The following is a 72,089-nucleotide window of genomic DNA, read 5'->3' on the forward strand; positions in this document are numbered from 1 at the left end:
TTCATGAAGCCGAAGTGAGGTACTTGTCCTTGGAAAAGGCTATCTTAGTGGTGGTCCATGCAACACGTAAACGTCCGCACTACTTTCAAGCCCATACCGTAATTGTCTTAACCCAGCTACCTCTTAAGTCCATACTTAGAAGTGCCGATTACACTGGAAGGATTGCGAAGTGGGGCACAATCCTAGGTGCCTTTGATATTAAATATATGCCGCACACCTCGGTGAAGGGACAGGTCCTTGCCGATCTAGTGGTCGAGTTCACTGAATGCCCAGAAGAAGCTAGCATGAAGCAAAATAACATGGATGAAAAATCGGTTGGATCAATCTCCACCCAACATTCTCCTTCCTGGCGAGTATATGTGGATGGAGCTTCCAATCGACGGGGTGCAGGACTGGGGTTAGTTCTGATATCCCCAGAAGGTGTTATCATTGAGAAATCTCTGAGGCTGAGATTTTCGGCCACTAATAATGAAGCGGAATACGAAGCCCTATTGATGGGAATGAGCATGGTGCAAAAAATGAATGGGAAGGCAGTGGTAGTGTTCTCGGACTCAAGGCTAGTAGTTAGCTAGATGAAGGGAGAGTTGGAGGCCCGGGACCCGAGAATGCAGGGATACTTAAATCAAGTTAGGCATATGCAGATGAAGTTTGAGACGTTCGATTTGACGCATGTCCCCTGAGGCGAAAATTCTCACGCCGATTCACTGGCAACCCTGGCCACCTCCTCGGTGCGGGATTTTCCTCGGGTAATCATCGTCGAAGACTTACATACCCCCTCCTCATTGGAAAATGAGGTTTGCCAGGTTTATCAAATCAGTTCAGCGCCAAGTTGGATGGATCCTGTATCAAAATATCTTGAAAGTGACATCTTGCTCGAAGAAAAAGCAAAGGCTGAGAAAGTACGCAGGCAAGCTCCTCGTTTTTGGTTATCAGAGGACAAGAAGTTATACATACAGTCTTTTTCTAGACCGTACCTGCTTTGTGTGCATCCCGATGCGACAGAGTCAATCCTAGAAGAGCTGCACGAGGGTATCTGCGGAAGCCACATAGGGGGAAGATCCCTATCACACCGGGCAATTACGCAAGGATATTGGTGGCCAAGTATGCAGAAGGAAGCACAGGAGTACGTTAGGAAATGTGACCAGTGCCAGAGATTCGCTCCAAACATCCACCAGCCGGGCGGAACTCTCAACCCTCTCTCCAGCCCTTGGCCGTTTGCTCAGTGAGGGTTGGACATTGTCAGCCCTTTTCCTAAGGCCATGGGGAACAAGAAATACTTGCTGGTCGGCACGGATTACTTCACTAAGTGGGTTGAAGCGGAGCCTTTGGCTAATATCAGATATGCGGATGTTAAGAAGTTTATCTGGAAGAATATTGTCACGCGATTTGGAACTCCATAGACCCTTGTCTCGAATAACGGCCTTCAGTTTGACAGTAACGCCTTCAGGGATTACTGTTCGGAATTGGGCATCAAGAACAGATATTCCACTCCGGCCTATCCTCAAGGAAACGGGCAAACAGAAGCTGTTAATAAAGTAATAGGCAGTGGACTTAAAAAGAGGTTAGACGACGCAAAGGGAAAGTGGGTAGAGGAGTTACCCCATGTCCTTTGGACCTACCGAACAACGCCTTGACGGTCAACAGGAGAGACTCCTTTTTCCATGACGTATGGAGCTGAGGCCGTCATCCCTCTGGAAACGGGGTTCCCCACGCTAAGAACTAGCACCTTTTCCACAGACAGTAACGATAGGCTGTAGGAAAAGAGTCTGGACTTGATCAACGAGCGAAGAGAGAGTGCAATGGTTCGATTGGCATACTACCAGCATAAGCTCAAGCGAGGCTATGATGTTAATGTGAAGCTAAGACCGTTATCCGTAGGAGATCTGGTGCTGAGAAAGGTTCTGGGAGCTACCAAGAATCCAGCCTGGGGAATGTTGGGACCTAACTGGGAAGAGCCCTATCGAATTACTTCTGTAGCCGAAATAGGAGCCTATTACTTGGAAGACTTAAATGAAAGAGCTGTACTTCATCCTTGGAATGTAAATAACTTCAAGAGGTATTATTATTAATAAGAGTCGTCTAGTTTGGATTTTTTCTTTAATTTACATTAGTAATGCATCCTGTGCTCTCATGCCAATTGATATGAATTGAAATGTTAAACAGAAATTAAGTTATGTCAGGTCCTTGGATCACAAATTTAGTGGAAATTAATGTCCTATGATATGACTTGAAATGTTAAGCAGAAACTAAGTTATGTCAGGTCCTCGGATCACAAACTTAGTGGAAATTAACGTCCTTTGATATGAATTGAAATGTTAAACAAAAACTAAGTTATGTCAGGTCCTTGGATCACAAACTTAGTGGAAATTAACCTCCTATGATATAAATTGAAATGTTAAACAGAAACTAAGTTATGTCTGGTCCTCGGATCACAAACTTAGTGGAAATTAACGTCCTATGATATGTATTGAAATGTTACACAGAAACTAAGTTATGTCAGGTCCTCGGATCACAAACTTAGTGGAAATTAACGTCTTATGATATGTATTGAAATGTTAAACAGAAACTAAGTTATGTCAGGTCCTCGGATCACAAACTTAGTGGAAATTAACATCCTATGATATGTATTGAAATGTTACACAGAAACTAAGTTATGTCAGGTCCTCGGATCACAAACTTAGTTGAAATTAACGCGCTGTAACATGTATTGAAGTGTTAAAAAGGGAATCTATGAACGTCATTTAATGTAACGGAAGGCACAATTTCACCCAGTTTTTGAACTTTCGTAAAAAGCTACAATTGATTGGAAAGAACACGTGCGTATCTAAAACGTCTCCCTAAGGCCCCGTTGTATTAGCGCTTAACCTCTATTTTTAGTTGCCAATTTGGCGATGTTTATAAATAGAATTGCCCCATACAAACAAAAGATAGTTGAAAGGAGTCCATCCAAATTACCGTGACACGGTGAACAAGTACAAAATTAACATAAAGTGGCAAGAGCGGTTAGAAAACAAACATAAGAGTCCTCGCTAAATTTCTAATTGGACTACAAAATAATTCCTACTTTTTTAACTTGAGCTGGATCTTAAAGGTCCGGCTATCAGATTTGTCTGCCTCCGAAGTAGTGATTTCCTCTTTATCTCTAGAAATGCCCCAATTGGCAAGACTGTGGAAGCCAAGTCTTGTTGAAAAGTTTGGGAGGTCGTCTCTGCCTCCAAAGCAGTTGCAGTCTTGTCCAAGGAAGCTCCTGGAAGGGCAATTTCCCCTGTGGCTGATTCTGGCTGGCCAAAGAGGGGAAGATTGTGAGGCAAAACCTCCTCATTGGGGTTAACAACTGGAGGAGGAGCTTCAGCTTGAGGGGGTAGAAGAGCTGAGGGACAGATCGCCTCAGGATAGAATACATTCTTTGGCTTATGTAACTCAGACGAAGCCTCCACCCCAGCACGGTTAAGTGCCTCATCCCAAGTTTTTGCGTACCGCCGATACCTCAACTCTCAAAGCCTTCTCAGTTTCAGCTATACCAATCTCATAGCCTCTCTGCTCAGCTTCGTTCATTGCCCGTTTGGCCTCGATTTTTGCTTTCTCGGCTTGTTCCCTGGACTTTTCAGCTCGCTTCCTTAGCTTTTAAGTTTCCTCCAAATGCTTCCTAAGAAATAGGACTTGTTCCTGAGCCTTCTTCAGTTCGGCATTCGCCTCACGCAGGCGATTCCCTTGGTCCTCAGCCTGCTTTTGATAGCCTTCTAGTGCCGACTCGGCTCTCTTGCAAGCTTGCTCTTCGGCCTGTAACTTTTTCCTTACATCGGCCAAGTCCTGTTCAAATTTGGACAAAGTCTGTACAGCCGTTGTCCGTCTTTTCCTTTCATCGTCTAACTGATCGGAACAGGTGTTGAGCATCTCATCTAACTTGAAAGTATTTTGGATAATCTGTAGGAAAGAGGTTAACACTATAGTCAGTGAAAAGTGCATATTGGTGAGTAAAAATCATAGAAGGAAAAAGACAAAAGTCAGCTCCTTACCATGCCCAAATATCGTTTATTGTCGAGGATGAGTTCATTCTTCCTCATATTCTTTATTTCGGCCATATCTTTTGGGAGCAGTAAGGTTTCCTCTATGGCCGAGGCTACGTGACACCCTATGCCGCGGTTGAAGTCCCTTATAGATGCATCATCTCGCAGGGGCTCCCCACCGTGCATAGGTGCTGGCAACCATGCTTATGGTTCAGAGTGTTGGGAATCAAATCTCTCTTGACCTCGCGCGGCTTGGTGCCTGGTTTTCTGCTGCTTTGCAGCATGTTGGGCATCCTCCTCACGAGTAGGACGAGACTTGCTCACGTCTGCCACCTCCTTGCCCTTCTGTTCCCTGCGCCTTTTTAGCTCGGCAACATTGGGAAGTGCTGGCTGTGGTGATTGACGAGGAGGTTGGCGAGGAATAGGAGGAGGAGACCTAGCGGGAAGAGATGAAGTCTGGGATGGTGTTGATTTTGCAGGCGCACTCTTTCCCGGCTGACCTTCCATCAGCTCCAACAAGCTTCTCTAGGGTTTTCTCTATATCCCCATCTCGTCAGGATTCTCCCTAGAGTTTATGGGTTGATCAAAAATCCCAAAGTCGTCCGAGAACTTAGAGACCTCTACAACTTCTTCCTCGTCTTTTTCCTCTTCCTTTCTCCCTTCTATTTCCTTTTCCCCGAGGGTTGGCAGGGATGAAGAAGTTCCTGCCGAGACGTTGGCTACTAAAAGAGGCTTTGTACGAGATGTATACTGGGGAAGTGGAATGCCCTCTGGAACAATCAACCCTTCGTAGGCAACGCTGATACGGTGAAGCCGAGGGTCACGGGCTCTAATCACGCACTTCGATGCCTGAAAAGCAAAAGATAGGGGAGTGTAGCCGAGAATTAAGTGTGCTGCCCGGAGTTGATCGTCAGCTTCGTTCACGTATATCTCGGCTTTTAGTAACTTATCCAAGCTCACCTTAAGATTGGGCTTTGTGTAACGTCTATTTGCAAAACCGTTGAGTCGAAGATAAGAATGGTTAGAGATAGAAGGAAAAAAAAAAAAAAAAAAAGTAAGTAAAGTAAACAAAATGTGCGTGCAAACTAAACAGTATAGATCTATGACTACGCTCCCACTTGGTGTTCCCTCTACGGTGGGGCAAAGCAGACTATCGTGCCATTCCCTAGAGAGAATAAGGAAATCCTCATTTAGGTTCTTGTTTGAAGTGGGAAGGCACTGAATCAGCCTTACCTCGGGATATCTCGACTTGAGATAATACCCCTGACCGGTTAGGTGATGGAGATTGTACATCCAATTCACATCATGATGGGTTAGCTTTAGGTCCATTCTCTTGTTCAAGGCGTCTATGCTTCCTAGGACCCTAAACATATTTGGAGCACACTGGGTGGGGGATAGCCTAAAGAAGTTGAGGTAATTCCTAGTGATACTACCCATGGGGATAGTCATCCCACCTTCTATAAAGGCAATTATGGGAATAACTACTTCCCCAGTTTGTCTAACATCAGCCCATTCCCCTTGGGTTGCGTACCTCATCCCCACCGTTAAGGGGATCTTATACTTAGAGCGAAAATTTCTAATACCCTTCTCCGATTCAACTAAACATCGAAATGGATTCTTTTGTTTCCCCATTTTTCTAAAAAATTTAGCAGAAAAACTGTTGGGTTTAAGATAAAAGTGGTAAAAACTTCGAGAAGACTTACAGGTTCAAAAGAAGGACCTCGGGCAAAGTACGATTATTTGTAGTCGCCAGGAAAATGACGAAAATAGAGAAGGGCAGGTTCAATGTGTGAGCTCTGGAATTATGCAATCATCGAAGGAAAGATACAGAATTAATTTGAGAATGCCTTTATAGTCATACAAAAATTGTGAGCAGTAAAATTCCCTCTCACAAAACGAGAGAGGCCCTCTACCGTCTAATTTATATCTCACCATTGAACGTGGGAGACAAGGGCGTTGCCAAAATTTAATACTGCCAAAATCGGGATGCTGAAGCATCAGGTGCATGCCCCAAAGTGCAAATAGGTACGAGCTTATGACGTCAAAATCCACCTTCTCTCCCGAGGAGTCGAAAAGCAGGATTTTGAGGGGCTATTGTGGGGACCAGTCAATCAACAGACCCAATAAGGTCAAGATAATTGGGCCTGTGGCCCATCCGAGGATGCCAATTCGTCCGAGGAGGCCCAGGTTAGGTCGTAAGGATAACCACAGAGGGGGGGGTAGTCGACATCATGAAAGTATAGTTCTGTATTCGTCCGAGGACACCATACTCCTCGGCAGTATGCGTCCAAGGACGATCAGGACGCCGTCTTGTTACAATCAAACCTCGGAACTATGTTACCATTGAAGATGGGATAAGAGACCAAGGGTAAGAAAGAAAAGGCATACAAATATCTATAACGACAGCTGCCACCGCATTAATTGCCTTTCAATCACCTCTCTGACCGCATTAATGTGGAGGTGATACCTGAACAGTAATGAAGCAGCCTTACAGCTACCCATAGGAGGTTCCAGGAGGCGCTAGATGGGACAGAAAGAAATCCCCCGAACCCAACCTACACGTGTGCGGTGAAGATGGAATGACGGGGACAGTATATAACCTAAAAGAATAACTTACGAGGGAGGGGAGACAAAAAAATAAATAAATAAATAAAAGAGAAGACAGACCAAAAGAGAAAGAAAACTTAGAACATCTCTTACTCAAAAAGACACTCATACGGACCTCAGTTTGTTTTTCTCTTGAAGAGTTAATCTAGTCCTTACATACCCACGCTCTACAAATTACATTGTTTGGACCATTTACGTACGAACCCAATACTCATTTGGGGTTGTTGCAAATTGAGTCCATACACCTCTCATAAAATTTTTTACTCTTTTACATTTTAACTTTGTCTAACTTTATTTTTTTTAATGGTTAAGACTGAAAGTTTCATTTTTCAGCTCTCAATCTCAGCTATTGAAAGCTATTGCACTAGGTGCAATACTTTTCTCAATCCAAAATTCACGAGCATATAAATGTTTTAAATTGTCGTGATAATTATAGGAATAAAGTCATTCCGAATGTCTTTGGAACTATAATTATTGGGTGATTTTTTTTGTTTGTTGATAATTCGATAGTTATAAGGGGTAGGTGGAATTTGAAGATTTTAGACTCGCTTTTAAAATTTTTTTATTCTTATCATATTTCAATTTTATATTGTAGATAGTGTTTTTTAATTTGAAAATATTTATTTTTAATAATATGTACTAGAAAATATCTCTCTATCTATTTATCTATCTTAATTGAATCTTAAGTTGGATCTAATAAATAAATTTATTACAATAAATTTTTTATAATGGAAAATTTTGATAAAAATATCACAAATATACAAAACATTAATTAAAAAAGAGTTAGAAGATTTTAATATAATACAACAAAAAGATAACAATGAAAATAATCATAATAATATACAAATAATTAATACATTATTATCTTTTTTTTAGGAAATAATACATTAATTATCTTGATTAAAATACTAGATTCTTTTCAAAACCCATGTGTCACTCGAGAATTTTGCAGATAATAATTGTTGTTCAATACTTTTTTCATATTTTTTTTCCCAACTGCAAATGGGTTTGAAACCTCAAGTCCAAAATGGAATAGACGAGGTCCATTTGGGTTAACGAATGGGCTTGGTAATAACACGGTTCCAAAGTAGGCCCCAATGCTTGACAAAGAAAAAGAGCAGGGTCACAGAGCTATTCTTTGTCATGACATAAGTCCTCGGCCTTGTTCCTTCGGGTGTGTCATCTACTTTTGACTTGGCAATCTGTGGTATATGTATATGTGCAGTCAGGGCTGGCCCGAGGCTTAGGCAACTTAGGCCTAGGCCTAAGGCCCCCACCAAATTTTTTTTCTTTTTACCCCTTAGAAATAAAGGCCCATCTCATTGTAAAAGGCCCAAATTTTATTAAAAATGCAGAGGCTATAATATAATTTATATGCTATACAAAACCCAGTATAAATCCTCCGGGGGAAAGCAAGGAAGTACAAGAATCCATGAGCTATTTAAAGAAAAAAAATAGTGCTAATGTACTGCATTGTAGAATTCAATACTAGATTGGGATTCCTGATTAAGTAACTTAGAGGAACTAAGATTATAAATTAAGGAGTTGGTAAGATTGATTACCAATTGATACCCAACAACAACTATCTTAGTCATGTATGTAAGGTTAAGGTGGAAAGACTGAAACACAATTTGCCATAGAAATCAAATGCTTAATTAGAAGAAAAAGACAACATCAAGAGAAGAGAGTCAAAATTGATATGGTATTCGCATGTTGATCAAGCCTGATCCTATAAAAATGAGAAGAAACATAATTCCTTACTTTTTGGCCAGTAAAGTTGTACACTTTTCAGTTTTCACTAAATTTTTCAAAGCAGAAACAAAACTTTCCAATCCACATCATCGTCCAATTTTAGAGCGTAAAAAAGAGGCCAAAAAGACAAAAATCAATCTAGATTTTATACTTTATGAATCCAAATTACTAGAGTTCTTTAATTTTCACACTCACGCCCATAGAGTTCTTGAATTATTCAAAAACAGAAATTAGAATGGTGCGTAAATAAATAAATCTAGTTTGATAATTTCACACACATAAGCACACTATCAAAAAAATCTGATTCTGAACAACATAATCCGTAACACTCACTTCAGTATCATAGGTTTTTGTTAAAGTGTTCATCTCTTTGACAAAATTCATAATCCATTAAACTCTGGGTGTCTTGGAAATACTAAGAGATGCCAATCAATTGATCTATAAAACTTTTAGCGGCAATTTTCTTGTCAAAGCTTGCATTTCAAAATTTTTGTCAATATCATAAACTTCTAATATTCCTAGGCTTTCAAGTAAGCAATTGAATGCAAAGAAAAAAGACAAGGAAAACTAAATACAGTGGAGTTTTTTTAGTACATTGATAACTTGCATGTAATATTATGATCTCATGCCCATCTTAGGCCAAAGTTATAAGTCCTTAAGAGCACAGCTCAAGCAGTCAATCCATGCAAGTAATAAAATGATGATATCCATTTTATTCAAACTCGGAGCATGTAAATTATTAGCAAATAGGGAGAAACTTTATCATATAATTTATAAAATATAACATCATAATTTATAACATTCATCACCAATAGACCCAGTTAGTTGTGGAGACTTAGAATGACTTACATTATATAACTGAGAATATTGGATATCTTTTATTTATTTTAAGTCTAAGTATGGTTTTTCTAAAAGCACGAGCACCACCGCACTTCTTAGGTGAGTTGGTATCTCCCCCAATACAAAATGTTTGGGGTATTTAGGGGGTATAGATTCAGGCCGTGGGTAGCGTAACTAGTAATAGTATTTCTAATCTTTATTAAAAATAAAAAAAAAACCCACAAATGAGCCTATAAATTTTTTTTCTTCAAATTGAGCTTTTGCTAAAGGCTTTTTGGAGGGCCTTAAAGCTCTTTTGATAAAATTAACGCACTGTTTTTAGTTACCCTTCTCCTAGTACTTCGCACAAAGCGAAATAGACACTAATTAAGGGAACTTGTGGTAATAAGAACTTTAGTAGCAGTATTTTTGTGTTGTAGAAATTTACAGAAAATGACTTTAGAGTTTTAAGTAATTGGCGAATTACAGTAAGTGGTGCGATAGTGGGTTCTATAGAAAATAGGAGATGAAAACAGAATACACCATGGTCTGTAGCCTATAGGTCTTTATTGTAGAAGCGACCTCGGCTACAAATGTTAATCAATAGTACATTAAACACATAAGTTAATTTATGAAGAAAATTTATTCACTTGATAGAAGAAGGGAAAGAAAAAAGACTTAGTGATAAATTAAACAACTAGGCAGCTCCTTCTCAAAAAAAAAAAAAAAATCCTATGAAGCTACAAATTATTTGCACCAATATTACATAACATAAACTTGGCTATGTAAGGTTGAATTTATTTGACTTTTTTTTGGGGGGTGGGTGGTGGTTTCCGCCATTTTTAATTTGACTTTTGTAGTGAATCTTGATTCTCTTAAATTTCTCCATAAACTGCAATTTTAAGTTCTTGATTATAAATTTCCTAAGTTTTTGCTCACCTGCACTCTTGAACACAATTCTAGAGTTGCCAAACTTTTAGGGAAATAATAGTTACTTTCTTTAGACTTACTATTTTTATGGGTTTCTTTCTCCAGTACCCTGTACCCCTTTCTAAAACTTCTTAAGGGTATCCAAGTTTTCTAGCATGATCATTAAGACAGATAACAGAGCTTTTATGGAATGGCATTGGAAAAGGTTGGCAAAGTTATATTTAAGTTAAAAATGTGAACTTGTAAAATCTTCTTTTAGCTTTGTTCTAGAGCTCTTTGATCAAATTATGCCTTTACACAAGCTCCCGGGGGCGTTCATGCTCTGCAGGGTTCAAAACAATTCTAAGACATTTAACAACTTTTATAGAATGACATAAAAGAGGTTGGAAAGTTTTCCTTGACTTTGGACTTTGTATCAGAATCCTTGGTTCAAAACTCTCTTTTGTACAGGCCGGGTGGTTTATGTATATCGGAAGGACTACCCCTGTTATGTAGCCCAATTTTTGGGCCCAAAAAATATTTCGTTTAAGTAGATACCATAAACTTCTGTCGCTATTCTTGGAGATTCTGACATTTTACCCTTAATTTTTTAAAAAATTGACAATATGCTCATGTTTGCAAACTATATAGAGGCGTGTCCCTGTTTCGATACTTGATTATCCTAAAATCGAGTTCAATTAAATACTCAATTTGTAGAAAATCGAGTTATGCCCGATCAAACTTTAAAAAAAATAAAAATAAAATAAAAATTTCTTGGAACTCGAGTTTCAGGAAATCAAGTTCCATGCAAAAAAATTTTTATAAGTGTGATCACGCCATATTCAGGGAGTCCTATAGTGGCGTTTTTAAACCCTATAGTGACGTTTAAAGTCCTATAGCGGTGTTTTCCTGCAAATTTTTTTTATAATTGTGGTCGCCTCATATTCAGGGTGCCCTATAGTGGCGTTTTTAAGCTCTATAGTGACGTTTTAGAGCCTATAGCGGCGTTTTCCTGCAAATTTTTATAAGTCCCATACTAGGTTCAAGGAGCCTTATAGTGGTGTTTTTAAGCACTATAGTAACGTTTTAAAGCCCTATAGTAGCGTTTTCCTGCAAAAATTTTTTATAATTGTTGTCGCTCCATATTCAGGGTGTCCTATAGTGGTGTTTTTAAGCCCTATAGTGACGTTTTAGAGCCTATAGCGGCGTTTTAAAGTCTTATAGCGGCGTTTTGGAACTCGACTTCCCTAAAATCGAGTTCCATACATACATATATATATATATATATATATTTTAGTTTTATTGGGCAGAACTCGATTTTCTATGAATCGAGTATTTCATTGAAACTAGATTTTAAGGTAATCAAGTATCGAAACAGGGACATATCCCTATATAGTTTCGAAATAGGGTCATATTGCTAAATTTTTTTAAAATTAAGGGTAAAAGGCTAGAATCTCCCACTATTCTTTATGAAAAAATTGATTTTGGCACTATGGACCATGGGTTTGTATATTCTAGAACCAACTCTAATTCCTAGATTAAGGGTAAACCTTGCTTAACTTTTTGGCTCTAAACTTCTAATTGTAAATATCGACTATATTGCCTGAATCTACTTATATGCAGCACTAATCCGTACATAATTTTGTTTAGTTATATATCTTGCTTGAGTATTTTATATTAAATGCATTTCTTTTCTTTTTGTTTTTTTCAGACCTTTGACTTGGCAACAATGAATCACGATGACGTGGATTTCACTGCAAGCGCTGAGCTGGAACCATATTCTGGTGGTTCTACAGGCATGTCAAATGATTTGGAATGTCAAACAAGATCGTGTTATGGGGTTGTCTTGTGGTTTGAGACTGGTTTTACCAGCAGGTTCTGCAAAGAAATGCCAGTGGTGTTGTCCACATCCCCATACACTCCGAAAACACATTGGTCGCAAATAATTCTTACCTTCCGTGAGCCAATTGCCATGGCATCAGGAAAGCCAAGTGGTGATAGATTGGCCGCAACTGGCACTGAGGCCTGTCTTGCCACAAAGATTCAATTGCGTGTTAGCATTGCACGTGCTGTTGAACATCGAAGCATTGACATTTCCCTAGAGACTGTCGGGATTAGTTCTGATGGTAGGAAATGCAAGTGGCCTGTACAAATTTTTAATATACATTAGGCCATATGCAATGGATCAAAATCTTTCATCAAAAAAAGAAAAAAAAAAGGGTTCAAAAGCTAAGATCATCCCACTGGAATTGTCTGTCCTGGCAGCCTGTGGATTTTTTGCGGAGTTTTGTTTTGTTGAAGTAATCATTTTATTGTTTTCTTCAATTTGTTTAGTCTTCCAAAAGGCTTCTACAATTTGCATTATATCTATGTGCGTTTTATCCAAGTATTATAATATTGCAAAGGATGTAAATTAGTTGCTTTTATAATTTGGAAATTTTTTTGGCTAAGTTCAGCATTGCGTTGTTTAAATTGTTCAACTTGCAAAATTTCAATAAGAATGACAGACTTTTATATATATATATATATATATATATATATTTTTTTTTTTTTCTTTCTATTTTTAATTAATTTTTCCATTCATATTTTGAAATATAATTATCTTCTTCATTAAATGTAATGAATCTCTTCACTCATAGCACATCTAGGAGTAAATTTCCAAAATTCCTAAAAATATTGTTCCTGCAATTTTTATTTAGAATAATTAAGCACTATTTGCATTAAAAAAAAAAAAATCACACTAAATGATTTAGCCCAATTTCATCAAATAATATTCACACAATTTAAAATATATTTTTCTAAAATAATTATACTAAAAAATTGAGAATTTAAATTTTTTGAAATTTTTATTCTAATATTATTATGAAATTAAATATGGTCATTAGATTCAAATATAATATTTTCTAAGAAATTGGAAAATTAACTATCTAATCTAATGCCCATTCAAAAAGATTAAAATTCCTTTTCACACTCTTCAATCGGTGTCCAACACCACTACCTGAAAATAGAGGGAACAAAATCCTAGTCAACAATGAGGAATCTTTTAAGGTGTTGTTTTTCTTTTCTTTTTGGTCTTCCCTGAAATGAAACATCACTTGGGTACCCCATCACTTCAATCTTCTTTGAAAGCATCTGCAGCTGCTGAGCTAACAGAATATGGGAGCAAAGTTGGACTCTAACATGTCCTTTTTCTTTTTGAAATTTTCAAGGATGAAACATCCCTCGGATCTTCACTTGACTTGTTCTCATCACTTTGATCTTCCTTGAAAACCCCTGCAGCTGTCAAGCTAATGGAACATGGGATCACAGTTGGATTCGACAAAATTAAATATTGTAGCATAGATATATAGCAAAGCTGCTGCAGTTTCCTACTTCTAAAATTGTATGAGAACAAACACCTATCCATTGGCATAAACAACAAATCTTCATGGAAAGCCAAAATCAAGCACCTTTTTACATTACAGTGGGTCAAATCTGTATAACTTTCTTGACATATATCAAACAATGTCACCTGATACTTGAGCACCCACTCAGATGAGGAATAATCTTTCAACATCCACACACTAAAATCTTCACCATGCACACACACATAATGAAGATATCCTTCTGAACATCCAAGAATGAGTGAACTTGAAGCTTCACCAGGTAACTTAATCACCTTAGAAAGCTCTCTTTCGACGTCAAAACTCAAAATATGGTGGTTCTGAGTTAGCCAATTGAACATCTTGCCAACGAAAACTTTATTGTTTTTGTAAATTTGATATCTGCAATGGCAAACCTCTTTTGAAGTTGTCCAACTACCTTTCTGTGAGGAGTACACTGCAAATGAATACAAATGTGGATCCACTTTTGATTGTTGAATGCTTACCAACTTGAAAATAGGGCGAGTGTTTAATGAATAACCAAATGGATAGAAAGCTAATCCAATGCTATCACCAACACCACACCCTTCTGGCTTCAATGCAATCCATTCTTTAGTCATTGGATTGCAAATGTATATCACCAGTTCCCTTGCCTCCCTATTTCGCACTCTTCTATAAATATCACCAATAGGATGGATGCAACTCCGGCAACAGAGAAGCCCATTACACGAAGACATGATAACAACTTCCTCTGGAAGAAAATTCAATATGTTATTTTGGATGAATGATTTGTTCTTGTGAAGAGGAATGTATGTGATAGGTCTAGAAACACAATCTACATTATCCTTGAACATTTGAAAGAAAAGCCCGCAAGGTCCTTCTCATTCTACCCGTTTAGAAAGTATAAGCAAGAATGAAGGACTACTAATAAACGAATTCCATCCTTTAGAGACACGCTTGAAGAAAGATCCTTCGCAGACAATCGTGACAAAACTTCAGATGCAATATCAACATGAAAGAAAGGGATGTTTGCTTCTTCCACTGCTAGCAATTCTTTAATCACTAAAACTTAGATCATTATAAATTTGCTTCTACAGTTTAGTTTGATGAGAAAGACCTGTCAATAGGATTCAGAGGAATGAGTCACTCAAGAATGGCCCTCTTGTAGGCATTAAATTGACAAAACCTGTTCAAATTTACAACTTAATATACACACCAGAAAAAGAAAAAGTTGTTCAAAGGGATACCATTTTTCACTCAAATAAAGTTTGAAGTAAAAAAAAAGTCACATGCACTAATGAGCCTATTTAAATAAATAAAAAGTAGTGTTGAGTATTGTGCTACATTGTAGAATATAAGACTAGATTGGAATTCCTGATTGTAATTATGAAGAACTAAGAATATAAATGAAGGAGTTGGTAAGATTTATTACCAATTCAAACCTAACAGAAAATATCTTAGTCATGTGCGTACAATCACAGTGCCTTGAAATTTGTTTTACCAAATGCACATTATTAATACTTGCAATTAAACATCTAGTGGTACTCTAGGCATTACATAATCTTAAACAAACAACTTCCTTCAGCAGCATGAATTTGACAGAATATAGTGTCTTATTACATATCCTTGCTTGTCCTAGTCAGACTCTGATCGCTCCAGGAAAGTGCACTTCAGCTTGATAAAATCTGAGAGACCATGTGCAGAGTTGGTCTAGATTCTGGATTAGCATGCAAGCATGCAATTGCCAACTTTATGATGAGCATCAATTGATTCTCAACCTCAAGAGTGGGAGGAGGAAGGCGTACGTCTAACAAATCCTTCGACAACAAATTCTCCCCCACGGATGAAGTAGATAGAATGGAGATGATTTCACCAGGATGCCTACCTTTGATCACTTCAATAGCCAAAACTCCAAAGCTAAACACGTCGCATTTCTCAGTTATCTTCATCGTATAAGCAAGCTCTAAAAGAAGAAGAATATTATGCCAATGTATTCATATGATCTATATGTTCTATATTGATTGAACAAATAAGTACATTACCTGGTGCAACATGTCCATATGTGCCAGCAAGTGAAGTCCAATTGGATGAGTCTTGGTGAAGAATCTTAGCAATGCCAAAGTCTGAAACATGAGCCTCGTACTCTGAATCCAGCAAAACATTTTTGCTTGATATGTCCCTATGAACAATTGGCGGAGAGCAATCATGGTGCATGTAAGACAACGCATAAGCCACACCCTTGATGATATTCACCCTCTTATTCCAATCCAATTCTTTAGCTCCTCTATCATTGCTCAAAATTGAGGCCAAGTTACCCTTTTCAAGGTACTCATAAATCAAAATTGAGAATTGTGAATATGAACAAAAGCGATACAATTTTACAATATTTCGATGTCGGATTTTTGATAATGTGTAGATCTCATTTAAGAACTCTTTATGTTGTGAAGTCTCACTGTCACGCAAAGATGGGAGTTTCTTCACTGCGACTATGCCTCCTGATATTAGCTTGGCTTTATAGAAAGTTCCATATCCTCCCTCCCCAATGCAAAAATTAGCATCAAAACCCTGGGTTGCGTCAATCATTTCTTGGTACAGTTTTCTTCCATCAAAATTTGATAGAATAAACTCTTCTTCCTTGTCCATGTCTTTTGTTCGCTTTGTCTGTGGATTTCGCCTTTTTCCTTTTAAAGTGAAGTAAATTCCCAAGATTACCAATACAAGTGAAACTGTTCCGAAGAGAAGGTAGCATCCCCAACATTTCTCCTTTTTCTTTTTAAGACCCTTCTTTGAAATATGTTCTACCTTACAGGATTGCAATCCCATAACATTTCCACATATTCCTTTATTACCTTGTAGTGCTTCAATGTGAGCATCTTGAAATGCTCGGCTATTTGGAAGAGGACCCTCCAACTCATTGTAGGATATGTCGACAAATGACAAGCCCTGCATCTTTTCGAAAGCAGCTGGAATAAAACCTGAGAAATTATTGTGAGATAAATTGAACAGCTCCAAGCTTTGCATATTGTTGATTTGTGAAGGTATCTCTCCTTCAAGTGAGTTAAGGCTCAAATCTAGCTGGTATAAATAAGTTAATTCACACATTTGAACTGGAATGTTGAGGATGAACTCGTTGTTGCTCATATTCAAGTAATGTAGTTTCAAAAGGTTCCCTATATCTCTCGAGATTGATTTGCCAAACCTATTAGCAGATAGATCTAGATACTCGAGATTTATTAACGACCCAAGCTCCAAGGGTAAACCACCATAAAGTTTATTGCCATTCAACAAGAGCTTCAACATGGAAGTCAACTTTCCAAATTCCTTTGGAACCTCCCCTACCAAACGATTAGAAGAAAGATCAAGTAATTGGAGTTGAACTAAGTCTCCAATTTCAAGTGGTATGCCACCAGAAATATTGTTCCCAGCAATCTTTAGACTGGTTAGTTGTGTGCACTTGCCCCAGTTATGTGAGATTTCACCATAAAATCGATTGAAACTTAGGTCCATGTACTGCAAGTTTCTGTAGACACCAAAATCTTCAGATATATTTCCAAAGAGTTGGTTTCTTTCAAGGCGGACTCTAATTAAGTTTGTGCAATTTCTCAAGGTTTTTGGTATTGGACCTGTGAGATGGTTGTTGTCTGCCCTTAGTAATTGGAGAGACCCACTTTGGCATAAGTTTTGAGGCAAAAAGCTAGTAAAGTGGTTGGCATCTATCAATAGAGTAGTCAACTTCATTAAGTTTCCGATCCCTTGTGGAATGGGACCAGAAAGTTGGTTATCACGGAGGCATAAAGCTTTTAAGCCACTCAACCTACCAAAGGAAATTGGAATAGTACCATTCAACTGATTTCTACTCAGTTCAAGATCAGTTATGGATGTCAAGTTTCCTAATTCTTCAGGAATGGTACCAGAAAGTTGATTGTTGTATAGGTGCAAAACAGTCAAGTTTCTAAGAGAACCTAAAGATGTGGGGATTAAGCCAGAAAGATGATTTGTATGAAGGCTTAAGAATATGAGAGACTTCAGATTTCCAATTTCTGGGGGGATGGAACCGGAGAGCTGATTTTGGTTCATATGTAACAACGTCAGCTTTTCAAATTTTCCAATACTGTAAGGGATGAGACCTTCTAAACTGTTGTTACTAATGTCAAGTTCAATTAAATTGGTAAGGTTTCCAATTTGTGGAGGAATGGGACCGGAAAGTTGATTGTCATAGAGGTACAAATAAGCCAAGTTGCTTAAATTACCTAAAGACACAGGAATGGAACACGAAAGTAAATTACTATCAAGTGAAAAGTCAGTCAGATAGCTCAAATTACCTAATGAAGCAGGAATGCATCCATGGAAACGGTTGGCATACAAATAAAGGTTATTAAGAAACTTTAAATGACCTATTTCTGGAGGAATTGAGTCACTCAACTGATTTTTAGCTAAGTGCAAGACCTCAAGGTTGATCAGTAGGCCAATCTGGGGTGGGATTTTCCCCGATAAGTTATTATATGATAGATCAAGATATATGAGTTCGGATAGGTGACTAATATCAATAGGGAATGTACCAAAGAGTTCATTCATGCTGAGGTCAACAAATGAAAGGTTTGGAAGTGACGAAAATGAAAATTCATGGAGCGTACCTTTCAAGCTTGAGTTAGTCAAGTTTAATCTAATAACACTTCCTGCATGGTTGCAAGAAACGCCAAACCAATTGCATGGATTTGAGCCTACATTTTGATTGTTGGAAGCATCGGTTGCATTATTAGGAAGGAGAGTCCATGAAGGCAGGAGTGACTGGTTTTCATTTTTAAGACTGACTTTCCAATTGAGAAGAACATCTATCTCGGTATTGTTGTCCACAGAAACAGAATCAGCAACAAAGGAAAAATGTAACATGACAAACACAAATAGAGAAACGGAGCAAAATACTGTTTTGAAGCTAGTGAATGCCATGGGTTTTTGGAAGCTAGTGAAGATGATCTGATTCACCAAACCGATTCAAGCCAGCCCCAACCGCTTCAAGCCAAGCCGTGACCCAGCCCCAAAAACCCAATCTCAAACCCGATCTATCTCCACCGTAATCCAGCCAACACCCAAATGACCACCACCGAAACCCACCATCACCAATCCGAACCTAGCAACCACTGAAACAATCCACCATCACCGATTCAAACCAACCAAAAACAGCTGAGAAAGAAACAGAGAAGAGAGAAAAAAAAATCAAACACAGATTGAAGAGGGGGAGAGACAGAGAAGAAAGAAACAGAGGAGTGGAAAAAAAAAAATCAAATATAGAGCGAAGAGGGGAGAGACAGAGAAAGAGAGACAGACAAAAAAATTTGATAGAAAAGATGGAGTCAGATAAATGAAAGGTTAGAGGACGTGTAGGAGAGGCCTGTCACCAGAATTTTCCTCAAGTAACGGACATTGAAGCTTTAGCTTCATCCAATTTCTGCCACACCAGAATTCTAGTAATTCTAGGTTTTATTTTATTATTATTTTAATATCTAACTCATGACAGCCTCTAGACTATTCAACAATTGTGGCTGAGTTTTATTTTTACATGGAAGTCTCTGGAGATATTTCGTGAGATCTGGAAAGAGCATCTTGAAAAAATCTTCGGAATGCAATAGAATTTTCTAGAGAACGAGAGAGAGAGAGAGAGAGGGGCGGTGCTTGATTTTAACACCCAAGTGATGTGACAACATTCTTTCCTGTAAAAGAGTGTAGTTGGGCCTTTATTTCCTTGACAGAGAGAGAGAGCTCTATTTTGCTTTCATTGGGCCTAATCTTACAAATGGTTATAAACAAGCCCACTAGTGTTGGTTTGCAGAAATGAGGGGCTAAGGGCTCATTTCAACCATAAGAGAGAGAGAGAGAGATTTAGATCAAAGGAGATATTCAAAGTTTAAATTTTTATTTTCTAAAAATGAGATTACAAAAACAAAATAAAAAAAAAAAAAAATTTAGGAGATTTCTATTTTTTGGTATTAATGTTGCGAAACACAATGCTTAAGTTGTAAGATTTTTATACTAAACGGCAAATCTCTTTTTATTTATTTATTTATTTACTTTTTATTTATATATTAATTAAGTTAGGGGAATAGGAGGAGAGGAGGTTGACGAAGAAGCACAACCATTGACGTAAGAGAAGGGGTATTCTATTTTACAGCACTTTTTGGGGGTTTGTTTAGAAATTGTGTGATGTTACTTTAAGCTATGATTTACGTAACTTGAGAATAAAATGTCATGTTCAAGCTTAATTGGGTGCTGTCATTAGCATTGCTCCTGTAAATAATAGCTTTGAAGGTCACAAATTCCACCCCTTAGCTTTGATTGACTTTTTTTCTTTAAACGACCACCTGCAAGTCATATGACTATTAAAAATTGAATTCTTTATTTTGTCCTTACAAATTTCTTAATGTACTAAGTATTTATGATCATGTGACCTGCACGCGATCGGTAATTTTAACCGTCAACTAGGCTATATGTATAGACATGAAAAGAGGTTTTTTGGAGTAGCACAGGATTCTAGCTCTAGCTCGTAACTCTTACGTATTTAAGTTTCCTCCAAATTCGGTCAAGAAATATGGTCATTGGGCTCACATTTTATTTCATGCTCTGGCTAACACTAATGGTCCATTTGGATTGAAGAGAAGAGAGAGAAAGTAGAGTAAAGTTAGTTGAAAATTAGCCTAATTTATGGCCAACTTTGCTCTACTTCAATTCCCTTTGCTCCCCCTCCCTCCTTCAATCCAAATAGGCCCTTAATTTTCTTGGGAGTTCAAAATTCTTCTTATTCCTGACTTTTAAATTTGCTCAATCCTCCTTCACTTCACACACTGATGCCAGATTCTTGTCATCTTTAAGGATATACATTAAGCATGCCATTCTTGCATGAGAGGGATCAAGTCCTATGTTGCATGGACACGCCTATTTTGGCTGAGTACCCGTGTCCGACACGTGTCCAACACGAGTATTGGTAAGACACTTCCCAAATCTGTACCCAACGCGAACTAGAAAATTTTATCTTATTTTAAAAATCTGGGTACAGCCCGGACACGGTCGCAACACATCGGTACGTCCCAGACTCAGCAGATCTTAAAAAAAAAACAAAAAACAAAAAAGCAAGATTTTGACAATTGGACAAACCACTCACTGTTGATCCTGGTTTGAGCATAACAATCAACTAAAAGCCCTAAAAGACATCTACCTCTCAGTTCTTCCTTCTCTTGCACCGAAGCCCCTCAGCGCCTCTCTTTGCTCTGTTCTGGCCTTGTAGATGTTGAGTGAGTCAGTCCGCCGTAGATCAGCAACAAAAGAACCCCCGCCAGCGACCCCGAAGCTCCCTCTCTCCCGCTCCGTCATAGAACGAAGTTTCTCTCTCCTTCAAGTTTTGATTTCTCTCTCTCTTTCGGTCTTTCTTTCTCAGTTCTTTTCTCTTCTTTTTTTGGTTGGGTTTTATCGTTTTTGCAATTTTGACATTGTTGTTTAGTAATTGACTATTTCTAATTTTATGGGTTTTTCTATATGGGTTTAGTAAACGAGGGAAAAGATTTTTACTAACGTTGTTTGTATTTTTTGAAAATATATGTAGGTGAAAAAGTGTATGAAAATACATGTAATATTGTTTAAACACTGAAAACTATTGTTTAAAGAACGGTAACAAATGACCTTGATTAATTGTTTTATTGTTTAGTATTTGTTATTTGGACAAGATTTAGGTACAGTATTTATGTGCTGTTCTTTATGTTTTCCTTTTAAAATTAATGAAAACACTATTTTGATTCCGATAGTTTGGGATTACATGCTCCTACATTTTGATAACAGTCAATTTGGTCTATATTATTTTTAATTTACAATCAGTTTGATCTTTACCATTAACTCATTAACGAAAAATGCTTAGGTGACTAACGGTAAACAGTATTAGCATGGTTAATGCTGATATGTCAAAATTTTAATATCACGCCAACGCTTACATTGCAAAAGACAGACACATCAATTTTTTTAAAAAAAAATATATATATATATATCTATATATATATATATATATGTTTTAAAAAAAAAAAAAATTATTTTATACCAATTTTATCATTTTCTTTTAATTTTCTTAACATTTCTCGGTAACCAAACTGATTTTCACATTTTTTTTCAATTTTCTTTTTTACTTTCTTGCAATTTTTTTTGGTTGCCAAATATTTTCACACTTAACCCAGATCCACCAGGCCACCACATCCCAAATCACCACCACCACCTCAAAAGTTTAGCACCACCACTAATCCAGATCCACCAGCACCAAACCCAAATTACCACCACCCCAACAGTCCATTCCCACCACCAAATCCAAATCCACCACCACCAGAACCTTAAATCAAATTTCAACTGCAACTAATACATATTTTGAACCATGAAACAACCCAAACCCTCACACCATCACAAATCAAAGGAGAGACCGAATCGGTAGTCCAAGAAAAGTAGAGAGAGGGATAGAGCAAGGAGACCACCTCGACGGTGGCTCGTGGTGGTGAACGGCGAGGGAGAACTGCGACTGGCCGTGGTGGGTTTGTCGCCGTCAATGGTGTCGCTGTTGATGAATGAGAGCGACTGACTGATTTGGACCTTCTTTGCTTAGGCTTCATTGACGATAACGGTGTGAGCATGTAGTATTGTGATGGAAGACAAACGAAAATGCAGTGATTTGAATCTGTGGTATGAGAGTTTGAATGTGTGTTGATACATGATATTTATTTTATGCTTGAATATGAATGTCTGATGATATTCCTTTAGCAACGAGTGGCTACAGTTTTAGCAATTCCATACAAGGAATTTTTATTTTGTTTATTTTAATTAAAATATTGACACGGTATGATTTAATGTTAATTGACATTTTTTTATTGCTATTTAAGTAGCCACATCAGTAGCAAGCATGCCAACAATGCACATTATTAACCACGTAGACAATTTTTGTTAATGAGTTAACAGTAGAGACTAAATTGATTATAAATTAAAAATATCAGAGATCAACTGACTGCTACCAAAATGTAGGGATTAAATTAACTGTAATCCCAAAATGTAAGGACAAAAAAGTATTTTTGTCTTTTAAATTCTGTCATGTAGCACTTAAGGTACTGTAGCTAAATTTTTTCCTTGCTATTTTATGAGTGATATTGTACTTCTTTGCTGTTCTTAGTTAATTTAAATTCTAAAATAAATATAAATTATGTCTAATTTTTTTTTAAAAAATATCTAAATATAAATATTAATTAATTAAGTAATTGTCATACCTTAAAGGTGTCGTATCTTTATTTTACAAAAATTACCGTACAATATATCCATGTTGGTGTTCGTGCAACCTAGCTTGTATTATCAATGTGTGTAAATTACATCAAAGCACTCTTACATGTACAAGTGGCAGCCTAAGAAAATATCACTAACAAACTAACTAATTCGATAATTCCCAACTAATTAAAAAAATCACATGGAAAATATGGAAAATGTGTAGACTAAAATCTACAAACTACAAAGACAAATCCACAATGCAATTTCTAATAGGCCCGCTCAAGAGTCAAGATGGGTTTTAATGCAGCATCCCTCTGACAGTGGAGTGGTCAGCTTCAGCCCCACATGATTGCCTACTTGCTGGATGCCATGATGGAACAGTAATATTTTTATAGATTTTCGTGCTTCTTCTATTTTGGTTTGATTTCTGTCGGGTTCTATGCTTTCTTTGAAGAATTTTGTGGGTTCTTGTTCAAAACTTTTGATTCAATATGGGTGGCTCTGTTTTTTACTTCGTTGAATCAAAATCATTTGAGTTTTCAGTTGAGGAAGGTGGTTTGTTTTACCAGCAGTGTATTTACGAGAGAGGCAGAGATTCTCTAAGATAAATATTTATGGGAAAAGGAAGTTCAAAGAGACTGCTGTTCAATGTGGAAGAACTGATCTCTGGGCAGTCTAGTGGGTAGTTTGCAAAATCTTGCCGTGAGGGGGACAAATGCTTTATTCTTCAGTTGGGTTCCAACTCTCATAGAGCTTTCTTATTAATTTTGGAACTCACTCATGGTTGTCGTAAGGGTTCTATAGTGGAGCCAGAAGGGAAGACAGGGAGTGGTTGGAGAAGTTTTGGGCTACACCTGAGAAAGGTGTTAGCCCCGAAGTCTCTAGCTCCCAAGCAAGCAATCACAGGTATTCCCTTTAGAGATGCCTCAAAATCCTTTGCATCGGTGGTGGCAGGGAAACGAAATAACAAGAGTGGCGGAGGTGATAAAGGTAAGAAAAAAAATGTGTTGATTCAAAATACAAATCCTAAGCAACCTGGGGTGAAGAGATTGTCAGTCTCTAACTGTAATAACCGTGAGGAAAGTATCCTAGGACAGAGGGAGCCTCCTGGGGTGAAGATTTTGTCAGAATCCAGCCATAATAACCGGGTTACTTGCAAGGATAGTACTCTGGGACAGAGAGATCAAACTGGGGCGAAGATTTTGTCAACAATAGAAGGGATTGAAGAGAAAGGTACTGAGTTGACTTTGGATCTATTTTTGCGTTTGGAGCGTTGGTTAGATGGGAATTGGGCTTTAGTGTGGTCTGAAGTTAAGGAAGTGGGCCTAAAAGTGGTGCAACCTAAAAAGCCCACTATTCAGAATTTTCATAAGATTAGCACCTTCGGCCCATTTAAATACGTCAAGCCCAAACCTATTTGGAGGCCATGCCAAAGCCAATCTTTGGCAAACCCAGTCCATAGGCAGTGGGCTAATTTTGAACTCGTAGCTTTGGGCGTGAGTGAGTCTCGGGTTCTGCCTCCGGGACAAGTGGATGCGAGCTCAAGTGACGATAGGTTGACGCCGATGAGAGTGGTGGATACTCCGACGACCCAAAAAGAGTCGGCGTCAAGGTGTAGCCCTGATTTAGGCAATCCCGACTCCTGTAAGGCTATCTTCTCTGGGATCTCGGGCTCCGGTGCCGAGGAAACTTAAGGATTAGGTAGGTGGGACGCTGGGTTCACCGAGGATATGGTGATTAGCTTGGTAGTGGTAGGGATTCAATCTCCGATTATGAAGGAGGGGTCGCCAATCTTGTGTCGGCAACCATGGGTGGATCACAATAGATTTTCCCCTTTCTCAGGCTTGGGTAATGGTTTGGAAGCAGAGGTTGGGGAAGGGGAAGCTCATGAATAAGAACGGAGTAGTGGATTTTGTTGGGGATTTTCAGCTAGATTTTGGGCTTCACATTCTACCATGGAAAACCAATGGGGTGGACAACAGTGGTTGTGACCATGGTGAGGAGGATAATTCGGTGTTGGATTGTGAACCTTTGTCTCGATGGGAACCTAATGATTTCAGTGAGGGGTTTTCTGGCTTAGGATTCTATCGAGGGAACACAAGTGACAGAGTCTAGGCTTTCAGTGACGGATATTGTATGTTTTCAAGAATTGAAAGTATCTTCTTGTGATGTTGCTTTTGTGCGGAGTTTATGGGGTAGTCCTTTTATTGATTGGGCTACTTTGGATGCTGTGCATACTTCAGGAGGGGTCCTGATGATTTGGGATAAGAGGGTCTTTGAGAAGTTGGATGTTATGGTTGGTCAGTTTTCTGTTAGTGTATTATTGAGAGGAGTGGTGGATGACTTTGTTTGGGCTTGTACAGGTGTGTGTGGCCCTAATGACAATGGTCATCGGTCTACTTTATGGGAGGAGTTATCCCAAGTGCGTGCCAGGTGGCCTATGGCTTGGTGTCTTGTAGGTGATTTCAATATCATTAGGTACCCTAGTGAAAGGATTGGCTATGAGTCTTTTAATCCTGCTATGTTTGCATTCTCGGATTTTATTGAGAATAATTCTTTAGTTGATTTACCTTTAGAGGGGGTCTCCTTCACTTGGTTTAGAGATTTTGGTGTCCTTTCTATGTCAAGAATTGACAGGGCATTGGTTTCTCTTGATTAGGAGGAGCACTTTGTCAATGTATCCCAGCGGGTGCTTCCCTGCATTCTTTCTGACCATTGCCCTCTTTTGTTGGAAGCTAGTGATATTCGGCGTGGTCGAAGTGCCTTTAAATTTGAAAATATGTGGTTGAAAGAAGAGGGTTTTGTTGATAGAGTAAAGCATTGGTGGGATGGGTACAGTTTCGTAGGCTCTCCAAGCTTCATTTTGGCACAAGGTAGATTTTAAAAAATGAAACAAGGAGGAGTTTGGTGATTTGATTTTCAGAAAGAAGAACTTGCTGATTGAGCTGATGGGTTTAGATGCGAGAGAGGAGTTGGTGGGTCTTTTAGATAAGGATCAGATCCATCGCCTACAAATCAAAGGAGACATAGATCATTTGGATTCTCTTGAGGAAATTTCCTGGAGGCAAAAGTCTCGGGCCTTGTATGTGAAGGAGGGCGATAATAATACTCGGTTCTTTCACAGATTAGCAAACTCTCATAGAAATGCTAATCAAATTAAAAGGATTGAGGTGGATGGTGTTCTTTATGAGGGTGAGCATGATGTTCGCTCTCAGTTAGTTCTTTTCTATCAAGGATTGTTTAAGGAAATTGAGGTGAGGCATCCCACTATGGATGGGTTAGATTTTGCTTGTATCAAAGAGGGTGAGCGGTTATCGTTAGAGAAGGAGTTCACGAAGGAGGAAGTCACCCAGGTATTAAGGGAGATGGAAGGGGATAAAGCCCCTAGTCCTAATGGTTTCGCCATAGCTTTTTTCCACATTTGTTGGAGTGTGGTGGAAAAGGATGTCATGGATTTTTTCGCTTATTTTTACCGACACTCTGGGTTTTAAAGGTCTATAGATGCTTCGTTTATCACTTTAATTCCTAAGAAGTGTAATGCTATTAACATCAAGGATTTTCGTCCCATCAGTTTGGTGAGTAGTGTGTACAAGCTGCTGTCTAAAGTGTTGGCTAATAGGTTGAGAGTGGTTTTGGATAAGCTCATATCTGAGACTCAAAATGTGTTTGTTGGCGGAAGGCAGATTTTGGATTCAGTGCTTATTGCAAATGAATGGCTGGATAGCAGGTTGAACAGCAGAAGTTCGGGGGTGGTTTGCAAACTTGATATTGAAAAAGCTTATGACCATGTGAACTGAGAGGTCTTGTTTTATTTGTTGGATCCGATGTGTTTTGGGTTGAAATGGAAGGGATGGATTAAGGCTTGTGTTACGTCTGTCCGTTTTTCAGTCCTATTAGATGGTTCCCCTGCAGGTTTTTTTGGAAGCTCGCGTGGACTGAGATAAGGGGATCCACTATCCCCGCTATTGTTTCTCTTGATAATGGAGATTCTAAGTAGACTCTTGAAGAAGATAGAGGAGTGTAATCTTATTCGGGGATTCCATGTGGGAAATGTGAATGCTGTTGGTGTGCGTATTTCTCATTTGTTATTTGCTGATGATGCTATCTTATTTTGTGATGCCTCTAGGGAACAGTTGTTGTCCATAAAGTTGGTGTTGTCTTGTTATCAGGCTTTTACGGGGTTGAAGGTCAATATTGGGAAAAGTGAGATCGTTCCCGTTGGGGAGGTGAATAGTATAGATGCTCTGGCTAATATTCTTCAATGTAGAGTGGGCAGGTTACCTATGAAATATTTGGGGATGTCGTTGGGAACTTCTTTTAAGTCAGCTATAATATGGAATCCTATTTTGGAGAAAATGGAGAAGAAGCTATCTGGGTGGAAGCGTCTTTATTTATATAAGGGTGGTAGACTCATGCTAATAAAGAGTACTCTCTCATGTCTCCTTACGTACTTTTTATCTCTTTTTACTATTCCTAAAGCTGTGGTGGCTAGATTGGAAAGTATTCAGAGGAATTTCCTGTGGGGGTCTTCTAAGGGGAATTTCAAGTATCCGTTGGTGGCTTGGGATAAGGTGTGTTCTCCTGTTGAGAGGGACAGTTTGGGTATAAGAAGTGTGGTGTCATTTAATCAAGCTCTTTTAGGGAATTGGCTGTGGAGATTTGGTCATGAAGTTACCCCTCTCTGGCGGAGAGTTATCTCCACAAAATATGGTGAGGGTCAAAAGGGGTGGTGCACTAAAGTTTGTAGGAGGTCTAATGGGTGTGATCTTTGGAGAAGCATTAATGAAGGGTGGGAGAGCTTTTCTAAGCATCTGTCCTTTGCAGTGGATGATGGAACTTGTATTTGCTTTTGGCATGATAGGTGGATTGGTGAGAATTCTTCAAAAGATCGCTATCCTGAGCTTTATATGTTCAGCGGTCAAGGATGCTTGCATCTCTGAGGTATTGTGGGCTCTAGAAGGGGGTACTGTTAGAGTGTGGAATTTAAAGTTTTATAGAGCGTTTGAAGATTGGGAGTTGGCTGCTTCTTATTCTCTATTTTAGCTTATCCAACCTCATATTCCTCGGGGTGATAGGAGAGATACTCTTTGCTAGCGGCTAAAAGGGGATGGAAAGTTCGACACCCGATCTTACTACCATGAGATTCAGGGTGCCTCGAATTCTTTATTTCCTTAGAAGGGTGTTTGGAAACCAAAAATTCCTAAGCGTATGGCATTCTTTTTGTGGACAGCTACACATGGTCGGATCCTCACTTTGGATAATCTAATGCTTAAGGGTCGCCCTTTGGCTAATTGGTGTTGTATGTGTTGCTGTGATGGGAAGTCAGTAGACCACCTTTTTCTTCATTGTCATGTTACTCATTCCCTATAGGCTTTCATGCTTCAGGCTTTTGGTATTCATTGGGTTATGTCGGGTTCGTTGGCGGGTTTGTTATCTAATTGGCAACAGTGGCTTGGGAAGCATAATTCGGAAATTTGGAATTTGGTTCTAGGGTGCCTAATGTGGATTGTGTGGTTGGAGCGAAATCGTCGATCTTTTGAAGATAAAGAGAAAACGTTGGAGGAGTTAAAGTTTTTATGCCAACGTAGCCTATTGAAGTGTTCTTGTTGTTGGGGTTTTACTGAGTGTTTTTCTCTCTCTTGTTGTTGTGTTGTGTTGTTTTGCTGTTGTGTTGCTGTTGTATTGTGTTGTGTTGTTGTTCATCATCATGAACATCTTGTACTTCTCATTTATTTTTTTCCCTCTTTAATATAAGATTTTTGATTACCTATAAAAAAAAAAGAGTCAAGATGGAGTGTACACACATATGAACCTAGATGAAGAAGAAGAAATCCTGCATAGTAGAAGTAAAAGGCTCAATGTGAGCTCCAAGATGCCATGATCAAGTGCAATGCAAAGGTGCCAGTGACAGGCGCCACTGATCGCAGACAAAAGATGGCGAAAAAGGGCAACAACAGAAACTAGAATGACAGCCACAAAAACACCAACACTAGCTGGAGAACAATAGACCCAACAAAGTATTGCTGGCAAACACCAAAAAATCAATGGAGAACAACAAAACCGGAAACAAATCCAGAAGCAACACAGAACTTGCTTCAGAAACCAGAAACAACGCAGAACTTTCTACTAAAACCAGTAATGATGCAGAACTTTCTGCATAAAGGTGAGCCCCATGGCTCCAAAAATATGATGAGCACCAGGGCTCCAAAACAGAGTAAAGTGCCTAGAGTACTAGACATGGATTGACAGACCCTTTCAAATGCAGTGAGGTAGCAAACCATAATTCTAAAATCTGGCATCAAATTCTTAGAAGACATGCCAATACCAATGGCAACAGAAACCGATGAAACCCAGCTACAAACTGAGTAAACCACCATAGCAAAAACAAAGTGCAACATCCACAGTTGTAGAAAGAGAAGTAAGCATCCCAACAACCAAGCAACCACCAGCCCCTGTGAACCTCACAACAGATGCAGCAAGTGCAGGAAAATGCATAGTGAAAAAATGATAAACTCTTTCCAAATCTGTAGCACCATACCAATGTGGAGGGTAGCTTGATGTCACAATCTCATAAAACTGACCACAAGAGGCAAGGCAAAAGAATTGAAGCTCAAAACCATGTTGTGATCAAGACCCCCTATAGAAATGAGTTAAAAACCAAAGAGGCATGCTTCAAATCTCAAGAAAAACAAACTCACATGCTTATCTCTCCACTAGGACCTTTAAGCATCAATAACATGTTGGCCCAAAATCATATGCGTTCAGGTCATAGTTTGCTGAGTGGAGAAACAACACCAAGCATTCTCTTTGGCAATTGATCAAAAGAATGATCTTCAAAATGGCTAACATCCAATCTCCAAGTGAATTTCGCAAGAATTAACAGAACCCACTAGGAAGGAAGTGGATATGAAAGAGAATTGTAAATGAAAGAAAGTAGGTGAAAAGAACATTTTAGACCCTACATTTTCAGCCGATTCTCATTTTAGTCCCTACATTTTATTTTTACCGCTTTTAGTCCATATCCCTACATTTTTACCGCTTTCAGTGGCGTGATGATGAAATCTGCGAGCATGGCAAGGTGCTGATTCCGGAGCAAAGGCAACGGATTTTGACCCTTGAAGCTGCCATTGTAGGCTACAAGAAGAGAGAGAAGAGGCTGCTCATTTGCCTGGGGCTGTCTCTGGTGATAAGTGGGATGCTACTCTGTTTGATGCTTCTTTTGGTTGGCTAAATAGGTGGGGGGGGGGGGGGGGAATGGGTCATTAGGCAGGTAGGTATTAGTGGAAAAAGGCTTGAATTTTGGTGTTGGTATGTATTAGTGAAAAAATGCCATAATTTGTGTTGGAATGTGTTGGTATGTATTAGTGGGAAAATGCCTGATTTTTGGTGTAATTCTCTTTGTCATTCGAGACTTTAACAATGGAATATGGTCTTTTTAATTAATCTATAATTTGTGTACCAATTTATTATATTGTTGTGAAGAGTTTATTCCAAAACAGTTTGAACAGTGCCTTAAAAGGGTTATAACAAAATTTTTAGTTTCATACACAGATAAAAGGCTTGTTTGTGATATTAACTGTGCATCAACTGTAAATTTTGAATGGAGACAGTAATTTGATATTAATTGTGCAATTTGAGACAGCATCCTATTTTAGACAGCAATTTGACACTGCAATTTGACAGCAATTTAGACAACAACTGGTTGCAAAATAAAAGAGGCAGCTCTTTATGTATTAAAGGAGCTGGCTGCAAAATATTTAGCATCACTCAAAATAAAGGAGCTGACTATAATATATTTAGCACACCAGCAGCCTGATATTCAAAGCCAAAATGATATGTAATTGACAATTCAAAACTTGCATAATCTATATATATCTAAAAGCTGAAGCGTAGCATTTATTGTTGCTACGCTCCAGTTGAGCCACATCATCCACTCATTTCCAATTTCCTCTCTCTTATTTTTCCACTTTTTTTTTCTTATTAATTCTCAACTAATTGTTACACTTTCTCCAACTTTTCCATTCCCTTTACCTTTTCATCTCCCCAATACTAATATCACTCTTCCTCTATCTCTTCATCTTTTTTTTTTTTTTTTGGATTTTCTTATTCCCATCTTCTTATTATAAATTTGCAATTCTTTCTCCCATTTTATGCATAATTTTCCTACACAAAAGGTTTTCTCTCTCTCTCTTAATTTTTTTTTTTCATTCTTTGGTAGATTGTTTTTCTTGCATCTCTACTTTAGATTGATTAATATTTGTGTTCTTAAGAACTCTACTTTTGGTTGATGTGATTTAGTTTTTGTGTTTTTTAAGCTATATTTTTTCTTTTCTTTGATTTTATATATGTTATCATATTGCGTTATGAAGATTATATATAAAGATATAATGTTATTCTACTACATAGTATGACATAAATAATTTGGTGTTTATTACTATATCTCTAATTTTTCCTCTTTTTCATTGAGAATTAATTTGATGAGGCACATTATCTTTTAAAATTCGAGCAAAATTTGAGCAAAAAAAGACTGTCTATAGAGTTAAAAATAATGATAGTAGACAACTTACATTGAAAATTTTCAATATATATTATGCACTGCAAAATAGAGTAAGCAGACAACTCATATCAAATCCACATCATTTGTAGAATCACAGATTAATTATATGAGCAGTACCCATCTAAGAGGTTGCTTAGTTTGTTCTCTATATATATTCGTGTGAGAGTTCCCTACCTATTTTAGCATCTCTCTAGAGTAGCTACTTTCTTCCTCCCAGATGGAGCATCCAGTTATGACAACACCACTCTTTTCACTAACCTTCTGTGCCATCTTTCTTCTGTTCCTCCCCATATCAATCTTAAAATTTTCCTTAGCTACCACACTAATAAACTTGCACTGCTCGAATTCAAGTCCCACATAGATAAGCCTCTCAGTGTCCAAGCTTCTTGGAATGAATCTTTCCATTTCTGCCTGTGGGTTGGGGGTCACCTGTGGCAACAAACACCAAAGAGTCATCTGTTTGGACTCGCAAAACAAAAATATGGTAGGCACCATATCACCCCACATTGGAAATCTTTCTTTACTTCAATCCCTTGACTTTGCAAGTAACTCTTTCCATGGTGGAATTTCCTCAGAAGTCGGTTATTTTAAGATGACAGATTTTCTTAAAATATTAACATCTAAATTTCTAATGATGACTTTACACATTCTAAAATAATAATTAAATACATATAACTTACCAACTATAATAATTCTATTATCATTATCACTGAAAACATGTAGTCATAAAGTACGCTATATATCAATATATATATATATATATATATATATTTATATATATAGGAATTCTTCAATAGACATATCATCCGTTTTTGTTTTTTTGTTTTTTGGGTTAACCCCTCTCATAAGCATTTTATCAAACATTTGACATAGAGCTTTAAATTGTGGGATTATCCTGAACATACCACTTTGCTGGCGGCAATCTATATTAAAACTCCAATATATTACCATTATATATATACTGAACATATTAAATATTAAAATATTCAATATTGGACATTAAAAAAAAAAAATTCAATATTGCATTATGAGTTTATGACCTTACACATTCTCTTGAACGATCATATGAACATTAAATTATTCCAAAGTGCATTATGACAAAATAAATTGTCATATGAACAAAATAGTAGAAAACACACCCACAAAGAAAATAAAAGAAAATACACCCATCAATAAACTCTAGATTTTCTTTACTAAGATTGAGATGTGATTTCTCCGATTAGAGATTGTTATTTAACAGAAAGTCATCATCACAATTTGGTAAGTAATGCGCAAACAATACTATCAATCTTCCCTCTATTTTGTTTTATTTTGGTGTATTTTAAATGTTTTCCACTTCTTCTTTTGAGTAATGGTTATTTTCCTTGATCGCAATTTACCGTATCGCTTCCATCACATCAAAATATATTACTATTTTGCTAATTCCATGTTTTGCTTTAGTACATAATCTCTTGCCTACCATTTGTTTCTTTTATTTTATGAATGGTTTTGTTATTTTTTAAATTAAGTACTACATAAATTCTTGCTAAAATCCTTTAATCTCACTACATCTATGCTAATTTATAATTTCTTTCTTAGGATACCTTGGAAGAGGAAACAAAGTATTATGATTGATAGGTTTATTTATTTATTATTATAAGATCTAATCTCTAATTCTTACCATTTATAATTTTTAAGGAAATAGCTTTGGGACACATACAATGTTTAAATATTGCATCCATTTTATGACTATGGACATGCACACAATATTGCTTTATGTTTTCCACGGTAATACTAATCTCCATTACTTTGGCATTAAAAATTCTCTCAATTGAAGCATATAACTTGATGTAATCTCATTCTTAAGAAATCTTGCAACCTAATTCAAATTGTGCTAGACAAATAAATAACACACACACACACACACACACACACACACACATATATATATATATATATATATATTAAAATAGAAAATAATGATTTTTTGCAGTCCAAGATGAATTAAATCATATTACTTCACCTCAGTTAGCTTAAACTTATATCATTCTCAGGGGGGAAAAAAAAAGAGCTTAAAATTAATTATCTCTTATTTTGAGTTCAATATGTTCTTTAAAATTATTAAAACAGAGCTTAATGACTATACCATTCTACATGAATTAAATCATCATACCCTATTTAGCTTAAATTTATCTTTTTATTATGAGTTCAATTTAGCTATGATTTGTTGTTCTTCAATATATAATACTCCTTAAATATACAAAAATATAATAGATAAATAAATTAGAAAAGCAGCTAAGCTATGCTGTTCTATTTTATAAAATGATTGACCTGCTCAATGTAATATATATTTCTTTTGTACTTTTTCTTATATTCATCTACATAAACTTTACAAGTTCTTGAATTGATTAGAATCTCAGAGAACTAAATCCATTAGACACAGAATTACTACCATAACATTTTTTTCTTTAGGATAATAAGTGATAAATGGCTGTTGGGTTTTCTAGTTTTCTCTGTAAATAGTTATTTCTGGTCATTTTGGGGGATGATGCCGGTATTACTAGTGAAATTCTTTTACATTATTTTATTTTTTTGTCACTAAAATTATGTTTACTTTTACATATGTCGCACAATGTTCTGACTATATATATATATACACATACATAATTTCCTTGGCAATTCTACAATCAGAAATGCATTACTCCTTTCTCAAAAAAAAAAAAAAGCAATGCATTACTCTTGTAGTAAAATTTATAATTTATTGCATTTATTGTTCACATGCGATAGTTTATTATTCAAGATGTTTCTCTCTTCCTTCTTAATTACTAGGATATATTTAACAACTATTATCATATTTTACACCACAATATGAATTGGATTTGCAATTTTTTTTTTTTTTTTTTTAAGGCTTGGTGCTCCACAAACAAGTCTGCGATTCTATGAAGTTTTCTTTTGTTTTTTCATCTCCTACTCTTTTCTTGGTTGATTTGATAAAATTTAGAAATTGTGCTTGGCTTCATCTCGCTAGGTTCATTTTTCATGATCATTAGTTTATATGTTGTGATTTGGGCTAAAGCTGAAGACTTGGAAGAGATCAAACAAGATATAGTTATAGAGCTACTACAAGAATCTTTTAGAGAACAAGAATATTAAATGTATGAATCTGTCAATAACTCAACAAAATGTAATGATTTCATGGTATTCAAAAAAAAAAAAATGAACATGTATAAATAATTCTATCATGAATACATTTGCTTTCCTCTACCCCTTTTGTGTTATTTCTTGATTGACTAGGATTTATTGAACATTTAGCAACATTTTTTCATGTTTATTAATTAAATTGGGGAGAAAAAATTCTATAATTGTTGATTCTCATATATGAGTTTAGTGACTATCAAAATATAAATTGTTATATGTTGGTTTAATAAACAAAGTGTGTATTAATTGCTCGTAAACTTCTTCAAAAAATGCAAAATAATGTTAGCTTCAATCTGAAATAATTATGATTTATTTGATGCATATCTCACTATATTATATCAAAACATGTTACAAAATATCTTACCATATATAATAATTGAAAGTAAAATGCAACATGTTTCCTTGCCCAAAAAAAAAAAAAAAAAAAAAAAAAAAAAAAAAAAAAATCAAGATATAGACTTCTTTACTTATTGTTGATTCTAAAAAAAAAAAAAAACTTACTGAATATATATTATTTATTACAATATAATCACATTATTTTGAGATGGATTTGAGACTATTACTTATAAGTCTCTACTACTATTCTCAATTTTTACTTCACAAAAAAAAATTTATAATATTAAACTGCATAATTTACATTTATTACCAAACCTGCATAATTACATTTACTAAACTGCATAATTTACCAAACTTGCATAATTTACATTTATTCATACATCATTACATCATTACACATTAATTCATACATCATACATCATTACACATTAATTCATACATCATTACATATTAAACTGCATAACAATATGTAAAAGATTTACCAAACCTGCATAATTTACATTTAACATCATTACATATTAAATTGCATCTTAAACTGCCATTTACAAATTTAACATCATTTAACATCATAACATATTAAATTGGCTACTGCCCAGCACATTAAACTCCAATGCTCACCAAACCTGCATAATCACCAAATTGCCTAGCAAAGCTAAAAACAATGGGAGAATAATTACAAAATATTTTAAGCCTTTTAAAAACTAGCAAATTTGAGTTTAAGCCTTTTAAAAACCAAAGCTAAAAACCAGCAAATCTGAATAATGGAAGCTAAATCATCACAACAATGGGAGAATAATTACAAAATATTTAACACCAATGACAGTTTTTGTTGTACCACAATAATTACAAAATATGGAACAAAGTCTATCAAGCAAATTTATACAAAAAAAGGACTTGGTCAGCCATTATATAAATATACCAAAATGCCAATTGTTCTAGCAGTTACATAAACATATGAAGAGTGCTTTCAACATATAGCACAACAACAAAAAAGGTCCTACTTCAGCTTGCTAGCTTTTAGCATATCCCATTGCTACCATATATCTTGCTGCATTCCCAGTTGCATTTAAGGTCTCATTAGTGGCTGCACTTCTCTTCCTCTGTCTTTTTGGTCTTGGATTGGACTGATTATCAGTGGGGGGTGGAGGTGCACTTATGGTTACATCATCATTAGAGCTTGGTTATGCCCTATGTACTGTTGGCTGAGCATTGGAGCCTGGTTATGCACTGCCTACAGCTGGGCTGTTTGCATGACCATCCTTGGCTGCCTGCAAGTACAAGCACAATAACAATTAATAATTTGCCAATTAAAAAACAAAACAATGGGGATATCTAAGTCAAAGTAGTTTATTTACCCTCCTAGTGGTCCTACTGGCTTGGGATGCACTCCCAGACAAGGAGGAGTTCCCTCCTACTTCTCCCTTGCAGCTCCTCTTGTTGTGTCCTAATTTCCCACATAACTTGCATTGTTTTGAGATGCTTAGGTCTCTATTTTTTCTGTGACTTCTAGGTTCATCAGGCTCCAGTGCCCTCTTCTTCTTAGGCTTGTCAGGAGGTCTCCTCTTGATAAGGGGTTACACAGGTGGCAGTCCTCTAGGTCCTCACATATTCTGGCCATTGATGGGTTCTATAATGGGTTCATAGCAATCAATGTAGGTAGTCCTTTTGTAGCAAGTATTGACATACTTTTCAGCATCTTCTTTATTGAAAAATATACAAGAAATGGCATGGCAACATGGTATGCCAATTATGTCCCACTTCATATAGCTGCACTTCTTCTCTTCCAAGTCCACAATGAAACTCTCCGGCACATTCTTCACTTCAAACTTCGTACGACCAGCCCAACATACTATCCACTTGCTGCATGCCAACTTCTCCTTGTATAACCTCTTCCTTACCTTAGGACACAACTCAGATTCCACCTTCATAATCATTTTTCTGTTTGCTTGAAATCTAGCCATCAGATATAGCCTAATACACTCAAGCTGCAAGCACATAGAGAGAAAGGGAGAATTAATCATTCATGAATTACACAGGTTTATGGATCATAATGCACATGAAAGGGAGAATTATGCATACCATGGTGATTATAGGTTTGCTCCTGAACTTAACTATCATGCTGTTAAAGTTTTCACACATATTGTTCAGGACTGTGTCACTCTGGCCATCACTTTTGAACATGTGCCTAGCCCAGATAGTTGTTGAGTGAGATTGCAGCCATTTGAATGCATCTTCATCCACCTCCTTTAGCTCATTTATTGCCCTCTCAAATGCTTGCTGATAGGTAGCCTTGGCTGCTTTCCAAAAAAAATCTCTAATAAGGACACCAGGATGATTTTTCTTTAAATTATTGTATAAATGTTTGCAGCAGATCCTGTGCTCGTATTGTGGCCAATTGTCAACAAAGGTGTTCACCAACTCCTACAAAGCACAATCATTTAATTCAGCAAGCAATGAAGCTACCATAAACTATAATTAATTCAACAAGTAATAAAACTACCATCATACCTTCTGCTGGTCAGATATTAACACCCATTTGTTGTCATCTCCTATGTCAACAAGCAATAAATTAAGAAACCAGATCCAAGTGTCCTTTGTTTCAGCCTCGACTACTGTATATGCGAAGGGGAAGTATTCATCATTGGGATCTCTGCCAACAGCACACATCAACTGACCACTTGTCTTGGTCTTCAGATGGCATGCATCTAGACCAATGATTGGCCTGCACCCTGCCAAGAAGCCCTTCTTGCAACCTTCCAAGCAGATGTAGATTCTTTCAAAATATGGCAGCCCAGTTGCCAATCCATGCTCAGTTGCCAAATCACCATCATTATAAGTATGCACCTTCATCAATACTGTGCTCCCAGGATTGCACCTTCTCAACTCATCACAATACTCCCATAGTTGATTGAACTGTGCAGTGTGGGCCCCATCAACAGCATCTTGAGCTTTCTCTCTAGCCTTACTTGCCTTGCCTGCACTTATGTTAACTACATACTTCTCATGCACAGCATCCTAAATGTTCTTAAGCTTTATGTCAGGCTGTCTCCTAACCCTCTTCACTAACTTCTTCCCAATGTATGATGATGTGCATCTTGGATTTCTATAACTTCTACTGCATGTGTGTTCCGTGTTCAGTGTTTTCTAAAACTCTTCTCCCTTGGCACCTTTACAAGGTAGGCAACAAACTTGCACCTTGGCTGGCATCTGGCTCTCACTCTTACCAAGTCATTTTTCACAAATTTTATACCCCACCCACCATGGACTGCATAATCAATTATAGCATCTTTAAATTGTTTAGCTGAGATGAACATCATATCCTTCTCAAACCTAAGGTGCTCAGCTGTGGCTACTGGCCTAAAGATTCGGTATTTGCTCCTTCTAATAAAATTGTCAACCTCAGCAATAGGGATGTCATCATCAATTGAATCATCACCATCCTCATTGCTTGATGATGATTCGTCAAGGCTAAGCAACTCCTTACTCTCATAGTCAGAATTCATGACACCACCACCCATTTGTCCTGGTTCAACCTCATCATCTTCAGCTTGATTGTCCCAACTATCAGTACTATCTTCACCAATGTTCATTGGTTGCATTTCTGACTCTTCTTCTAAGTCACTCCTCTCATCCTCACTACCTTCACTACTCTTCTCAACTTGGTCATCAACAACTGGTGCTTTGCCAGCCCTCCTAGCACAAACTTGCTCAGCATCTACCTCATGTGGCCCACCATGGTCAACATTAGTAAATTCAACATTATCATGGCCTCCAAATTGTGAAAAATCAAGTCTGTACTCTTCATCACCATACTTATAATAGTGATCATTTTGAAACACACTGTCACTAACAAAAACCTCTAAGGCCTTAGCATCTACACCTACACCTTCTAGTTCACTACCAGGTAGTCTGGCAGCTAAGGGATCAAAATCCTCCACTTGTAACTCAAGTCGTTCATGCACTAGATGCTCCACAAAGACATGAATCTCCCCATATCCCTTCACTAAGTCAGTCATGAACATAGTAGCATCATCATTAACCACCTGATGGAAATTTGACTGCTTTGGGTTCACACCAGGCATTTTAAACCATAGCTTATCTACTTCAGTGTAGCCAAACTCCCTACAGATACTCTGAATCTCTACTTTTGACCACCTATCTGGGTCATAATTATCCACTATATCAATTGTCCCTCCCACATACACTTGAGGGTCCCACATGAAATGCCCACCATAGTGGACATGTAGAGTAAAAAGCTCATCCATCCCGCATGCAAGTCACGGGAAGAAAACAGATATTAATAATACTTTGTTAGGCTAATTAATAAACAAATAAAAAAGCATACAATATTGACATGGTTTATCAAGGTCAATATAGTGGTCCTGATAAACAATAGTGACACATAATACAGACAAACAATGCAATTGCCAACAAAAATACAGTCAGTATTGTGGTCCCTGATAAACAAAAGTAAAACAAAAAGTAAAACAAACAGAGCTGCAAATACCAAAAGCAACACACAACAGCCAAACAATGCAAATCCCAAAAATATTCCACTATCATAGTTAGTATTATGTCCACTACAAAAGCTATAAAGGGAGAGAGGAAGAGAGAGAGTGAGAGTGAGACACAACGAGAGAAATAGAGATAGATTGAAATTCCAGAGCAATAACAAAACACAACATCTCAAAATTCCCAAATTGTCAAAACCCAGCAACTGAGGTTCAGACCCAGAATGATTACCCAGCACTTAAAATGGCATTCATAACACAAAGAGAGAGAGTGAGACATAATGAGAGAGAGAGAGAGAGAGAGAGAGAGAGAGAGAGAGAGAGTTGGAGAGAAATACAACCTTTGCAATCTGTTCAGCATAAACACTCTGAAGCTATCTGTGATTATGCTTGCCGATTTGTGGGTTTTTTGTGCAAATCTATGGTCTTGTGATGAGCAACGGGTAAGGTAAAAGATTAGGGATTCTGCAAGTCTGCCGTTAGGTGTGGTTGGCGTGATTTGGGGTTTTATTTGGGTTAGGGACTGTCACGTGAGGGACACGTGACTACTAAGGGCGGGGAGTAACTAACAGTGGCAAGATAGGCTACTGTGGACATTAGTTTATTATTATTTATCAATGCCGTTTGCCACGTCAGCAATATCCGTTTATGATGTAATGGCAGAGACCAAAATGGTAACCGTTTTTCAGGATAGGGACTAAAAGCGGTAAAAATAAAATGTAGGGACTAAAATGGGAATTGGTTGAAAATGTAGGGACTAAAATGTGCTTTTCGCCAAGAAAGTAAGAATCAAAAACAAGGATTTTGGGTAAACAATCAAATTAAAAGATTGAAAGAAAAGGGAATAAAATCCTAAGTTCCATAATGGAATATGAAATCCTCTGTTTGCACCAAAACTATGATGCCAAGAAGCAGATTAAACAAAAGCTCATAAAGAATTATACCTTTAATGTGTATACTGGTCAGCAAGGTTTAAGAAAAATAAGAGGGAAGGGGTGGAAGACGAAGCAAAACCTGTTCTTTGAATAGTCAGAAAACTCACAGACCATAAATCTTCCACAATTAGTCCAACAATTGAAGAACTCCTCCAAGCCCTAGATTGAATATCAAACATTGGTTGAAGGTGGAGAATATGAGTAGAGACTCAAATGAAGGAGATTCCACAATAAATGTACAAAAAATACAAAGACTATTACACAATACAATTTCTAATAGGGCTTTACCTTGCAATGCCGAGAACAGAGGAGAAGAGAGGAGATGAGACCTTTTGCTTTTGTTCTCTCTAATCTTGTGTTTGGTTGCCACCAAGAAAGTGCAAGAAAAGATGACGATTTCTTTTATTCATTTTTTTTCCTTTTAAATTCATTATTTTCTATTTTTTTTTTAAATTTATTCTAAAATGGACCTTTTCATTAGTAAGATCAAAATGAAATTTTTTGAAAAACTAGTACCAAATTGAATGCATTAAAAACATAAAGACCAGAATGAAAAATACCCCCCCCCCCCCTTAATATAGGAATTTAAAGGTATTTATGCCTAATATTATATTATATATACTTCAATCAACCTTTATATTTAAAAGCTTGTTTATAAATATGTTATTATGTTTAAGCTTGGCCTGTTTCTAAATCAAACCTACAGATGGGCTTGAACTTGCTTATAAATCCATTTTTTAATGAAAATGCTTTATATTGAAATAAAAAAAGCTTAAAAAGGATGAAACTTGATGGATAAATGTATAATATCTCTAATTTGTTCTCTTGCAAAGGATAATTTATGAACAATTATATTCCCTAAAATTTCAGTCATTGGTAACAATTATATATAATGTACTAGTCACTAACCTGTGCAATGCATTAAATAAATATTAAAACTATCTAGTTTATTTGAAGCACTATGACTTAAAAATGATAACAAAAAACTTAGGTTACATGAATGCAAATCATAGTTAAATCCATTACTATAAAAGTGCTCTTACATTTGCTTTGATAATTACTAATAATTTTAGAATACAAAAGAATTACTACGCAACATCTATACTACTATTTAAAGGGCTTCCCCTGTTTGGATTCCTCATTTTTTAGTTTAAAAATGCCCCTACACTCCTATGTTTAAGTAGAGACAAAACTAAAGGACAATTCAGTAAAAACACAAATTTAACTCCCACTATAACATTGCCTAAAAAATAAGACAACTCTCCTATTAATTTTCAAATTGCTTTATTTACTTATAAATTACATTTTTAAAATAAAAATTATATATATAAAATAAAAACACAGAGTTTTTTATTTTTTTTGCTAAAAAAAAAGCCTTATTGCACGCGTGAAGCGCGTGTGGTGAGGCTAGTAAACATATAACTGCTCTTAATATAGTGTCTTCTTAAAATTAAGCCTATGACATCTACCTAAGTAATTATGACAAAAAGTTCTTATATGAAGGCATTATGAAAAATCCCTTTTTATATTAGATTAGTGAAAAAGGTTAAAATCATCATTATGTGCAAGGATACAGTGGTAATGATACAGAAGATGGATGGAAAATTCTTCAAAATAGTTAATGAATGTAGGCCCAATAGTGTAAATCTAGAAGACATTATGTCCTCATGTTGCAATAAGCAAACTAAGATTATGATAATTGGTGAATGGCAAATGAATGTGGTGGAACTTGGGAAACTAATTTATAGGTTGAAAGTTTCAACTCTCATCTTCAAATAAGAGGCCATATTTAATTTGAAAATTGCATAAGAAATTTTAGAGCAAACCTTATTTTGGTTTCTCGAATTTGTTGGACCTTATTCTCAAAACTTTTATTTCTTACCCAACACAACTAGTTTGATTCCAGAGAAGAAAACCTGTACCCCATTTAAGATAGAAAATTGTAAGTTTAAAAAAGGTAAATGGAAAAACAAAGTGAACATAAGATAAATGGAAGAAGAACATGTTATTACGTCTACACTTTCATATAAATCACCAATCCAAGTTGAAGCTTAATCCTCTTCTTTTTTTGATAGGTAATAAAAACTTTATTGATAAGAGAAGTATAATGAGTTTACGATAGTAAACTCACTACAAAAAAGCGGATACAAACAGATCAAAGGGAAATGCCAACAGAATTAATGAAATCAAGCAAAGAAGAACGCGTAAAACCACAAATATGAGATCACTCAAACAAAGTCCTAGTTAGTAAAGGCTTCAAAAGGTCCACAGTTCTTTCAGTACCTCAAACGTTCAGGCATTGTGTTCCTTCCAAGTTAACCACATAAGACGTGCTGGTACCATATTCCAAACATTGGAAGAATGAATGCCAAACCAATTCCATCATGTAGAAAGTAGAGAGACTACTGTCTTTGGCATCACCCACTGAACCCCAAACAAGTAGAAGACTTCACTCCACAAGGTATGGACAAACTTGCAATGTAGTAATAAATGATCCACAGTTTCCACCTCACACCAACATAGGCAACACCAAATAACAAAAGGCAAGTTCTTCTTAACAAGGTTATCTACAGTGAGAATCCCACCCCTAGCAGCTATCCATAAGAAAAAAGACACCCTTCTAGGAACCTTAACACTCCAAATGCATTGCCAAGGGGAAAAAAACTGACAGAGTTTTCGATAATGATTTATAAAAAGAACGCACATTAAAGACACCACTACAATTCAATTGCCAAACCATGGTATCATCAACCCCCCATTGGTATTTTGGATGAGATATAAAGAAAGCATAAAACCTTGCAATCTCCCAATCCTGAAACTCACGGTAGAAAAGTAAGTTCCAGCTTCTATCACCCCCATCAGGTGCAATGTCAACCATATCAGAAATCCTAGCTTCTTTATCCACAGCACAAGCAAACAATTTCAAATATAATTCTTTCAAAGGAGTAGAACTACTCCAAGGATCATGCCAAAATTGAATACAAAAACCCTTTCCCGTCGCATACAACACATGATCAAAGAAACTCTCTGCCCCCTTTGATGTAGGACAACCACACTATTTCAATGGAACAAGTAAATCACAAAATAAACCCTAGAAGTTAGCACCTAAGGGTTGCTTGGAGTTAGCACCAAGCAAAAACTGAAACACACGTATTTATTTATTTATTTATTTATTTATTTATTATAATTCTCAAAACTGCCTTACAATAATAATAAAAAGTGCTTAAATAGCTAACAATAAAAATGCGTAAAGAAATCCTAATTATTAAATTCTTGGTCTTGCTTAATCTCAAGCCCAATAACTAATAGGCTCTATCCATAAGGCCATAGGTTGGGCCATCTTCTTTTTGCTCTTCCTCCTATATGTGCATATAATTTGGGGCTTGTACCTCGTGTCCGCACCAACTCCCCTTGGGTGAGAAGAACTCGACCCTGTCGAGTGGAAATCTAAAGAGCTCTAATAGTACTCCAGCAAGTCAGGATCCAATCACTGTAGCTCATCTCGAGTAATCCATGTGCAATCAGAATTTGGTCACCCTCACCATTGAACTAGGAAACGGTGAACTCCACCATCACTGGTAGAAACAATTTGCTTATCTAAAATAGCATCAATAGATTCTTTATATGCATAGGGTAGATTTAAGGGTAAATGGGTGGGAATAGGGGCATCAATAGGACTAGGCAAAGACTCATCAAAAAGGGTATAAGGTTGGGGCTTTTATAAGTAACTAGATCCTCAATATTAAAGGAGGAGCTAATACATAATCATGAGAAAGGTCAATGACATAAGTTTCAATACCTTGAATAATCCGGCACTACGAGCCTGCAATTTCTTAATGGTCCCAGAGGGAAACTGTTCAGGTCGAATCCGAATTATGACATAATCCCCTACTTGAAACTCTGCATGATGCCGATGAGTGTTGGCATGAATTTTATATTGAGAATTACTTGCCTAATTTTTTTTTTTTTTTTTTTTTTTTTTTTTTTTTTTTTTTTTTTTTTTCTCATTATGTAAATCATGAATATGTCATGCAAATGCCTCAGCGGACTCAAAAATCCTAACATGTGGGGACATGGGCAAAAGATCTAAAGGCTTCCTAGGTGTATATCCATGCACAACCTCAAAAGAACTAGCGACTATAGACCTATTGACAGAGCTATTATATGCAAGTTAGGCTATAGGAAGAATTCAATCCTAATTCCGATTGGCTTCACCCACTAGACACTGAAGGAGGTTGCCTAGACTACGATTAACCACCTCAGTTTGACCATCAGTTTGAGGATGAAATGCCGTGAAAAATTTCAATTTGGTGCTCACTAAATGCCACAAGGTCTTCTAAAAATAACTTATGAAGTGAACATCCCAATCAGACACTATGGTTTTGGGAAGACTATAAAGTTTGACAATCTCATCAAAGTAGAGTTTTGCAATCTTAGAAGCATCAAAGATCTTAGAACATGGTAGGAAATGAGCCATTTTAGAGAAGTGATCAACAACTACTAGAATGGAATCATGCTTCCTAAAGGTGCGAGGCAAACCTAACACAAAGTCCATACTCACATCCTACCACGGGCGATCTGGCACAAGTAGAGGTGTGTACAGGCCAATGTTTTGCTTGCGATGTTTGGCTAGTTGACATGTACAACACTGACCAACTATCTTGGCAATGCCTCTCTTAAGACCAGGCTAATAGAATTGACGTTCCACTTCCTCAATTGTTTTGTCTCGGCAAAAATGACCTACAAGTCCTCCCGCATGTATCTCCCAAACTAGGAAATCTCTCACTGAAGACCGAGGGATAAATAACTTGTTGGCTTTGAACAAGTAACCATCTTGAAGGGTATAATCATCCAGGATTGGCTGTAGGCATTACTTAGGCTAGTGTAGAGCTCCCCCAAATCTGGTCATGACTCATAATCATCCTTTAGTTGTTCAAACCCAGTAACCTTAACACTTATGACAGATAGCAAAGACACCCTTTGACTTAGTGCATTAGCAGCCTTATTCTCAACTCCCGCCCTATGTTTCACCACAAAGTAGTAGCGTTGCAGAAATTCAACCTAACTATCGTGCCTAAAATTCAGCTTCTTTTGGGAATGGAGATAGCGCAAAGCTTCATGATTATAGTAGATAACAAATTCTCGAGGCAATAGGTAATGGCGCCAATGCCAAAGAGCTCGAATAATGGCATAAAACTCTTTGTCATATGTGGAGTACTTTTGCTTAGCATCATTCAACTTCTCACTGAAATAAGCAATTGGGTGGTGCTCTTGACTAAGTACTCCCCCTATACCAATACCTAAGGCATCACATTCCACTTCAAAAGGCTTGGTAAAATCAGGGAGATGTATGACAAGGGCCTTAGTCATCTTTTGCTTTACCTCATTGAAAGCCTTAGTAGCAGCTTTAGTTCAAACAAACTCCCCTTGTTTTATGCAGTCAGTGATGGGGGACATAATGGTACTAAACCCCTTGATGAATCGACGATAAAAGGAAGCGAGCCCATGAAAGCTACGAATTTCATGGATATTTTTGGGCTCGGGCCAATCCACAATTGCTTGAACCTTTTGGGGGTCGGTAGAAACTGCCTCAAAGGATACTATGAAACCTAGGAAGACGACCCTATCGGTGAAGAAAGAGCACTTCTTGAGGTTGCCATATAAACTCTCATTCCTAAGGGTAGTACAACTTGAGTTAGGTGGGCTAAGTGTTGCTCCCTAGACTTACTATAGATGAGGATGTCATCAAAGTACACAACCAAGAATTTCCCCATAAAAAGCTTGAGCACTTGAGTCATCACTCTCATAAAGGTGCTAGGAGCATTGGACAATCCAAAAAGCATGACCATCCACTCATATAAACCATCCTTCGTCTTGAAGGCAGTTTTCCACTCATCACCAGAATGAACCCTAATTTGATGATAACCGCTCTTCAAGTCTATCTTGGAGAAGATCGTTGTTCCAGCCATCATATCCAACATGTCATCCAACCGAGGGATAGGAAAACAATATTTCACAATGATCTTGTTAATGGCACGACTATCAATACACATCCTGCAAGTTCCATCTTTTTTTGGAGTTAAGAGTGTAGGGACTGCACTAGGACTCATGCTTTCATGAACAAAACCCTTCCTAAGTAGTTCTTCTAATTACCTTTGCAACTCAGCATGCTCTGCAGGGCTCCTCCTATAGTGAGGCAAGTTAGGTAGGGTTGCTTTGGGCACAAACTCTATGGCATGTTGTGTGTCACACATGGGCAGTAAATGATCCGGGAGTTCCTCAGGGAAAACACCCTTAAATTCCTAGAGCACTGACTTCACTTCTTCAGGTTGCTCCTCACGGGTCTCTCCATGAAGTTCCCTGGCAACTAAGACAAACACAATAGATTCTTGAACTGCTACCCTTTCAAATGCCTTTGGGCTTATGATGTTCAACCCCTTCACCTTTGGTGCTTCTGTCTTCTTGCTCATGTCGATTGGCTTGGGTTTCAAAGGATTGAGCATAATCTTCTTACCTTCAAACATAAATTAGCAAGAATTGGATCGCCCATGAAGGGTGAAATCCAAATCATAAAGCCAATGTCTACCTAAGATAATATGCCCTCCATCCATGGGAATTACGTCACACCATATTTCTGCCTTGTAGGTGAGGAATTGAAGTGGGACAACATATCTTTCTTTTATGGCTATGAAGGAAGTATCCACCCAAGGAACTTTATATGGGTTAGGGTGTGGGGTCAATTTCAAGCCTAGGTGGGAAACAACGTTGGAAGACATTGCATTAATGCAAATCCCACTATCTATGATAACCTTGCAAGTTTTGTCTCCACACTTAGTGTAAGTTTGGAAGATGGCACTCCTTTGCCAATCATCAGTGTCTCTTAGCTCTGCCAAAGCACACCTTATCACATTCACTCTAGGGACACTAAAGTTCTTGAAGTCATCAACCTGGGGAGAGATGGCCCTAATGCATGTGAGGTAACTAGGATCATCTTCCCATTCTGCCTCAACATCCTGGGTTTCTTCAGCATTTGGGTCATACACCAGCTCCTCAACATCTTCTACCTTTTCATCTTCCTCTTGAATGACAAAGGTCCTAGAGGGACATCTCATTGCAATGTGTCCAACCCCATTGCATTTGAAGCATTGGAGGCGAGAGCCTAATCTTGAAGGGTGCTATTGGGGTTGACCTTAAGGGTAACTCACAATTCCTAAAACGTCGCCAAAAGATAGATTTGAATGCTAACTCACAATTCCTAGCAAGGTCATATGTTTCTACTAAGGTAGTGACTCCTCGGGTGATAATCTCGCCTAGTAGGTTAGCATTTAAACCTTTCTTGAACCTATTGAGTGTGACAACCTCTTCCTCGACTATTCGAATTCACCTCTTGAATTCCTTGAATTTCGCTATATATTCATCCACAGGAGCAGTGCCTTGCTTTAGGCGATCCCATTCCTCAAGGAGAGAGCTCCTATAAGTTGGAGGAAGATAATTCCTCGAGAGTGCATCCTTCATCTCAAGCCAATCAGTAATGAGGGGCTCACGTCATTGCCTAAGGGTTTCCTTAAGGTCCTCCCAGAAAAGGTCGGCTCTTCCAATTAACTTCATTCTAGCCTACCTCATTTTCTTATTCTCAACCCAATGGTAATAGTCAAAGAATTTCTCCATCTGACGTAACCAATCAGTGAAAACCCATGGGTCAAGGCAGCCATCAAAGGTGGGTGCTTCTATATTTTCCTTGGACATCCTATCATCATAATCCCTAGGGCCATTATGATTATAGTGATCATGTTCAAATTTTGGAGCCCTATTAAAGTAACCGTGGTTATGTTGCCTAAGCATGTTATCTCCTTCATGGTTAATGGTCTCTCTTTGGGATGCTTCAATTCGCTCTACCCTATCCAGTAAATTATGGACACTTTTTGCTAGGTCTTCTATGGTTTACTCTAAGGAGGGCCTAAGCTCGAAAGTGGATTGATGTTCAGGGTTTGACATGACGCAACCGCTACATAGATGCATGCAACACTATATTTATGAATGCAGTTGAGATTCCCAAAAATTCAATTAACCAATTCTCAATGTAAAATTAAGGTTAACCAAGAGTGCATGTAGAGACTAGATCAAGGAATCAAGGAATAAATTGCAGTCAAATAGTGATAGTGTTCACAATATTGAGAGATAGCCCAAATAAAAATCAACTTCCAATAAGCTCCACAATTAATAAAGAGAATCAGATATTTCAAAGAAATTGTTTTTTTTTTTTTTTTGGAATTTTATAATGGGTATTGAAAGGAAGCACAAATAATAAAATAGATAACTAGAGCACAAAATGGGTAGGCCAGTGGGGTATGGTGGGATATGCACATAAAAAATATAAAGATAATATCTTTCAATGAGACAAAATTGAACCCACCAAAAAGAGAGTAAGAGTTGTACCTTGGTCAGTGGCCAACTTATTGCACTAGATAGTCACGAGATTGGCTCCTCAAGTGAATGGTTCTTACTTGGACAAGTGTACATGTGGATGAACAATTTAAAGGCCCAATACATGCAATGGGCTGTCACAGTAACAATACTTTCTTTCTTTTCTTTCCTTTTGATTTTTTTTTTTAATTTAGTTTAATTTTTTTTTGGTTGCAAAAGTAATAAAATACACTGCTGCTTTAAGAAACTACAGACACGGACTTAAAAGAAATTCAAATGAAGGACTTTAAAAGGAACTTATAATACAAACTTAAAAAAGAAAACCACAAAACTAAAAGAGACAAAATAATCGACTCAGCGATGGAGAAGAAGAAGAAGGAAGAAAATCGGCTCTTGCACAGAAGAAAACGAAGAAGGTCAACAACTATGGTGGCATGACGACAGGGAAGGTAGTGGAGGCACGAGACACGGCGGTGGTCGACGTCCTCAGTAGTGGTGGTCGACGGTGATGATGGTGTCGGCAGCAGGTGGCTGATGGGTTAATCTCAGCGGTGGTGGATCGAAGTTGTCGATGGGTCTCGGTGTGGGTCTCTTTTTTTTTTTTTGTGGTTGTGGGTTATGGGTTCTATGATTAGAGGCGGGCACAAATGGTGGTCACTGGCTTAGGAGATGTCGCTAGCTTCTCTCTTGGCTTGGGGGTGAAAAACTCATGTGGGGCTTAGGGGAATATACAGATTGCAAGGGCTAGTTTGGGCTTGTTCAAGATCTCATGGGGCAAAAACTTGAAAGGTACTGTCATATTGGCTGGCTTGCTCTTTTGATGGTTTTTGCTTTCAAGTGGTTGTCTACGGTGGTGTTGTATGGACCGAAAACCTGGTTCTGATACCAAAACTGACGGAGGACAACCACACTATTTCAATGGAACAAGTAAATCACAAAATAAATCGTAGGAGTCAACACCTAAGGGCTGCTTGGAGTCAGCACTAAGCAAAAACTGAAACACATTTTTTTTTTTTTTTTATAATTCTCAAAACTATCTTACAATAATCAGAAAAGTGCTTAAATAGCTAACAATAAAAATGCATAAAGAAACCCTGATTATTAAATGTTCAGGCTTGCTTAATCTCAAGCCCAATAACTAATAAGCTCCATCCATAAGGCCACAAGTTGGGCCCATCTTCTTTTTTCTCTTCCTCCTATACGTGCGTGTAATTGGGGGCTTGTACTTCGTGTTCACACCACCCTTCCTAATGTTCTTCCACATCCCATAGCCATGCCTTCCTGTAATAGCTCTGGTGAACTAGCCACCACTGCCATTCCCATATTTGGAGGCTATAACTTGGCACCATAAGTGTGTGGCCTCCTTCCCATGGTTTTAAAAACCAAACCAAGAGCCGAACCATTTTTTTCAAAATTCCCAGTTTAACCTGGTTTTTTCCGATTATTGACCGATTTTCACTAGTTTTGGGCCTTTTTTGGGGATCGGAATTGTAAAGTTGTGATTTATAAATATGTATTTTGTTGGCTTTTATTCCATGCCAAATTTGATTGTAATTTTATTTAATCTTGTATACCCTGTATTTATTGTGGGATATGATTGTAAGGGTTGTGTGTTAGAGAGAGAGAGTGTGAAGACTCAAGCAAGTGAAGCCAGAAGACTTCTCGCAGGTGTCTTGCGACTAAGCTTCCCGCGAAGTGAAGCATGTACCTTGCATATAACTGGAATGTGAAGAGTCTATATAAATGGAGACAACTGTGTCTCGCGAGTATCTCACGGGTAAGGCCTTCCCGCGAGACACCCGCGAGACAATTTGTTCTGCCAGTCTGTACTATCTGATACACACTTTCTATACCCACACTATATATACTCATATTACCCACAAATGTGAAGGAGAGCTTCTGAGAGAAAACCCTAGCTAAAGCACTTGAGAGTTAGAAATTGTTATAGCAACAATTCTCTACACCTTTGTTTGTGAAATTTCCTCATCTCCTACCTCTCCATTTCCATACCATTGAGAGGTCAATAGCCCAAACACTTACCACACCTTTTGAGAGTGTCCAGTGAGGTTTTGGTGCTATTGGAAAACATTGGAAGAAGCCAAGGATGGCAAATGCAACATGGAGCTTGTTGCGGGATCCAAAGAGTTAGACAAGACACGATTTCGAGAAGCCTTGTTGGAGTAGGAGCTTGAAGGGCTTAGGTACAAAGGGTAGATTAGGCTTGGAGGGTCTCTTGCTTACCCATGTGTCCCAACTGATTGTCTAGTGGATCGATTATCGCTTGGAGGGTGGCGGAGAGGTTTTTCGCTGAGTTCTTCGGTTTTCTCTTCGATAACACATCTCGGTGTTATCTGTATTTGCATCTCTCTTCCCTACTCTTGTTCATTTCATTTTACTGCTGTGTTACTTTAAATATGAATTAGAGTAGCTCTCTTGCTTGTTTGCTTGCTTTTACACTATTCTGCACTTAGTATTAAGTTAGTGTTCTATCAAGCCGTAATTTGAATTGGGGGTCTAAATAAGCTCTTGTGTTTTCACACATTTCGAGCTTTCAGGAATGGCCCTCAGTTCCCCATTCAACCGATTGGCCAGCTGATCCGATCCGGTTTTTAAAACATAGCTCCTTCCCAAAGGGCAAAAGCCACTTCCCTAGTAAAGCTTGGTTAAACAACCCAATCATCTGAATCCCCAAACCACCTGCCTCTACCGGCACACAACCTTTTCCCAAGCAACAAGTGAATATTTAAATACATTAGTAGATCCCCCTATAGAAATTCCTCTGGATCCTCTCTAATTTTTCCACCACATGTTGTGGAATAGTAAACAAAGATAAATAATAAGTGGGAAGGCTTGACAAAATACTCTTCAATAAAGTAAGCCTACCCCTTTTGACAGATATAACAACTTCCAACTTGAGAGCTTTTTCTCCATCCTTTCTATAATAGGGTTCCAAATCGAAGAATCCTTAAAATGAGCCCCAAAGGCATACCCAAGTAAGTCATGGGCAAACGGCTAACCTTACAACATAAAATGCGGACTAAAGCATCCAAATTCCTAACCTCACCAACTAGCACAATCTCACTCTTACCAACATTTACTTTCAAGTTTGTGATAGCTTCAAAGAAGATCAAAATCATACGAATATATAATAATTGTTCCCTGGAAGTGTCATAAAAAAGAATAGTATCATTAGCAAATAAAAAATGAGAAATGTGCAAACCTCCTTCTCCCACAGTGGGGCTTGCTTGGAAACTGGTAAGAAAGCCTTCATCTTCTGTCTTCTTCAACAACCTACTCAATGCCTCCATCACCAACAAGAACAAGAGTGCAGATAAGGGATCCTCGGTTGAAGACCACGAGAACTACCAAAGAAACCAGCTAGAGACCCATTGATAAGCACTGAAAAGCGAATTCTAGAAATACATGCCTTCATCCATCTCCCCACTTCTCCCTAAAACCAATCCTCTCCATAAGATAAAACAAGGCACTCTAGTTCACATGATCATAAGCCTTCTCAATATCCAATTTAGCAATTACACCCAGATTTCCATTCTTCAGTCTACTGTCTAGGCATTCGTTTGCAATAAGAATAGAATCAAGATTTGTCTTCCCCCAACAAAGGAGTTTTGGGAGTTGGAAATCAATTTATCTAAAACCAATTCGAAGTCTATGTGCCAACACCTTTGACAAAAGCTTATACAAGCTACCCACAAGGCTGATAGGGCAAAAGTCTCTAATATTAACCGCATTACTCTTCTTAGGTATCAAACACAAAAAGGTGGCATTGAGAGATTTCTCAAATATACATTCTTTATGGAAGTCGGCAAAGAAAGCCAAAATATCCTTCTTAAGCACACACCAACATTTTTGGAAGAAGGCCATGGTAAAGCCATCAGGGCTAGGAGCCTTATCCCCTTCAACTTCCCGAAGAGCCGTAATGATCTCCTTCTCAAACTCCCTTTCTAGGGAAAGCCAATCAATTTCATCCAGATTTGCAAACTCTAGGCCATCAACAGTGGGCCTCCAAGATTTCGACTCCTGATATAAAGACTCATAAAAACCCACCACTTGATCTTGAATCTTTGACTCCACCTCATACAAAATACCTTCAACCTCCAAACCCCTCATAGTATTAGCTCATCTATGAGAATTAGCAAGCCTATAATAACCAAGAAGATGATATAATAACCACTACTTCTAAGATGCACGGATACTTAGTTTGGGGTGTCATAGTTATGTCCTATCTGCCATATCATGTTATAATTTTTCAAAAATTGTTCGTGTCATCGTATTGTACCCCTACCCATGTTCGTGTTCGTGTTTGTGAATCCTAGCTTGCTTGGGCTAAAAAAAAAAAAAAAAAAAAAATTCTTAAAGCTTTTTAAGTTCCAAAAGTGGTGTTTCCCCAATAGCCCAACACTATCATTACGTCCCACAACCTGTTAATCATCTATTGTTACAATAGTCCTTCCTAGGTAAACTTCCTCCTCACCTACTAAATAGCTTTCAAAAGAGAAACACCTTATATTCCCATTATTCAAATGGTTATCTGCAGATGAAGTTGAAACCAATGCAAGAACTTTATCCAACCTATTTGAATTACCCATAAAATTCAACTCAGACATTTCATCAAGCATGCAGAGTGCACTTTAAAGAACAAATAAATAACACCAAGAAAGTAAATTATCTTCTCAGCTAATGGCACAACAATGAGGAAGATCATAGTATCATACCCAAGAATTAATATAGCAAAGCTATATAGTACATTGCTTTGTTAAATCTCTCTCTAAAAAACAAAACCCACAAAGTAATCCACAATTGCAAACCAAATTAATAGTGCATAGTATCACTAATGAAGAAAAAAAATTAAACATGCATGTTGGACAAAAGAATTACAAAAACCCAGATTAAAAAAAAAAAAAAAAAAAGACACGTACCAAGCAAAGAAACACACAGAGAGAGAGAGGGGGGGGGGGGTTGGGTTTTTGTTACCGACTGAAATTCACAATAAATGTCTAGACTCAAGTGTCTAAGATATACACAATTACACACAAAAGTTCAAGCAAAAAATATTTATATATATGTTACATATTATTAAATTAATAAGTATTGTAGTTTCAAAAAATTATAATAATAATAAGTATTGCTAAATAAAATTTCAAAAATAATAAACTTCATTAAAAAAAAAGCAAAAGGCCAAGAGTCGAACATAATTTAATAATATTTTTTAAACAAGGGCCACAACATTTTGCACAACATTTTGCAGGAAAATCAAAAGATTCCACAAGCAAATTCCTCAAAACTTTCAGGTGATTCATGGTTATGGTGTTTTTACAACATAAAACTACATAGGCAATAAATTCTTTGAAAGTTTTAGTCAAGAGAATTTTACTTTAGTTTATGAGGTTAAAAGAAGTACAATGCATGTATTAAAAGATTGGTTATGAGGTTAAAATATTCCATGAATAAAAACTGCATGTTTTTAAAACTATTACTGCCAACATTAACAGAGAACAATCACTTGAAAGTATAGCTCTCCCAGGCATTCTATCAAACACCTGTTAGGAATCACAAACAGCTATAGTAACCAACCCAAACTTTCAAAAAAAAAAAAAAAAAAAAAAAAAAAATCCCACAAAAAGACAATTTGATTTTTGAGGTTATACCATCCTTCTTTCCTCTCATCCTAATAATTCCAATTCTCCAACACTACCAACCATGAATGGCTAAATAAAAACAAATCTCAAGAAAAACTCAAAACCTAAATCATAATGTCCAAAATTTTAAAATAGAAAATAATTACCAGTAGCAGTCTAACGATGGCGGAGTGGATGGCTGACAGTGGGTGGTGGCTCTCTGCCTTACGGACTTGCTTCTCTCGATCTCTCTTTACCTACTGACTTTCACTCTTAGTGTTAGTTATATATATATATATATATATATATATATAAGGCGTGCAAATACAAATTAGAGAAAATCAGCGGTGCCGCTGTCACTCTTGCCTTCAACGGACCGCGTGGAAGAGAGGCTTGGATGGGATTGAGATTGAAGAGTCACTGCTTCAGAGGTTGCGTTAAAAATTTTGGATTGCTTCTAGTTTCCTCGACGAAACCGGTGACATTTAAGTTTTGGGTTTTTGGGTTTTGATTTTGGGGAAGGAAAGGGTTTTGATTTTCAGGAAGAAGATGGTTGCATGAGAGAATCTAAAAAGAGTGGAATAATTATTTTTGGGAGATAAAAAGACTATTTTTTAGATGAAATTTTTGGGTAAAATTCCTTATTTTTTAGATGAAATTCTTGTTTAGATTTTTTTTTTCCCCAAAACCATCTCTGCTGTCTTTTTTATTTATTTATTTTTGTTGAGAAACTACACCCTTATGTTTAAGTAGAGATAAATCTAAAAGACAATCAAGTAAAATTACAACTCTAACTCTCACTAAAACATGACCTAAAATATAGGGTCACTTTTCTTTTGATTTTCAAATTACTTTATTCACTTATAAATTAGATTTTCAAAATAAAAATTATATATAAAAATTAAAAACAAGTTTTTTTTTTTGTTACAAAATAGGACCAGTAAGACTCATAACACTCGCCATGGCTTTTGAGTAGAGTTATGATGTGCCTTTGTATTATAACTTTTTTCCCTCTCCCTTTTATGTGTGTGTTTGTTTCAAAAAAAAAAGACTCATGACACTCCTGGTTGTATTAGCAGTTCTAAATGCGTAATATTAATGAGAAAACGTCTAAATCTCAAACTGGAATGAATGAAAAATTATGACACTAAAAAAAAAAAAAAAACCTCATTGTATGGACGAAACGTGTTCGATAAAGCTAGATTTTTTTATAATAAAGTTGGATGTGTAAAAATGTGGGATATATATATATACACATACTAGCATTATGCCTGTGCAATGCATGACTTTATCAAAATTCATATGTAAATATTTTTTTTATTTACTTAATAATATTAGATAATAGAATAGATAATTTATCTAAAGAAGTCGATAAGAACAAATAGAATTAGAAATATATATATATATATATATTAGTTTTTTTTTTGGGTTACTTTATCCTAGTTTTTTTATTTTTTCTTTTTTTTGGACATTATCTAAATTAGATTTTTTTTTTTAATTAAGTTTATGTTAATGTTAATAAATATTAGTTATCATTTGATACTTTATCCAAAAAAAAAAAAAACGTTTGTGTGTGTGTGGAGAAACCAGACCCAAGGTCTGGAAAGAAACTACATAAATAAACTTAGTGAACATCAAAACCAATTAACTGGGCAATATCCTCAGGCAAAACATCCAACCAAACCTGAGGCCAGAAGGTTCTTTGCTCTTTTAGTTAAAGCATTTGCTATCATATTACAAGAACGATGCATATGCATAACATTCAAAGTTTGAAAACCTGACAATAAACCACGAATATCCTCGAGGTTATCAACATACAACGCTGCACTCCCTTGCGAGATAGCGTTAATTACCAAAGCCAAGTCTCCTTAAAAAATGACTCTATGAAGTCCTAATTCAGCAGCAAACAGAACTGCCCTACGACATGCTAGAGCTTCCAAATCAGCAACCGAGGTGGATAGAGGAATAGGCATAGCAACAACTCCGATTGCCCCACAGCACTAGTTTCGAGCAATAACTCCAATCCCAGAGCTTCCAAATCAACAACCGAGGTGGATAGAGGAATAGGCATAGCAATAGCTTCGATTGCCTCACCACACCAGTTCCGAGCAATAACTCCAATCCTAGCTGTGTATGTCACCTTGAAGACTGCTACATCAAAGTTTATGTTGATCATGTCTGCGTCTGGAGGCCGCCAGTGAGGAAGAATAGCAATTCGAGCTTCCTTTGGATTTTCTTCTTGAGCTGCCAGAAATTCCTGCAACATGTTGCCCGTCGAGGAGCAGATGTGGGGCAGAGGTTGAACAACACACCCAAAGTGGAGGGAACTCCAAGCAGCAATGGCAAAAAATTACTTTTGAAAATCATCTTGAACCTGTAGAAAATGGTTAAGTAAATCACATAAATTTAAGGAGGGGAGGGGGGGTGGGGGGGACCGATGCTTGTTGAGCCTAATATATTGGACTCCATACAACCTCCAACTCTTTGCAGCTCCAGGCCGCAAGCAAGACATCCTTAGGTGCACCATTGCATAGCTCACAAGTGTCAGAGGTAGTAATTTGTCTTCGGAAGAGATTACTTTTTGTTGGCAAGGCATTATTATAGGCCTTCCAAATGAAATGTTTAATCTTGTTGGGTACACGTAGCTGCCGTACCCCCTTCCAAAAGTGTTTTTGAGCAACCCTTGAAGAACTTCCTGCATTGTTGACCGAGGCCAAAGCAACCAAAAGCTTATAAGCATTGCTAGTTAAAAATTCACCGAATGGAGTATAAGCCCAAATCACTCGGTCAGGGGGTTTCCTTAAGCTAAGAGGAATTCCTATAATCATAGATGCTTCATGGGGGAGGAAAATCTGCTTAACTCTCTCTATTTTCCATGTAATCAAATCTGGATCAATTAATTCACTCACCTTAGTCTCAGGGAGAACAGAGGGTAAGGGAGAAATAATAGCATTGCTAGTTCTCACAGGGAGCCATCTGTCCTCCTTTATTCGGATCAACTGTCCATCATCCACTCGCCAAACCATTCCTCTTCGGATAACATCTCTAGCACTAATTATGCTCTTCCAAGCATAAGACACGATGACTGAATCTTTTGCCTTAAGAATAGAGCATTTGGGGAAAAATCTCGCCTTAAAAACTCTATAGCACAATGAATCCAAATTATTGATCATTCTCCAAACTTGTTTAGCTAAAAGGGCTTCATTGATTTTTTCAATTTCTTTAAAGCCCAACCCGCCCACTTCTTTAGCCTCGCAAAGCCTCTCCTATTTGACCTAATGCACTTTCCTTGAGTCTCTATTATACCCCCACCAAAACTTGAGGATCAACACTTCCAATTCTTTAATTAGACCTTTGGGAAATTTAAAACAGCTTATGGTGTATGTCAGAATGGCTTGGATGACAAATTTGATAAGGACTTCCCTACTCACTTGAGAAAGTAACTTCTCTTTCCATCCTTGCAACTTTTTCACACCCTCTCCTTCAAATAGATGAAGCCTTATTTCTTACCTCTACTAACCAAAGCTAGTAACCCTAAGTATTTTTCATACTAACGAATTGCCAGGACACCTAGTAGCTATTGGATTCAAGATTGGAGTGGTTGAGATGTATTTGAGCTAAACAAAATAGTGGTCTTTTCCCTATTTATTTTTTGGCCTGAACCTCTCTCATAGATGGCCAAAATCTCTAGGATCTTCTAACATTCTGCCTCTATTGCATGACAGAATAATACACTATCATCCGCAAAAAATAGATGGGAAATTCGCGGACCATTTCTGCAAATAGCAACCCCACTAATCTCCCCATTCACCTCAACTTGTTGCAATAAAATTTGTAAACCCATTGCACACATCAGAAACAAGTATGGAGATAATGGATCACCTTGACGAAGACCCTTAGATGGCTTGATGTTACCTACTGGTTGACCATTAAGCAAAATAGAGTAAGACACAAATCTTAAAAATGACATAATAAGCCTTACCATTCTCTCCTCAAGCCCAAGATGGGTCATTATTCTCTCTAGAAATTATCATTCAACCCGATCATATGCTTTGCTCATATCCAATTTAAGAACCATATACCCCATCCTTCCTTGTGTCTTCCTTTTGAGGTAGTGGAGAGTTTCAAATGCCACCAGGATGTTATCAGTAATAAGTCTTCCCAAAAGGAAAGCGCTTTGTGAATATGGAATAGATTTGGTCAAAAACTTTTTCAATCGATTAGTTATCACTTTTGCAATTAATTTATAAATCACATTACACAAACTAATAGGCCTAAAATTCAAAATTTTCTTTGAATTTTTAATTTTTGGAATGAGAGAGATAAAAGTGGTGTTAATGGATTCTGTAACAATACCTAAGTTTAAAGCTTGAAGAACCACAACAGTGACATCCTCTCCCACTATATGCCAAAATGATTTATAAAAAACTGGAGAGATACCATTAGGCCCTAGTGCTATGAGCAGAGCCATTTGACTAAGGGCTTGTAGGACCTCAATAGCTAGGAAATCTCCACCCATGTTAGGATTAAGATCATCAACCATATTACGTTGGATGCCACCTAAGATAGTGCCGAAACCTGATGGATTGGAACTAGTGAATATTTCATGAAAATACCTCTCCACCACATAGCTCATTTCAGTCTCATTCTCCACCCAAGAACCGGCTTCATGCTCTAGACCCAAAATCAGATTTCAACGACTCCTTTGATTAGCTTTGCAGTGAAAGTACTTAGTATTTTTATCTCCATCTTTGAGCCAAGAATTTCTAGATCTCTGCTTCCATATACACTCCTTTTTAGATTGCAACTTTCAGACTTCCTCCCTCAAAGTGAGAACTCGAGCTGGATCTGTTAAGTACATACCACCTTCGTCAGTTGACTTCAACTCTATCAATTTTTTCTTAAGTGTATTACGGACATGGCCAAATGAGTGCTTGTTCCAAGTTTTAAGATTTTTTTGACATGCAAAAATCTTCCTATTAAACTCCTAAGTCGTCCCTGCTTGTTGCCCCTCACCCCACGACTCGCATATCACCTCCTCACAAGAATTATTCTTTAACCACATTGCCTCAAACTTGAAGGGTCGCCCTTTTTTATAAAACCGTTTGAATTCGGAATCTGCACAAAGAAGCAGTGGCTTATGATCGGAATGGAAGGCATCCGGTGATGAATACGAGCAGCAGGGAATCTCAACATCCAATCAACTGAAGCTACAACTCTATCCAAATGAATCCACACATTTTGATCATTGGGTCATCCATTACACCATGTAAATGGGAACCATTGAACCTCATGTCCTTCAATTTGCAATAATCTAGAGCCTCCCTAAACCCTTGCATTTGTCTCTTCGGTTTAGCCAACCATCCTTGTTTCTCATCTACAAACAAAATCTCGTTAAAATCACCAATACACACCTAAGGAAGATTGAACCTATGACTTAAAGTTCTGAGGAAGGACCAGGAGTTTTCTTGGCTGGCGGTTTCAGGGTCCCCATAAAAACCAGTAAATCGTCAAGTGTCATCAACTCCATGGTTAGCAATAACATCAATATGTTTATTAGAATAAGATTATACATCCACACTTATATCTAATGGCCAGAGCAAAGTTAAGCCTCCCCCTAAATTATGGTGTGGAATAATGAAAAGATTAGAAAACTGTGTCTTCCTCCCCACTCTTTCCAAGAAAACTTTTTCAACCTTAGTTTCCATATAATAATAATAAAAAAAATAAAAAAAAAATAAAAAAACCCAACTTGGTATCTTTGTTATGAATTAACGCAACAAGTTCATCCTCTATCTGTGGGTTCTTAAGCCCACGACAGTTCCAGCTAAGGCAGCTCATAAGGATCGGTGGTGTTGGACCCTAGCAACCACCTGAAAGTTTTCTCTATCATACGAGCTACAAAATTCTAAACACTGTTTTTTACCTCCCAGTTGATCAATCAGCTCAATAGTAGGGCGCCTGTCGACGGACATAGGGGCCGCATTCATGGAAGGTAGCCCAGTAGCTCGGGCAAGTTTCTTCCATTTTTTGGTGGAACCAACAGAGGCCATAGGGATAGTGAAAGTCATCAAATTAGTGCAGTCATGCACTGGAATAGAACTATACTTTGGCATCATGGGACACCTATAGATCACCATGAGGTAAGTTTGGCTTGGAAGCTGCGGAATCACCCATTGAGTTTTCTGCATCCATTGCCAAATCATTATCCTCTTTAGATTCATCTCTATTTGAACCCGAACCACTGTTACCAGATTGTGTGTTCTACAACCCCCTATAATTCTTTTTTTTCCGCCACCATGGAGCCTATGTGTGTGAAGCACCTGAGATCATAGCCACCATCTTTTGAGTATATCGTGTTGGATTTGCCCACAGCCACTCCCCATACTGCTGGTCATCTTTTCACAAATTCTCCTTACCCTAAAGCCATTTTTCACAGTCCCATCCACCATGAGTAAGGCAACCACACCAATAACAAAAATTAGGTAGGTGTTCATACTTGATACCAACCCACCCCAGTCGTCTCCCTTCTAACTTGAGCGCGGAGCAATGTGGTAGGGGTTTTGATATATCTAATGTAACTTTGACTCTCAAAAAATCACCCCCAATGTCGTCGTCCTCCGGATTAGCAACCTTTGCCACCACATCGATCAACTTCCCAATCAACTCCCTCGTTCCGCACGTTAAACTCTTCTCGGCTACATTATGAAGTTACACCCAAAAAGTAGCATGAGATTAATTCAGATAGGGAATCAATTCCACACCCTCAACTCGTTGGAATGCCATTAAGTTTTTATCATAAGACCAATGTTCAAACTCAAGCACACGTTCAAGATCCAGGGCGTCCTCAATTTCAAACAACAAAATATTTTCCCCCACATCTCTAATCTTTAATTCACCGATAGGCTTCCATAGAGGTGTGAAAGTTTGCACAATAGCATCCACGTTCACCACACTCTTTGTAAAGAATCTACCAGCAAACCTACGAATCACATTAGCCTCCTGTTGTGGAACTTCCACCCCTCCTTCCTCTTCTTCAGTGAGAGAGAATCGAGATCACAGATCATCCAAACCAGCCATGAGAGGATGCATAATACCAACAGATGAAAGCAGAAAACCAACAAACTACACCATAACAAACACCACCGTCCTATCAGACCGAACTAGAGGCTGAAGGGAATGAAACCTAGACTAGGCAAGGGACACAATTCTACAGGCAGCTAGGAAAGGCATAACCCTAACCCTAGCAACAAGAGAAACTCTTAGTCGAGGGGACAAAACAACAATTAACGTTTAAATTAGGCTAAAAGTAAAATTGTTACCTTATAAAAAAATTGATACAATACTTATTGTTACTTTATCCAAATAAGTCAATAAGAACAAATAGAATTAGAGTCTTACTTAAACTTAAATTTGTTTGTTAAATGGATTAGATGAAGAGTTTGGATTGTAATTAAATTAAAATTGAATAAGAATTAGATGGATTAGATGGGGAATTTGAATTGTAATCAAATTAAAATTTTTATCAACTTAGAAATTATAGGAGAAGAAAAATTATATATATTTTAAAAAATATAAAAATCTAAAAAAATTTCTGCAATTAAAGATGCATTAGAACGTGTAGTGTAGTAATTAAAAAAAATAAGAAAGTTGTTTTATTTATTTATTTATAATACACTACACGTAAAAAATAATAATTAGATGAAGAATTTGAATTGTAATCAAATTAAGATTTTTATCAACTTAGAGATTATAGAAGAAGAAAAATTATATATATATATATATATATATATTTTTTAAATTTATAAATCTAAAAAAAAAAAAATCTGCAATTTGGTGAGGCCATATGGCACAACCATGACGTCGAAGCCCAACTTTTATAATATAGTATATGATATATATATATATATATATAAAGAGAGATGCTATCTCCACAACATTTTTATAAAATTTTCACAACAAATCACAGGTGGTTAGTTGTTATTGGATCAAATTTGAACCTAACACTAAGATTACTTTTTTGCCCCAACAATAACAACCAGTAACAACCTACCATTTAAGATTTGTTGTAAAAATGTTGTGGATATATCATTTCTCATATATAAAACGTAATTTAATTTAAATATTCCTCTTACACCAAAAATTAATTGGTGTTTGAGCTTGATAATAAAGAGTCCAAATCTTCTATCCCACTTTTTTTGCTCCAATCTGTACTTTACAAATGAAAACTTGACACATATCCACTTATTTAATTAAATTCCAAATTTCTTTTCTCTTTTAAGATATCTAAAATAAATAAAAATAAATAAAAAGCCCAACACATTCTCACCACCATTGGTCAGCATAGGCAGAGATCGCCGATGCCATCAATGTTGCCAGTCTAAGCCACCACCACCTCTATTTTCAAAAAATTGCCTTTCTACTTAGCAAACCCAAATATTAAATCCTATTTTTTTTAATAGAAGAGCCACCTCTATGTTCAGCAAACGCAAAGAAAAAAAAAAGGATTTTTATTTGTAATTATTTCATAGCTTTCCACTTCAATTATCAAGGCACCGAAAATTATCCTTTTTCCTTCTTATATTTTGAATCACAACAAATTTCAAGCCTAGAAGTTTATGCTTTCTAACTTTCAATTCAAATCAACAAAGCAATTTGGCTTGGTTTGGTAGAGAAAGTCGTAGATCTGGAGGAAACTGTGAGGTGGGCTTCTTTTTAGGATTTTTTAAAAAATTAACCATAAAACACATACTATATTATAAGTTAGACAACATTTGAAACATATTGCATTTCTAACAATTCGAGTTCAGTAGACTCGATTTGACGTGGAGAAAGTAGAAAATCGAGTTTACTGAACTCGATTTCTATACATAGAAATCGAGTTTAGTGAACTCAATTTCTGTGTACAGAAACCAAGTTTAACAAACTTGATTTCTATACATAGAAATCGAGTTTATTAAAATCGATTTCTATGTATAGAAATCCAGAGAACGCTCATCTTCTGCTCAAAAAATCCAGAGAACGAAGAAGAAGCAACGGAGAGTTCAAAATGAAGAAGAAAGAAGCAACGAATGAAACCCAGGCGCCGATCTGACCAAACCCAGGCAATGAAGTACATCTGTTCCATGTTATATGATGTACTATTTTTATACTAAGGACATTGGAAGCAATTAATATAAACTTTAAATTACTGATTAGAAAATGAATGAAAACATATAATTAGTAACAAAACTAATTATTGGGAAGGTGCTTGGTGAAGTCGTCTTCAAGTTATATGTTATACTGTTTTTATATTAAGGACCTTGGAAGCTATTGATATAAACTTTGTTAATGTCCAAAAAATTAAAGGAACAGATCTAGCCCAAGGAAATAGACCATGGGCCTTGCATGGATATGAAAGGCCCATGGCTCATGAAAATGCTCTTACAAAAGAGGCAGGGGAACTAAGTAAAATGGGGCCAAAGCCCAACAATGAAAGAAAGAAGAGAAAGGACCTTGAAAACAAGGTGGAAACAACCCATTAGAGGGGTGCAAGTGAAGAGATCATTGAAATGAGACCGGCCCAAGTACTAAGGGAGCCCAAAAGGGGTTCACTAGGGAAGGGGCCATGAAAGGCCAAGTCCTTAAAATGAAAATGATTGAAAATGACAAATGATCCCACCAACCCTTGGGACCTAGGGTGAAAACCAACCAGACCATAAGGAGAATAACGGGGAAAGAAAGATGCTTGGGTGCTTTATAAGCTCGCCCATCTCAAAGAGGCATATTCACCACTTCCAGGAAAGAAACTCAATATGAGAAATCACCATCAACCCAAAGGAACCTTTGAAATGTCCCTTTCCCAGTCTTTAGCAAAAACCCCTTTTGTTGACCTAGGTTGACACTTGGATTGCCCAGGAAAGTTAACTTCCATGAAAGGAAAGCAATCAAAATACTTTTAGACATGAGTTCCTAGGAAAACGAAACAAGAACAAAGATGAGAAAGAAAGCACACAGGGCCTTGGTCCAAGGGAAAATGACAAGATCAAGAAGAAGGGAGAAAATAATAATTTTAGGCCAACCAAGCTTAGCATAAAAGGGGAGGAATCGACCGTAAAAGAGGAACAAGAAAAAAGCAGAGTACGAAAATGAGAAACAGTAGAAGAAAGAAAAGCAAAGAGCAAGGGAGAAAATTGGCAATAATAGAGAGAGTATAGAACTTAGGTCAAGTTCCCAGAAAAATAGTGCCCTTTATTTGTAGTATTACTTGAGGGCTGTATTTCAATCCAAGGTGATTCTTGCAAATATATTTCTATATTGTTGCATTTCTTGGACCTACTTGTGCACATATTGGTTCGTTAAAACTACCTAATTGGCCATAGTGGGACCGAGCTCAATTCCCTCCCTTAGTATCTCACTCTCACAACTCCTCCAACCCTTTAATAGGCTCACTGGATTGTATTGGGCTTAGGCTTAAGGAATCTTAAAAAAAAAAAAGGGGCCCCACAATATTGAAATGAATGAAAACATATGATTGGTGACAATTTTAATTATTGGGATGGTGTTTGGTGAAGTTGTCTTCAAGTTTGCAAATACATGAAAAATAAATAAATAAATATATATATATATATATATATAGAGAGAGAGAGAGAGAGAGAGAGTTAATGATGCCCTAAAGACATTGGTTTATGAAATATTTTTAGAATTTTTTTATGAAAAATTAAAAAAATAATTAATTTTTTTTATAGTTTTTTATATTTCCAATGAAAGTAATATTAAAACTTTTCTAAAATGGTATATTAACAAATGGCCTAAGGGCATCCATTAACCAAACCCATATATAATATCTGAAGCATAGCATTTATATGCTTTTATTGAGCCACATTATTGTAGTGTAGTATTTCAGCAAAGTACTGTCAGGGCCGGCTCCATGGTGTAGCAAAAAATGCGGCCGCCTAAGGCCCCAAGTAAAAAAAAGGCCCCCAAATTTTAACCAATAAGATTATTTATAATTAATAAATAAAATAATTTTTTTTACTAGATGAAAAAGAAATAAAAAAATAGAGAAAAGTGCAACATCATCCACAATATTTTTCACAACACTTTTACAACTAATGCTAAGTAGCAAGTTATTACAACCTATTGTTGATGGCAAAAAAATAATTATAGTGATATTTTCAAATAAAAACAAAAAGTAGTTTAAAATCTAGGATTTGTTGTAAAAAATATTGTGAATGTTGCACTTCTAAAAAAAAATAATAATAATAATAAGAGTTTAATTAGCAAACTTTTACTAGTTTTCATCTAAATCTACCACTAACACCACTGTTTTACTTAACACTATTAATCTACCACATCAACAGTATGAAAAATTTTGTCAAATTTTTTCTATCTTAAAAATTCCCAAAAAAAAAAAAAAAAAATTTCTATGTAGTTCATGTTAATTAGTAGTAATTTTGCATCTAAATTAAGATGATTAATTTTTGCCTAAGGCCCCCAAATGCATCAAGCCGCCCCTGAGTACTGTAGAGCTTAGATAAATGAGCGTCGGCGGTGGTGGTGTCAAATCACTGATAATCCACCTATTTAACGTGATTGACGGCTCTGATTGATTGTATGTACTAGTGGTATGATACAAATCGGAGAGAGAGTTTGTTAGTTTCTTGTTCCTTTTTTATCGCTAAGCGTACGAATTTTAAGATTCGATGAACAAACAAGGGTGCAGCTTCTGTCCAGTGCCTCCAGTGCATTGGACCCACTGCAATCATGACACGTGTCCATTTTCAGACATGTGTCATTATCGCAATGCACCCAGTGTCACAGAACACTGGACAAAAGCCACACCCAACAAACAATACCCTGAGAATCTAAGGCAGACCAGGTAGGAACTTTCACGAAAGGACGAAAATGCCCCCCAGTCAAACAAAAATGAAGGAATCTAGGGGTGTGCAGAAAGTCACCGACACCAATCCAACTGATCACCGCCAATCTTCCCGCACCACCACTACAACCGACCGACGAAGCCGATGCTGGGGATCGAAGCACAAAGGGAGTTCCGATGCCAGTGCATTGTAGTCATTGGAGCAGGAAATCAGAAATGAAGACATGCCGAACTGAACCGATATTGTTTGGATACGACATTGTTTTACAGGTATTCATTTTAATTTTTTTTTAATAAAACGTCGCCGTATTGCGTATTATTAAAAAAAAAAAAACAAAAACAAAACAATGCCATTTTGTTCTAAGTTTTTAGATTTCTACCCTAGTATAAATTCATTCTATTCTCTCTCATAACCCTTAACTCTCTCTCTCTCACTCTCGCCTCTCGCCTGACGTAGTGACGCTTCGCCTCTTAGCTCTGGCTGTCGCTGCTCGGCTTGGCTGGCCTTTGCAGCAAGCGCTCGCTCACCAGTCATAGCAAACCACCGGTAAGCCACTAAGCCCCTCTCCTCTCTCACCTCTCTGCAAAAAGTCCAAACTAAGTAAATATCATGTTGTTTTGGGGGTTATTTTGTTTATGTCCAATATCATGTTGTTTAGTTATTCTTTGCTAATGGCATTTGGCAATCATGTTGTTTTGGGGGTTATTTTGTTTATGTTTATGTGCTGAATCATATTATCATATAGTTTATACTTTATACTATTACTATGTACGAAATTGATGATCACTGAAAGCTCGAAATGTGTGAAAACACAAGAGCTTGTTTAAATCCCCAATTTAAATTACGGCTTGATTGATTTTACACTAACTTAATACTAAGTACGGAATAATGTAAATGCAAGCAAACAAGCAAGAGAGCTACTTTATTTCATATTTAAAGTAACACAGCAATAAAATGAAATGAACAAGAGTAGGGAAGAGAGATGCAAACATAGATAACACCGAGACGTGTTATCGAAGAGGAAACCGAAGAACTCGACGAAAAAACCTCTTTGCCACCCTCCAAGCGGTAATCGATCCACTAGGCAATCAGTTGGGATACATGGGTAAGCTAGAGACCCTCCATGCCTAATCTATCCTCTGTACCTAAGCCCTCCACGCTCCTACTCCAACAAGGCTTCTCGAAACTGTGTCTTGTTTAGCTCTCTGGATCCCACAACAAGCTCCATGTTGCATCTGCCAATCTTGGCATCTTCCAATGCTTCCCAGCAACACCAAAAACACTCACTACACTATGAAAAGGTGTGGATTGTGTTTGGGTATAAATCTCTCTCAAGGTATGATAATGGGAGAGGGAAGGAGAAGAGGCTACAATTAATTTTCACTAAGGATGAGTAGCTCTCTCTCAAAAAGATGGGTATGTGTGTTGTAGAGAACCTATCTAGGGTTTTTCTCTCCGAATGACCTCTCTTACATTTGTGGGTAATGAGGGTATATATAGTATGGGTGAAGGGCAATGAATTCACACATAAAAATCCTTCAGGCAGAATGTTTAGCAACTGTCTCGCGGGAAGGCCTTACCCACGAGACACTAGTGAAAACAATAGCCTGGCACGACTTTTCAACTTCCATTCATGTGCTCCTTACATGCTCTTTCGTGGCCTAGCTTCTCGCAAAATCTACTGATTCTTCATTTAAGCTTGAGTTTTCACCAACTTAATACTAAACTAATATAATAAAATACCACAAAATACAAGGAATAAAATTAGAGCAATTACAACACTTTTTGTCATAGAATAAAGCCAACATAAAACATAGTTGTAAATCACAACTTTACAATCTTCTCCTTTGGCTATTCCGTGACAAAACACCCTACAACAGACTCCAGACTTAAACGTGAGTTTGGGAACAATGGCAAAACTCACTCACACCTAAATTTAGAAATTGTGTAGCACTTGGAACATATATACCTTTATCCTGAAACACTTGTACAAAACACATTAGATCCTCAAGGTAAATCAAGTGATAAAAGGACAAGTATAATGTAACAAGTAAAATGCGATAAGGTAAACATGTTGTGAAACATAAGAACAACTTGATCAAACACATGACAGTTAGCATAAGGATAAATGCATGTCCAACACTCGACCAATGTAAAATACATGAAGTATATGCATCTAGGAACAAGATCCTACTAGGGCATAAGAGTAATATAAACAAAAACAAAACAAGGAAAATGTCTTCTCCCCCTTAGTATATGCATCTCCCCTAAAACTTTCTCCCCCTACGAATGTGACGAGGTAGAATTACTGCCCTTAAGAGTGTGCACATGAGTCATATAAAAATGACGATACAAACATGTATACTCTCCCCATTTTTGTCACGAATAGACAAAACAATCAAGAGGAATGAGGGAAAGAAAAGAAGATATGAGCAAAGGTATGATGCATGAGGGGTGTAAGATGAATGAGAAAATGAAGCTCAAACATAAGACAAAAACATAAAAAAAATGCTACAAAGCATAAAGAACATGACATGCTAAGAATGATGGAACATGATGTAAACCTAAGCATGACAAAGACACAAGAACATGTTAAGAGTTAAAAGGTCTAAAAAGACTTGACTAGCATGAGAGAAGTGCAAAACATGTCAAGTGTTAGAGTGTGTGTAGCAAAGGTGCATCTAGTGTGTATGTGAGATGCATGACCAATGCATGAATAAGCACTCATGGGGCAAAGTGCATAAAACACAACACCAATGGTCAAAACATGATAAACATGAATAATTATAGTGATCCCCAAAGTTTGGTACTCATTGGAGTCCAACACAACGAGAAAATGTCATTTGAGCATTTTATCAAACACTTAAAGTGCACACATTATACATGTATGTTAAACAATGCAAGAACATTTGAAAATCTTATCTAAATACATGTTATTTTTGCCACAAGGGGCCAACATCCAAAGCAAATCATCATTTGAAACAAAGCCCAATAAAAAAGATTGACAAAAAATAAGTTTTCCAACTCCCATTTGAGAAAATCCCAAAATGAACATAAAACCCCTAAAAACATAATTTAAGGATCAAAATCAATGAAAAGAGTTAAAGATTACCTTAGATATGTTAATGGAATGAAAAACACTTGAATTTAGTTGGGTTTTAATGTAGAAATATTAAAACAGGGGTTTGGGAGAAGATGGGAGGCATTTAAAACAAATGTCCCATGAAATAACCTTTAAAAAACACTGATCTGTAAATTTGACTGGTATCTCGCTGGTTAGCTTCCCCCGAAAATTTCACTGGGATCTTGCTGGTATTTCGCTGATAAGCCTTACTCGCGAAACAGCCATGAAACAGTCGCGAAACTCTGTGTAAAGTTGAAAAACTTGAGAATTGGACCATTTAACTCCTAGTTAAGCTTACACATGAAATGGGTCATGAAAACACCTAGAAAACATGTTTTTCACACAAAAACAATTTGAAAGACTTTGAAAAACATGGGTGATACAAGTCACTCTCAAAAGCAAACAAAAAGAACAAAAATCTTTTTGGTTTGATCCACATATGGTTGAGCATACACACATCACATTTGAACATGTACAATCACACAAATGAAATAGATATTCATTGAACATTAGACTTGTGTTTTGTGTGTGTATATCAAATGTGAAATAGTCCTTAGACCAGAGTGAAACTTTAATGATCAATTCAATCAAGTCATACAGAACTAGTACTAAGTCCAGTGGTCTATCTCAATTATAGAAGTGAACATATATGACCTCCCACAAAATTGATTACAAAATCTTTGAAACTTTTCATTTGGCTTCTTTGCAAATCATAACATTTGATCATTTTTTGAACAATACATCTCTTTTTGAGATTAGTGCTTGAAATTTTGATATTTCAACTTTTAGATTTAGTCTTTGGCTTTTTGAGCACCATACATTTTAATACAAAAGTCGCTTTCCTTTTTTCCTAGTTAAATACTAGTATGTGCGACAGACTTTTGTAACTCATTATCTCTTTTCATTTGGAGATTTACATTTGGTGAGCTCTATAACAAAAACATAAAAAATAAAGTGGGAAGAGATATAGGCACAACTCTATGCAAGTATCAAGATCATCAAGACTATTGACCAATCACTCATGACAAGCTTGAAGATCTATTTACAACAATCACACATAGTTTTCAAGATTTCTCTCACAAAGATATATGTGCATACATAACAAGCTAAGCTCGTAAATGCACTACGCCATTAGTACGAAGGTACTAGGCCAAACTCACATGTGATATGTGCTCAAAACTTATGCAATCAAACTTTTTGAATTTTTCACTTTTTATGTGGTTTTGTATTTTTACACACACAAAATAAAGACATAAAAGTAATATCAAAAACAAAAACAGAACAATGCATATGAAGAGATGCAAAATGTACAAATGCATGACAATGAAGCATCTAATACATGAAGGGTCCTACAAAGATCGAAAGAATTAGATCAAGGACCAAATGAGCAAAAGCTCAACCATAGGAACCATTCCTCATCCAAATAGAACAATTTTTTGAAATGAGTGTCTCATGAGAAGTGAGACGAGAGTTGGAAGAATGAGAACCGGAGATGCACATAGACAAGGAGTTAAGAGTATTAAACACTTTCTTTAACAACATGCTATTATTACTCAAATCTGATTTTTCCTTTTTAGCACAAATTCCAAGAAGCTCAAGTTTCTCTTTTCTTTTAATTCTTTTAAAAGTTTGAAACTTAGAGCAATGAAGTCTTAGATGACCAAAGGCACCACAACGGTGACAAACAATGTGTTTAGGTTCACTAGACTTTTTGGGAAGGGATCTAACAACATGGTTTTGTTCTCTCTTCAACTTGGAGCATTAAGGTCTTATATGACCGATCCCACCGCAATGATGGCAAGTTGGAACAAACTTAGATCCATCCAAAGCCTTAAGTTGAGACCTAAACAGAGGCTTTGACTTAACAGCCTTATTTTTCACCTTTTAATTTCTTTTATGTGGAGGAATATGTATCGATTTGTCCTTTGAGGTAGAACACACAATAGGCACAAAATTGGGTACCACAACATGATTGCAACAGATATTATCATCATTTTTATCAACAGGTTCAGCAGTCAAACACTTGGCATGCATCTTAAGAGATTCATTTTCACATTTAAGATCATCAGCTAGTTTGTTAAATAAAACAAGTTTAGCGTCCAAGTCCATATTTAGACATTCAAACTCTTTCATCTTTTCAAGAGAATTTCAGCAAGTTTCTTATATTTTTCAACCAATTTATTGGATTTATTGAGCTTAGCAATCAAATCATCATTTTCACAAAATAACTTACTCAAATTCTTTTAAAACTTTTTAGAATCTTTCTTCAAGAGTTTGATTTTAGGAATATCAACAACACCCATAGAATCATGTAACATGGCATCACAATCATGAGGATAAACACTCATAGAGGCATTTTCACAAACACATGGCATGTTACAATCTTTCTTCAAGAGTTTGATTTTAGGAATATCAACAACACCCATAGAATCATGTAACATGGCATCACAATCATGAGGATAAACACTCATAGAGGTATTTTCACAAACACATGGCATGTTACAATCAACAACATCCATAGAAGCATACAAAGTACTATCCATGGCAAATAAACACAAGGGGTCGAGGATCATACTTAGGTAATGAAACCAAATCAAGTGTACCCGCTCTAATACCAATATAAAGCTCGAAATGTGTGAAAACACAAGAGCTTGTTTAGACTCCTAATTCAAATTACGGCTTGATTGATTTTACACTATACGGAATATTGCAAACGCAAGCAAACAAGTAAGAGAGCTACTCTAATTCATATTTAAAGCAACACAGCAGTAAAATGAAATGAACAAGAGTAGGGAAGAG

The 72,089-nt window shown here is 37.0% G+C and overlaps 4 protein-coding genes across 4 annotated transcripts; all 4 read right to left on the minus strand.

Moving 5' to 3' along the window:
• Positions 1 to 13,021: 13,021 nt before the first annotated feature.
• Positions 13,022 to 14,193, minus strand: LOC115984788. The gene is made up of 2 exons (XM_031107794.1): positions 13,275 to 14,193; positions 13,022 to 13,092 (listed from the first exon to the last, which is right to left on the minus strand). The coding sequence occupies exons 1-2, from the start codon at positions 14,191 to 14,193 to the stop codon at positions 13,022 to 13,024; spliced, it is 990 nt and encodes a 329-aa protein (XP_030963654.1).
• Positions 14,194 to 14,931: 738 nt separating this feature from the next.
• LOC115983434 (MDIS1-interacting receptor like kinase 2-like) lies at positions 14,932 to 15,693 on the minus strand. The gene is made up of 2 exons (XM_031106106.1): positions 15,499 to 15,693; positions 14,932 to 15,419 (listed from the first exon to the last, which is right to left on the minus strand). Exons 1-2 carry the CDS (start codon positions 15,668 to 15,670, stop codon positions 15,127 to 15,129), a joined length of 465 nt encoding a protein of 154 aa, XP_030961966.1. The 5' UTR covers positions 15,671 to 15,693; the 3' UTR covers positions 14,932 to 15,126.
• Positions 15,694 to 15,767: 74 nt separating this feature from the next.
• LOC115984789 (MDIS1-interacting receptor like kinase 2-like) lies at positions 15,768 to 18,403 on the minus strand. Its single transcript, XM_031107795.1, has 2 exons — positions 15,910 to 18,403; positions 15,768 to 15,772 (listed from the first exon to the last, which is right to left on the minus strand). Exons 1-2 carry the CDS (start codon positions 18,401 to 18,403, stop codon positions 15,768 to 15,770), a joined length of 2,499 nt encoding a protein of 832 aa, XP_030963655.1.
• Positions 18,404 to 51,220: 32,817 nt separating this feature from the next.
• Positions 51,221 to 52,797, minus strand: LOC115984790. The gene is made up of 5 exons (XM_031107796.1): positions 52,326 to 52,797; positions 52,168 to 52,235; positions 51,890 to 52,031; positions 51,659 to 51,784; positions 51,221 to 51,387 (listed from the first exon to the last, which is right to left on the minus strand). Exons 1-5 carry the CDS (start codon positions 52,795 to 52,797, stop codon positions 51,221 to 51,223), a joined length of 975 nt encoding a protein of 324 aa, XP_030963656.1.
• Between the last annotated feature and the right edge of the window lie 19,292 nt (positions 52,798 to 72,089).

The sequence above is a fragment of the Quercus lobata genome, chromosome 4 (assembly GCF_001633185.2).
Source record: "Quercus lobata isolate SW786 chromosome 4, ValleyOak3.0 Primary Assembly, whole genome shotgun sequence".
NCBI lineage: Eukaryota > Viridiplantae > Streptophyta > Magnoliopsida > Fagales > Fagaceae > Quercus > Quercus lobata.

Bases quoted from the DNA above. Each gene is read 5' to 3' on its own strand.
- LOC115984790 (XM_031107796.1), bottom strand. From the start codon at position 52,797: ATGAGGGGTTTGGAGGTTGAAGGTATTTTGTATGAGGTGGAGTCAAAG. The intron at 52,236-52,325 runs GTTTTAGATAAA...ACGAATGCCTAG, and splicing joins GGCACATAGACTTCGAATTG to ACAGTAGACTGAAGAATGGA. The intron at 51,785-51,889 runs GTTTGCACATTT...TCTTCTTTGAAG, and splicing joins CCCCACTGTGGGAGAAGGAG to CTATCACAAACTTGAAAGTA.
- LOC115983434 (XM_031106106.1), bottom strand. From the start codon at position 15,670: ATGCACCATGATTGCTCTCCGCCAATTGTTCATAGGGACATATCAAGC. The intron at 15,420-15,498 runs GTAATGTACTTA...TTCTTCTTTTAG, and splicing joins ATATGGACATGTTGCACCAG to AGCTTGCTTATACGATGAAG.
- LOC115984788 (XM_031107794.1), bottom strand. From the start codon at position 14,193: ATGTCTTCGTGTAATGGGCTTCTCTGTTGCCGGAGTTGCATCCATCCT. The intron at 13,093-13,274 runs GTTAGAGTCCAA...CTCTATTTTCAG, and splicing joins TTCAAAAAGAAAAAGGACAT to GTAGTGGTGTTGGACACCGA.
- LOC115984789 (XM_031107795.1), bottom strand. From the start codon at position 18,403: ATGGCATTCACTAGCTTCAAAACAGTATTTTGCTCCGTTTCTCTATTT.